Genomic DNA, 72089 nt, shown 5'->3' on the forward strand with positions numbered 1-72089 from the left:
GAAAATCAGTTTCTTTTTACTCCCACTGAAAAACAGCAAATAAATATTTAAGGAATATTGGTCTGAAGCAAAATCACCAAATTAATACCTGTGGTTTCCTAGAAATAACTATTAAATATGTTTATTGCCATTTTACAGATAAGAAAACTGAAGCTCAAAAAAGTTAAGTACTGTATTTCCTGGGTAATAAGTGGTAGAACCAAAATTAAAACTGGAGTCTAATCTACTCAAGAATTCCATTCTGACTCCCGATCAGGCAGAATTGACTCTGCCTCATCTTTCTTTATTTTTGTGGTTGAAATTCTGATTGAAACCAGAATACTAGAATGTCAACTTAAAAACCTGAAATAGTACTTGAAGGAGGCAGCCGGAATGTTTTTGATGTAAAACTAGTTTAGCTTTTGATTCAGAAAATTTTTTTGTCTTACCAAATTCATTTTAAAAGCTTACATATAGCTTCATTTTATGTAGCTTAAGAAAATTCTTCCATTAGTTAAACAACCAAAACCAGAGGTCAACAAACTTTTTCTGGAAAGGGCCAGTTAGTAAATATTTTAGATGTCGAGGGCCATATGGTCTCTGTCAAAACACTCAATTCTGCTGTTACAGTGTGAAAGCAGCTATAGAAAATACGTAAACAAGTTAACCTGGTTATGTTCCAATAAAACCTTATAGATTCTGATATTTGAATTTTATATAACTTTATATGCTATGCAATACACTTCTCTTGATTTTTTCCTACTATTTGTAAATATAAAAACTATCCTTAGCTCACGGGATTTATAAAAACAGGTGGTGGACTAGATTTGTTTTTTGGTCTTTAGTTTGCCAGCTCGGATTGTAGAGCATGAAAGTCAAAACCTGGAGAAGTGAAGGAACTTGCTTAAAAACATGAAAGGGCAGGACCGCGCTCCGCTTTTCTGCTTGCTCAGCTGAATGGATAATACCTTCTCATAAAGAAACGAAAGTAATGAAAGCCAAAGGAGATAATTTATTAATAATTATCTGTGGGGAAGGCACATGTTAAGACTGTAAGCCAGGGCTGTAATGAAACCTTAACAAAACAAAGTCAGAAGGTGAGCCTTCCTTACTCGCGTGCCTTACCTGTGACTCAGTGGCAAGAATACAATACACTCTATGTGAAATATTTCCTTTCCTCTACTACAAAATTTTATACCAATATTAACTGAAAACTCTGCAAGTATTAAACTAAAAGGGATGAGGAGATGAGAGCAATAGGTTACATTTTTTAATTGCAATATTTATTGTCTCAATGCCTGTTAGTGGACTTAACAGAAAGATTTGCTTAAATCTTCTCCATAAATGGATAATTTGTGTACAATCTATATATAACTAATATACTATTACTTTAAAGATTTGCTAAGTAGGCTCTTCTTTTATATCATTCAATATTTCTTGAGGGTTTACCATGTACCAGACACTATTCCAGATCCTGAGTATATTGTAGTAAACAAATTCTTTCATATCCCCTTTCAGAGGAATGTACAATGTAAAGTCTTCCACAAAGGCAAACTTTAGCTACAGCACACTACCATCATCAAAATGAACATTAAAAAAACTAATAAGAGTTTCTTGATTAGTTATTTCTTATAAAGTGCTTTGAACATAAGGAACAATACTGCAGAACTTTCCAATAAACTCAAAGAACTTCACAAGATGTTTTTTCCCTCACCCACCTCTTTCATTTCTTCCCACAATTTCTATGTCACATAGGTTGAAGAAATCAGAGCACAGCAAGATACAGGGACTCAAACTAAAACATAATTGATTTGAGCAGGGCAAGTATCAGAGCTAGAACCCAGGGCTTTTATTTTTAAAAGTCCTCCTTTACCCATTACCCATACTAAAAATTTAAATAAGCCATTAATCACAAAGACACCTCCAGCTTGGAAGCAAACTGTGTTTGTCACACACAGTGTTTGTGTTCAACAGGAGTGAAAACTTTTTTTTTCCTTTTCACTCTCATTCTACAAACATAAAAACTGGAAATACCAGATGAACCTGGAGGTCATTAATGCATTGCCAGCTGAACTTTTTACCTGCAAGATCACTTTATATGTGCCATAAATATCCATAATTGAAATGTGACAATTTAGCTGAGCCACTGGGTAAAATGGCTGACTTTTCCTCGAATAAATCATCATTTTGTCATTCTATTGCTTTGGTCTGCATTTCCTGGTCCATTCACTGAAATGACATCGCTGGTAAACTCATGCCTTTGCCAGTATATTTTTTCCACTTCTGATCTGTGGTTTGGGGTGGCTACTGTTTTGATACTTTTCCCAGTGCATGTACTGGCAAATTAAGGGATAAACGTGGTAGTGGCAGTGGTGATGGAGGGGACCCCATTCAGCATGTTCTGGCTAGTCCCATAACCCTGACACTAGGTTCAAGGATGAAGGTCTGACATCCAGATGGGTCAGGGCTCGCTAGCGGCCACCCCTGCGGTTCCAACCTAGTTTTGGCAGATCCTGAGAAGCTGCGTTTACATGTAAGTTTTCAAGTTAACTACAGGTTGGCAGGAGGGATTCTCTTGTCAAGATCAGCTTCTGGACTGGAGCTAACTAGGACTTGCTGTTCTGGTGGACACTAAAATTGGCATAGTCCCCTTTAAGCACAGGATATAAAGGGAATGGGGCACAGTCAATGACTCTAACTTGTTTTGAATGAGTGATATTTCAGTGTCTCTCTCTGAAAGAGTCACTCTCAACTTATCAGTAGTTTCCTCTTGTTCTTTCAGGCAACAATGAGCAACTAAGTTCTTCTTCCACTTCCAGGTGCTTTATTAGAGGAAATTCCAAGAAATTTATAGAAAAATTATAGCCATTATACTACAACTAACACCTTTTTCCAAAGCTGTAGTGCTTATGAAAATATTTGCTTACGAAATATTTATAAAAAAATATGGTGAACAGATGAAACCTACTTTAGCTACAACTTCTCGTATGTTTTCTTTGAGTTGGTCCCTTTCAGACTGAAGAACTTCTTGCAGTCTCTGTAGGTCATCTCTCTCCTTAGCTACAGAATTCACTCCATCATAACTTTCTTGAAGTCTCTTGGACAAACTGAGCTTTTCCATTTCTATTCTTAGTAGTGCTGAATCTTTGGCTTTGAACTCCTCCTTTAATTGCTCCATCTCATTCTTTATTTTAGTAGTCTCATTGTCTTTTTCTTTCATATTGAAGGACTGTTCATGTTGGTCTTGAGACTCTTGGATCTTAAGAGAATCAAACAACAATACAGGGCCGGGCACAGTGGCTCACGCCTGTAATCCCAGCACTCTGGGAGGCCGAGGCGGGTGGATCGCTCCAGGTCAGGAGTTCGAGACCACCCTGAGCAGAAGCGAGACCCCCATCTCTACTAAAAATAGAAACAAATTATCTGGCCAATTAACAATATATATAGGAAAAAAAAATTAGCCGGGCATGGTGGCGCATGCCTGTAGTCCCAGCTACTCGGGAGGCTGAAGCAGTAGGATTGCTTGAGCCCAGGAGTTTGAGGTTGCTGTGAGCTAGGCTGACGCCAGGGCACTCACTCTAGCCCGAACAACAGAACGAGACTCTGTCTCAAAAAATAAAACAAACAAACAAAAAAACCAAAAAAACCAATACAGTTGATATTTGGAGAGATTTTATTTTATAGGAAAAGAAATCAGAATACTTCCTAAAACAATTAAGGTAGGATTCAATGACTCATTTACAGAGCAATCTTTCCACCCTCCCACTCTTCCATTCAGGTATTTAACACTTTTTTACTGAGGGCTCCCTCTGTTGTCAGTATCCTATTAGAGGTTGGAGACAAAATGATAAATGAAACTTACATGATCTCTGCCTTTTGCTTACACTTTTAGGAACAAAGATAGATTTTATGCCATATCTTACCAAATAGAGGTGCTGAGTTCTCCAGGCACCAGTGTGAAACCTAACCTACTGTGAGTCATGAGGAAGGCTTCCTAAGGGATGAAAGCTACAGCCGAGATCTGAAGAATAACAATATTACTTAGGCAAAAAGGAATAAGAGAGCACTGCAGGTGAGAGATCAGTGTCTGAAGGCGATGAGATGAGAAAGAGCAACCAGCAAGTGTTGCTGGAGCACAAGGAGCAGGAGGAAGAGTGGGCTGAAGGAAGTCTAGAGACCAGCAAGGTCTGGGACCCAGGACCTCACAGCCCATGTAGAGGATCCTGGTCTTCATTTTAAAAGCAACAATAAGATATTAAAGGAATTTAAGAAGAAAAGATCACTTGGGCTCAGAATGGAAACCGGAGCAGAGAAGTGTGGGAATGAATGTGGGGAGACTGGTTAGGAGGCTGATGCAGAAAGCCAGGGAAAGCAATGATGGTGGCCTGGAATAGAGTGGTGGCAATGTGGAGAGAAAAGTGGGAGGATTTTAAACACACACACACACTCACTCTCACACTCTCAAATCAATGAGTTTGGTGCTTGGAGTATAGAATGAGCAGAGAGGAAGGGATACCACCGGCAGGGGTGACTCCCGGATTCCTGACTGAAGCGACGAGAAGGACACCCACGCTTCACGGGATGCTGGAGGAGCAGGTTTAAAGGAGGAAAGAAATGATGCGTTTTTGGATTTACCCTTTCTTGTAATTTAGCACAGCTTTTTCAAAATCATCTTTGAATATTTAAGAAAACAGCTGTCTTCTCTTATAAAATATTTATTAAATGGGAGGAAAAGATAACAGTGACTTTAGCCCTAGTTTCTCTAATGTCTGCTTCCAGGTGGTCATTTTCAACTTCAAGTGCTTCTTTTATTCTTTTAAGTTCTCTCTTTCCTTAGTTAGAGATTTTATTTCTTCACGACTTTCTTGAAGTTTCTCAGTCAACCCGAGCCTTTCTGTTCCTATGCTTACCAGTGTTGTTGAGTCCTTGGTTGTGGACTGTTCTTTCAATAACTCCAATTCATTTATTGTTTCCTGAGACAAGCTGACTGCTTTCGCATTGGGAAATAGCTCCTGCTCCTCATGAAGCTCTGGGATCTTATGACATTGATAAAATACCAAGGTTACTGTTTGAAGGTCACTATTACTATCATAATTTTTAAAGGGAAAAGATCAGGATACTTTCGACAACAATGAAAGTGATCTTGAACCCTCAGAGCCTACCTTGGGTCACAAACTCCTATCTATTCATTGTCCCTCATTTCCAACTCAAGCTATTTATGACTTTTCTGCTAGGCATTTTCTATCGTAATTTTCTTTCCAGCTTAGAACCAATCCTTATGCTTTACCAACAAACTGTTGATACAGTCAGTTGCACCGTTATTTCTATACTAGTTTCCAAATGCTACAAGAGAAAAATCAGAGTTAAGCAGGCTGTATTCCAATAAATACACGGTTCCCATTTTCAAATGGGCACCCATGCAACTTTTCAATTTTTCTATGTGTACAGATTTATTCCCCTTTCCATGGTCATTAGTGGGACCATGTAATTTCGCATTATCATATTTCTGTATTTACCATATTGGACTTGAGGGATTTTCTGCATGCCTATATCAGGGGCACAGAACGATGTCTTATTTATATCCATAGTCTCAATGTTGGGCACAGAGTAGGCGTTTAACACGCTGGCCCAGTTATCCCAATGCTTCATTTCTCCATAGCATTTACCATTATCTGATGTTATCTTGTACATTCGCCTGCTTATGTATCAGCTATTTTCTTCCACTACAAATGGATCATAGGGATTTAGTCCACCTTGTTCCCATTGTATTTCCATAACCTAGGACTATGCCTGACACCTTAGACACTCAACAAATCCTTACCAAATAAATGAATGAACTATAACTTAGCCACTACTTGCCGCTTATCTTTTCTTTAAAGGAGAAAGGAAGGAAGAAGTATCAAAGGATGAGAAGAAGAAAAGACATACCTTTTCTTGTAATTTGGTTTTGGATTTTTCTAAGTCCTGCTGAATACTTATTATTTGAGCTGTCCTCTCAGAAATGCTTCTTGTTAGTTCATCAACAGTTTCTCGGTGTTCTTTCAGATGCATATGAGCAATTTTTAGTTCTTCTTTTGTTTGTAGGTCCTTAATTCGCAAGTGAAATTTAAGAAATGTAACAACATTATCCCAACATTGCCTCCCCCTTTGCTCAGTTTTTGAAAGAAACATTTAACAGATGAAGGAAAAGGGTATAACTTACTGTAGCTTCAATTTCTCTTATATATCCTTTAAGTTGGTCTCTCTCTGTTTCAAATGATTCCTGTAACTGCTTCAGATCATTTTTTTCTTTGGTTATAGAATTCATTTCCTCATAATTTTCATGAAGTTTCTGAGTCAACTTAAGTTGCTCCATTTCCATACGTTCCATCGTTAATTCTTGATTCTTTAACTCATTCTTTAAATTCTCCAGTTCATTCACCTTTTCCTGCCTCTCACTCTTCCTGTACACTAAGAAGTTCTTGCTGTTTTTCTTGGAGTTGCTGGCTCTTAAAATGTGCAAGTTTTATAATTACCGTTTTGCCTGCATTCTCTCAAGATTCTTATGCAAAATCATTAATAGCCCTGCCTCCCCTCCCCACAGGAAACAGGCAAGTATCACTAAAAGTAAACGAATCTTCCAGGCATACGTGTCTGTAGTGGGCTAAATAGTGTCCCACCCAAATTCATGTCTACCTAAAACCTCAGAATATGGATTTATTTGGAAATAGGGCCTTTGCAGATGTAATTAGATTATGATTAAGAAGAGACCCTACTGAGTAGTCTCTCAATCCAATGAGAGTGTATTTATAAGAGACAGAAACGGACACATAAAGACATGGATTAAAAGGTATGTGAAGATGGAGGCAGGGGCTGGAGGGATGCAGTAACAAGCCAGGGAACGCCACGGGGGCTGGGAGACACCGCAAGCTAGGAGGGGCAAGGAGCCTTCCCTAAAGCCTTCAGAAGGAACATGGCACTGCTGACACTTCAATTCTGGACTTCCAGTTTCTAGAACTGTGACAGAACAAAGTTCTGTTGTTGTAAGCTGCCAATTATGGCAATTTGATGTGGCAGCCCTAGGACACTGATACAGGTTCATTAAGGAGGTAAGGGGAAAATGAGATAAAGTAAAAAAGCAAAGAGACTAATTAACTGTACATATATAGCTATCAAATAACTAATTCCTCACTCTCTTAAAAACTTTTTGGATGATTTACTTTCATGTCTAATAAAATGCTTATGAGGGGTGACCCCCCAAAATACTGAGACATTGACCTTCACAGGCTATTGATTTTACTTCTTTAGGAGAAGTATGAAATAGATATAAGGTTTTAGTAAACTCAATTAGGTGAAATGGTGAGAGGGATCAGAATGAAAAGAAAACACATATTAGGAAAAAAAACACTTGACAGGAGAACAATAGAGACCACAATATATTATCTATAATACATGTGGCACTGCCCTCAGCTTATCTAGAAATATCTTTGCGGGTGCATTTTAGAATCACCCGGGCTAAAATGCTCAGGTTGTTACAGGGGTCTTAGCTCTTACGCAAATATTACAACAGCACTTTACTTCTATAAAATAAATGATTCAGGAAACTGCAAACATCAAAGACATGGTGATAGTCCTAAATTTTACATTTTAGGGAATGACTAATATATCTTATAAATAGAGGATATTTGTTTTGTTGTCTAATGCATCTCAGTGCCTGGTCCACGGTAGTGCTCAATATATATTCGATGAATGAATATATACGATTTCTTTAAATGATACAGGCCATCTCTCACCTAAAGACTCTAGAATAATACAATCCTCACAAAGTATGTTAACTTAGATCTCAGTGTAAGTTGAAATTGTCTAAAATATTAGCATTAAGATCTGTTCATTTGGGAGGTACATGTTATTTCTGGATTTAGGTCTATGGGAATCAAAATACATTACCAAAAAAAAATTTAGTCAGGAAAAATAGCCAGGAAGATAATTTTTAAAATGCACCTCTTCTTTTAGCTTTTCTTCAACTTCTGCCAGTCTCTCACAGGTCCTAGAAAGCTCTTCTTCTTTCTTTATGGTATGGCTCTTTTCTTGAGCAACTATCTCTTGTTGCTTTTTAAGTTTGTGTCTAAGAATTCTTAATTCTTCTTGGTTTTCCATGGTCTAGAATTAAAAAAAAGTTGATATTAAAATAAATATTAACTTATATTTATGAAATCAGGTAAAAATCAGCATTTACCTCAGCCTACAAATGAAGACATCAGGGTAAACTATTTTGGAAAAGACTAATTCAAAAAAGAAAGTGAGTCCTTAATCATATAGATGCCAAGAATATGTTTTATATATTGTTTCTTTATTGTTCAATTTACATTCCTATTGTGAGAATTAGAACTGGATTTTGCATTCCATCATGAGAGCTTAGCTCACTTCTGCCTGTCAGCTAAAAAAGACTTCGCCAAACTATCATCGACTAATAATGAGATTGTAGCTATGGGTTCCAAACACTGGGATGGCTTTGATTTGCGGCACTGATCACCAGCAAGCTCAGAATGGCAGCCACCCTTTGAGGGCATGTCTTGGGCTAATCCCAGTCAGTAAGCTCACACAGGGACATTCTCATATCAAGATAAAAAAAAAAAACTAGCCAGAGAAAGAGAAGAGAATATAGTTTTTGTTTGTATGCTTATTTACATTCAGCTCTTTTGACCAAGTTGACAATACCAAGAAACTTAGAAAATTAAAACACAAATGGTCAAGTTTGACTGTGATCCATAGTGAACTTCTCCAAATATTAATTTCAACCTATACATTATATTGCTCCTAAACAAAGATACAGAAACTAAATTAGGTGTGAAAATACTGGCAAACACCAACAATAAACAATTAAAATGAAATTAAAACAGTATGACAGCATAGATAAGAGAAACATTTATGAATAAATTTAACAAAATATGTAAAACCTGTTCACTGAAAATCTACAGCACACCACTGAGAGAACACATAAATTATAGAAGAAGATGTACAATGGCCAATGAGCATAAGAAAAAGTGTTCAACATCTTCTGTCATTAGGGAAAGACAAATTAAAACAAAGCACACACCCACTAGAATGGCTAAAATTAAAAGCAACAATAAATAGGAAGTGTTGGTGAGGAAGGATGTGGAGCCACCAGAATTCTCTTAATTTACTGATGGGAATGTAAAATGGTGTAACTACTTTGGAGATCAACCTAGCAAATTCTCATGAAGTTACATACACCTCCCTATGACCCAGCAATTGCATTAAGATACTTACCTTAGAGAAATAAAAAACAAATATATATACATAAAAAGAGTTGTACAAGAATGTTTACAAAGTTTTTTTCATAATAGCCAAATACTGGAAGTGACCCAGATTTCCATCAATAGGAGAAGGAATAAGAAAAAAAAAACAGAGGCACATTCGTACAATGGACTAATACTCGCAATAAAAAGCAATGTAGAAACAAGTCAAACACAAAACATTACATACTACATGATTCTACTTGTATGAAGTTCTAGAAAAGACAGAATGAGGTGAACACATCAGGATGGTATCTGGGGCAAAAGGAGAGATGAGGATCAGCTGGTAGGGGTGTGAGGAAACTTTTTGGGATGATGAAAATATTTTCTATCTTGACTGGGGTGGGGACTACATAAGGTAAAGACATTTTGTCAAAGGTCATCAGACTGTACACTTCCATCAGATACATTTATTGCCAGTAAATTATACTTAAATAAAGTTGATAAAAATCTAAAACAAAGATGAAAATGTATTGCCAATATACGGTGCTAAATCCTACCATTTTGACATTTTCCTTTAGGTCAGTCTTCAATTGTTTCTTTTCCACTGTAGTACTCTCTAACATTTGTTGGAGTTCATTTTTCTCCTGTTTTCCTCTGTTGCTCAATTATTTCATCATCCTTAACATCTGCAATCAGTGTTTGGGTGTTTTTACCATCCAAATTCCTTTTTTTATCTATGCCATCCATCTAAAATACAAATATAGTAAAGTTGTAGTTAATAACAACAACTTCAGTAATATTAATAATATGTACCAGGTACTATTCTCATATCTTAAGACATTTAATCTTGATTATCACTTTATGAGGTAGGCATTATTATAATCCCCATTTGAGAGATGAAGAAACTGAACTTCAGAGAGGTAAAGTCACTTGCCCACGGTCACTCAGAGAGACATAACCAGGTTTAGCACCCAAATGGCTGGCTCCATTTGGGTTTCTGCTCTCGTGCCTGTTCACTGATAAGAATTACTATAATAATTATCTTCACATATGATAGGTTAACCTGACTGTATGCATATTCACTTACTTCAAACCAATTACATAATAAATAAAAGATATTTGCCTTTCCTTTGTACATCTCTTCCATAAATACTTTCTAAGTTTCATACTACTAGTAGTTTGTTTTTTTACTATGATAGGAGTGGAATAGGCAACTTTGAACTCTATCACTTTACCTATTCCCCCCTACCCCAAAGCTGGAAATCATTCCTTATCCCCCACTCCCAGCAAATCTATATTTTCAGAGGCAATTGTACTCACAAAAGGCTAGAGAGTGTTATTATGTGTAGAGGGTAAAATAATTTTGATAGAGACCTATCTCATAATATAATAGCATAATTCATCTTTTCTTAATATACTTATTTTTATACACTGATAAGAAAAGCATATTATATACATTCAGGTATCCATAAATATTAATAAGTCATAACCAACCAAAAGTAACCTAAAATATGAACTCATTGGGAAAGGGAGACAGAGACTGGCATTGCAATTGTTGGCACGACATTAGGGAAATATTCCATAACCTACATTAGCCCACTAAACATGTTCAGCTCCATATTGGCCACACACGTATTTAACAGTTTTTATGATGATCTATAATCACATTAGAAAAGAACGGAAAGATAAAGGAAAGACATCTAATATTAGCAACTTCTTATAACCAACTATTAGAATTCTGATATATTTCCTTCCAGAGTTTTTTCTATTAAAATTTTTTCTTAAGTATAGCTATTGTAATTAATTTATACACATGTTTATTTTTAGCTTGTCTTTTCTATCTACTTAGATCATATCTATTTTCCCATACTGTTATGTAATCTTCAAATCATAATTTTTAGTAGCTGCTTCATTCTCTAGAGTGGATACAGATAAACCATATGTTATTGAACTACCCTTTTATTGTTGGCAATATGCATGAGCTTCTGACAATGGTGAGCACAGAGCTAACTACATGAGAAATTAAGGTCCGGCATACATAATCTTTGGGATTAGTCTGTTAGATATCATAATTTAGAATGTCGCATCTTTATTCCTAAAAACAACAGTATACATAAATACAAAGCAGACGGAGACAGAGTATTCTGTAGCGATAGTCAAGGTACATTCCAGGCTGGGTGGCTCCCGCCTGTCATCGTAGCACTCTGGGAGGCTGAGGTGGGAGCATCGCTTGAGGTCAGGAGTTCAAGACCACCCTGAGCAAGAGTGAGACCCTGTCTCTACTAAAAAAATAGAAAGAAATTATCGGGACAACTAAAAATATATACAAAAAATTAGCTGGGCATGGTGGTGCATGCCTGGAGTCCCAGCTACTCGGGAGGCTGAGGCAGTAGGATAGCTTAAACCCAGGAGTTTGAGGTTGCTGTGAGCTAGGCTGACGCCACAGCACTCTAGCCAGGGCAAAACAGTGAGACTCTGTCTCCAAAAAAAAAGGTACATTCCAATCTGAATTTAGCCTAAAAGGCATTTCACCTACCATGGTTATGAGTAAAATCTAACAGATATAATTATTACATAAAGAAAAAAATTTTGTCCTTTATAGGAGAATAAGTTTACTAACCACAAAGTTTAAAATTTTTGTTGGGATATGCTGAAGGAACTACATTTCCAGAGACACATTGAGCAGGATTGAAAATGAGCACTGCAGGCGGATTCATGATAGGTCTACTGATACAGCCCCTGGTGCCCAGATGGACAGAGGGACCCCTGGAAATTTCCACACCCACTCTTATATATTCATGGCCAATTCCAGCATGAACATGATAGAAAACCAAATGATCTCAGTCTTGCATCCCAGACTACAGGACCCCTAATGAACACAATTGCCCCAAAGAATCCATAGCTAGATCTTTTTATTGACATGGATGGATGATTCCAGAACGAACTTGATAACAGAGGATCTAGCAGTTCCCAGTGAGTATAACACTCCTTTACCCTCTTTCCTCCTCTATTGCCCCTTTCCTATAGGGTCCTGTAATTGCATTTTGGATTTACTCAAAGTAGTCACTGATTGTTGCATCTTATTTTCAAAAATCTACTCAAAAAACCTTCCCACCATAAAAGTAGAAGTTAAAAATTTCAAATCAAGGTCAAGTTCTTTTGGTTCATGGTTAATTATAAATAAGCCAAGACATAAGATATGGCAGAAGTGAAAATGTTTTTATAGGAGAGAAGTACTGAAGCATTGGGAGACAGAAATAGAAAAATCTTCTTTTCCAAGGCAGGATTGTGCTCTAGAGTAAATGGGGAAAAGCAGCAGCTCATTTTACAGGATAGTAATATATAAATGTACACACATATTTATTTGACCAAGGAGACAAAAGGCTTGTACACTGAAACCTAGAAGTGTTGCTGAGAGAAATTAAAGAAGACACAAATGGAAAGACATCCATGTTCATGGATTGGAAGACTTCATATTATTAAGATGTCAATACTGCCCAACGCCATTTACAGATTTAATGCAATCTCTGTCAAAATCCCAATGACGCCTTTTGTAAAAACAGAAAAATCTATCCTAAGATTTACAGGGAATCTCAAGGGGCCCCAAACAGACAAAACAATCTTAAAAAAGAACAGAGTTGGAGGTCTTATAATTCCCGATTTCAAAACCTAACTATAAAGCTACAGTTATCAAACAGTATGGTACCAGCATAAAGACAGGCATATAAAACAATGGAAAGAATAGAAAGCCCAGAAATAAACCCTTGTGTATATGGTCACAAGATCGCCAACAAATGCCAGGGAAAGGGGCATTCTTGAAATACTTAATGGGGAAAGGACAGTCTCTTCAACAAATGATGTTGGGAAAACTATCGACATGCAAAAAAATAAAGTTGGATCCTGACCTTATACTATACGTATAAAAGTTTACTGAAAATAAATTAAAGACCTAAACATAGGGGAATATTCTTTGAAGAAAACACAGAGGGGTCTTGGCAATAATTTCCAGGATGTGATATCAAAGCACAGGCAATAAAATTAACATAGATAAATCTGACTACATACATCAAAATGAAGAACTTCTGTGTATTAAAAGACACAATCAGCAGACTGAAAAGGCAATCTATGGGAGAAAGTATTTGCAAGTCATATAACTGAAAAAAGGGTAATATCCAGAATATATCAAGAACTCTTACAATGCAACAACAAAACTCAAACAACCCAATTTAAAAATAATAGACAAAAGACTTGAACTGACACATCTGCAAAGATATACAAATGGCTAACAAGCATATAAAGACATTCAATATCACTAATCATTAGAAAATGCAAATTAAAACCACAATAAGATACCACATCACATCCATTAGCATGGCTACTACCAAAAAAAAATAGAAAATAATGTGTTGGTAAGGATGTGGATAAAATAGAATATTTGTGCACTGTTGGTGGGAATGTAAAATGGAGCAGCTGTATGAAAATCATTATGGTCCTTCCTCAAAAAATTAAAAATGGAATTACCATATGATCCAGCAAGTCTACTTCTGGATATGTATCCAAAAGAATTGAAAGCAGGGTTTCAAAGACATATTTGTACACCTATGTTCAAAGCAGCATTAGTCACAATAGCCAAAAGTTTGAAGCAACCCAAGTGTCTGTGATTCCGTGATGGATGAATAGATAAGGAAAATGTGGTATATACGAGGGGACTTCAAGAAGTTCATGGAAAGTGCATATTATGACAAATCTATGAACAGATTTCAAAATTTTTTGCACCAAAATAAATTTATACTAACTTCTTATAACATGTCTGAACAGGATCTAGTTTGAGGCAGTAAGAAGGGTAAGACATCAGTTTGAGAAGAGTCCCTATCAGAGCAACATGAATCCTGCTAAAATTGAAGCAAAAACAAACATCAAATTTGTGGTGAAGCTTAGGTGGAAGAATCGGTGAAATGATTGATACTTTATGAAAAGTTTATGGGAACAATGTCCCAAAGAAACTAGCAGTTTACTAATAGATAACGTGTTTTAGGAGGGGATGAGACAATGCTGAAGATGAAGCCCACTGCAACAGACCATCCACATCAGTTTGCAAGGAAAAAATTAATCTTGTTTGTGCCTTAATTGAAGAGGATAGACAACATCAGAAACAATAGCCAACACCACAGACACCGCAATTGGTTCAGCTTGTACAATTCTGACTGAAAAGTTAAAGTTGAGCAAACTTTCCACTTGATGGGCATCAAAACTGTTGCAACCAGATCAGCTGCAGACAGAAGCAGGGCTTTCAATGGAAATTTTATACAAGTGGGATCAAGATCTGGAAGTATGTCTTTGAAGAATTTTAACAGGACACGGAACCTGGCCTTACCGGTATAATCCTGAAGAGAAAGCACAACCAAAGCAATGGCCACCAAGCGGTGGAAGTGGTCCAGTCAAAGCAGACACAGACCAGTAAAAGCAAAGATCGGTGACAGTTCTTTGGGATACTTGAGGCATTTTATTTGTTGCTTTCTGGAGGGCTAAAGAACAATAACATCTGCTTATTATGAGAGTGTTTTAGGAAAGTTAGCCAAAACTTTTGCAGAAAAACACCCAGGAAAGTTTCATGAGATAATCCTCCTTTACCACAACAATGCTCCTGCTCATTCCTCGTATCAAATGAGGACAATTCTGGGAGAGCTCTGATGGGAAATCATCAGGCATTCACCTTACAGTCCTGATTTGGCCACTTCTGCCTTCTTTTTGTTTCATAATCTTAAAAAAGTCTTTAAAGGGTACTCATTTTTCTTCAATTAATGATGTAAAAAAGACTGCACTGACATGTTTAAATTCCCAGGACTCTCAGTTCTTTATGGATGGACTAAATGGCTGGTACAAAAGTGTCTTGATTTTGATGGAGCTTGTGTTCAAAAATAAAGTTCATATTTTTAATTTTTACCTTTTAATTCCATTTTCTACAAACTCTTCCATGCCCCCTTGTACATACAATGAAAAATTACTCACCGCAAAAGGAAGAAAATTCTAACACATGCTATAACATGTGAACCTTGAATGAACCTTGAAGATACTATACTAATTGAAATAAGCCAGTCACAAAAAGACAAATACTGCATGATTCCACTTTTATAAGGTACCCAGCACAGTCAGTCATAGAGACAGAAAATAGAATGGTAGTTGCAAGGGCCTGGAGAAAGGGGGAATTGGGGAGCCTGTTGTTTAATGGGTATAGAGTTTCAGTTTTGCAAAAAGAGTTCTGGACATTGGTGGTATAACAGTGTGACTGAACTTAATACTACTGAACTATATACATAAAAATACCATTGACCATATATTTTAAAAGAATTTTGAGAAAATAGAAATGCATTGTAAATAAAACCCTTTATAACATTATAGGCAATCCCCTCTGTAATGGACTGAATTGTGAACTCTAAGCAAATTTAGTACAGAAAAATCTGACATAAAATAAATACTTTAGCCATAATTATTAAAAGTCAATCTTTATTATCTTGTTAGAATTCAGAGGGGCTTTTAAAGATATTTAAAATACATCAGGTCTCAAAAATATCAGCTATCCAAAGTTTGAACTACTTTTTTGTCCTTTCCTTTTCAAATTGATTGTAAACAGTTATGTTCAAAGTTATTTCAAAGACATTAGGGTTAAACTTGTAAAAATATTGTTAGTTCTTGCCATTGTGAATAATAACAAATAAAACCAAAATTATCATTACATACTTAAGTGTTTGAGGTTAAAGGGAAAGCTTATATATAAGTATACGAAAACTCTGAAAATAAACACCCTTTACCTTTTGCCGAAATTCTTTAGTTTCTCCTGTTTTCCACTATATGCAAATTCCTGGAAGTTTCCTCAGAAAGTTTCAATTTTAGTGTGTTAATTGTTTCTTGGTGTCGTTTCAAAGACTCAAGAGCATTTCGTAATTGTTCTTGAGTGTCTATATACTTTGTCAGAGAAATGTAAAACAATTTCCATTAGCATACAAAACAAAATTATTTTATAGTTACTACTTGATCATAAATAATAAATGATGGCTCTTAAAATGTTTTCAGAGGCCCTGATTTTTCAAAGTTTAATCAACCAAAACCTTACCATGTTTACAGTATCCTGAATATCACTTTTGAGTTGGTCCCTCTCAATTTGAAGGCTCTCTTGGAGTTGTTTTAGTTCATCTCTTTCTTGGGTTGAAATTCTTACTTCTCCTAAGGTTTGCTGAAGTTTCTCAGTAATCAGTGTTTTCTTCTTTTCTATAGTTTGCAGCATAGAGCCTCTATTTTCTAATTGTTTCTTCAGCTGTTCCACCTCACTTAACCTTTCATGATCCTCAAATGTTTTCTGCTGAAGTTCTTGGGTCTTGTGAGAAAGCTTTAAAAAAAAAAGTAAATGTGACACAGTAAAAGCAGACAGTTTATAGTGTGGTTGTGCATGTGCATGTGCACACACTCACACACAAACACACACACACACAACAAACCCAAGAAGACTAAAAGGTCATTTCTTTAGACTGCATCTTGTACTAACCTCAGTCCTCAAAGCATCCAAACTTATACCAAAGTTTTGTGCTTCTTTAGAGAGATTTCCTATTTCCTGATTCATTCTCTCATTCTCCTCAAGGACCATCTTATACTTTTGCTCAAATTCCATATGAGAGGTTTTGAAATCTTAGAATTCTTGATCAGTGCTTTTATAATTTGACTGGGCAGTTGTTGAGTCATCTTTAGTTTTACCAATTTCTTCAAGTAAACCTTGAATTCTATTCTCCTTATGAACTACCTCAGAAAACAATTTGTCTTTTTCTCATGTTATTATTCAGAGCTCTTCAGATTTATCATGTATCTATGAAAAGAAATAAGATTTAGCACTGTATAATTCATTGGAGCAATTTTCAGGAAAAAAATTTCTCTGGAAAAAAAGTCATTTAAATTAAAAAATTGATTGAGGAAAGGCAATACAGTATTCTTATTGTCACATTTCTCTTAGTCTGTTTACTTTCAATATATGAGATGTCACTTAACTCCAGTGAGAATGGCCTTTATCAAAAAGTCCCATAACAATAAATGTTGGCGTGGATATGGAGAGACAGGAACACTCATACACTGCTGGTGGGACTGCAAACTAGTGCAACCTCTGTGGAAAGCAATATGGAGATACCTTAAACAGATACAAGTAGACCTACCATTTGATCCAGCAATCCCATTATTGGGCATCTACCCAAAAGAACAAAAGACATTCTATCAAAAAGACATCTGCACCCGAATGTTTATAGCAGCACAATTCACAATTGCGAAGATGTGGAAACAACCCAAGTGCCCATCAATACATGAGTGTATTAATAAAGTGTGGTATATGTACACCATGGAGTATTACTCAGCTATAAGAAATAATGGGGATATAGACTCTCTTATGTTCTCTTGGTTAGAGTTGGAACCCATTCTACTAAGTGAAGTATCCCAAGAATGGAAAAATAAGCACCACATGTACTCACCATCAAATTGGTTTCACTGATCATCACTTAAGAGCACATTTGGGAATAACACTGATCTGGTGTCGGGCAGATGTTGGGGGGGGAGAGGATGGGTGTACACATACATAATGAGTGCGATGTGCACTGTCTGGGGGATGGACACGCTTGAAGCTCTGACTCGGGGGAGGGAGGAAGGGCAATACACGTAACCTAAACTTTTGTACCCCCATAATATGCTGAAATAAAAAAAATATTGTGTTTTCTAATCTCTTTGGTTCTAATAAGGACTGCATGGAGAACAGTCAGTGAAAATATTTAAGTAGGATGTGTCTTTATTTCTTATCATTCTAAAGAGTTTTCTAACTTTATTGCGTGCCAGGTATTTTATTGTTTTTCTCAGAATTTGATTTCTTTCTTTTCCCTAAAGACTTTGAATGCAGCTCAGGTGTCCCAAAACTTAATCCATGAATAATTTAAATGCTTAATTGTTTAACATTATTATTTAAAAAGCATTACTTAAATAATTAATTTAAATAATCCATATCCAGCTTACAAATTGTTTAATCATTGTGAAAGATAAAGGTAGAGGGAGGTGAGAAAAAGAGGAGAGATAAAGGCGAGACAAAGCAAAGAGGAGTAACACGGCACAGTGGTTACAATGACAGGCATAGGAGCCGGATCTCTGTGGCTCAACCATTAGTTTGATAACTGGTTGTTGGGGCTAAAGAGCAGCACCTATCTTCAAAGAATTTATAGGATGACTGAATAAAATAATGTTCCTGAAGTTCTTCACCATCATGTTTGCTGTATAGTAAGGACTCAAATTCTTGCCATTTTTATTTCTTTTAGAAAGGTGGAAAGAAAGAATAGCCATGGATTTACAGAATCACATTCCCTAGCCTGTAAGATTTGTACTGGCCTCTAAAAGTACATCAATGCTGCCCCTTTACCTCAATACTGTCTTGGCTACTACCAAGAAAAAAGAGGTAAAGACTAAGGGTGGGCCATTTGAGGATAGAGAAATGGCTGCTACATGGATTATGTTATTAAGTATACTGTTAAATACACTTTGAGAATAAGTATTTTTTCATCCAGTAGCATAAGAACAAATTAAAAGATGAACTATATTCATTTTTCCTCCTAACAAGTTGAGTCAAATGTTTCAGTGTCTCTTGCCGCTACTTTAAAATAAATGACATCAAAATATTTAAGGTACTATTACAATGTTTTTTATTTCAAAACAAAGGTTAAGTGCTTAAAAATGTGTTTACTTCTTTCCTCAGCATTTCTACTTCAGGGGGTAAAGATTTCAATTCTGAGAGCAAATTAACTTCTTTCTGCAAAGTCTCATTTTCTTCAACTTTTTTTTCCAGTTCTTTTTGGAGATCAGTAATCTTTCTTTCCAGTTCCAAATTACAGAGCAAACCTAGGAAGTTCTGGTAAATTAAATAAAGAGCCAATGTTGGGAAATAGACAATTTGTTTTTAATAATCTCTTAATCATCTTTTTTAAGATCAGGCCCAGTGTATTTGAAAAATAGTTTTTAAATCCTTATGATTTGAAGCCCATGGAAATCATTATAAGTACTAATACCAATGATACCCATATCTTAAATACCAATACCAATACCAATAATCTTAAAACTTAATATTAAGTTATTTAAAAAGTCAGAGTATAATGGATGCTTAATCTTACTTGGAATATAGTTGTCAAATCATTTAGGTACATTTCTGGAGGAAGTCAGACTTGCAAAGAAATATTTGAAATTAAAAAATACCTTTTGGAATTTTTCCATCTATAAGAGAGGTGAGTTTTGTTATTTCAATAAAAGCAGATTGTAATTCTTCCTCCAGATCAGTTTGCATATTCTTTTTTGCCTCCAAGTGGCTTTGATATAACTGAGTATCATTTTCCATTTGTTTGCATGTACTTGCAAGTTCTTTCTAGTGAGAAGCACACTGCAAACTCACAAGAATGTACTGATCATTACAACTGCTTTATTATAAATATTTTAAAAATTACTTACCATTTTCTCTTTCAGCTCCAGATTTTCACTGCTAAGCAAGGCTGATACTCTGTTGGCATCAAGGGCTACAGTTTCAGCACCAAACAGCATCTGTTTCATCTTTTTAAGGTCTTCAGTGTTTTCCTAGACAGATGACAAAAGGGCCTCAGTGAAATATAATTTTTGTGGAGTTGGAAAATACTTTAGGGAACATGTACATAGATGTTATTCCTAACTAAAAATATGCTAATTACCAATAAATGAAAAGAAATCATGTTTTCCTTAATAAAAATATTTTTAAAAGTTCCAGTCATATTTTTCCAAAATACAAAAGCAATGTATGGAAGTATCATAATTTAGAAATCTGTTACTGTTTAATTAAAGGTTAACACAATTGTTGTTTCAACTATGCAGTTTAAGTTCCCTACGTATTTTTATTTTGAGTTATTCTCTCGAACACATGACAGGTGAGTAGTTAACAGCTAAAAATAAGGATAGTAAACCAGAAATTGAGTAGAAAAAGACAAACAATCCAACAGAAAAATATAAAAAAAGATATGAACAGGCAACTCACAGAAAATGCAAATGACAAATACATAAAAAAATCCACAACTTCATTTTTAGAGAGCAGTGGCATTTTAAAGTGACGTTAGCTTACATGAATTCAACAATGTGTCTTTGGCAATAAATTAATACATGAATGAAGGAATAAATGAATTCAATGAATAAGAAAAAAACTGGGCAATTCTGTTTGCCACGCTATGAATGGATACTCCAGAAATGTATGAAAGAGCCTTCCTACCCAGGCTCTCAGAGTAGTGTGGTGTAAACTGATGTGAACCCTTTTAAAGAGACACATTTGTGACAAATAGAAGGCAAAAAAAGAATATAATAGAAAGTAACAAAAAGTACTCTGAAAAATGAAAATGAAAACAAAAGAACAACAGAAACTAAGTTTAAGGGTCCCAGCTAGACACTGTTGTCTTAAAAAAGGGTGTTAAAAACTAGAACCAAACTGATACATTCTTGAAATAATCAGGCAGACTGGAAGCAAATTGAAAAGAGATTATCAATTTCACAACCAGATTCAGTGTTATTTAATTTTAATGTCAACTCAAATCTAGAGATATAAAATTCTGAAAAAATACTCAAACTGTTAAAACAATTAAATTATGAGAATGCATTCATATCTGTTAAATTAATAAATTTTATGAAGTCATGTTCTATTACTTATGTATTTTATAGCTTCAGTTATCAATTCTGATATAAGTGCTCATCTTAAGATCTTGACTATATACTTCTGCATGAATTTGAATAAAACAATTGAAAAAAAAATCCAAAATTTTTAAAATTATTGCTTTTTAATGGAAGCTTGTCCGTAACTTCCTTACATTTCTTCAAAGAATATGATCAACTCTTAATGAATGTTACCTTATCTGTAAAATGGCATTTAATTATACTAATAGTCACTTTCTCATATGGTTATTGACAAATTAAATGAAATATATGGTAATTGATTACAGCAATGCAATATAAGCATTTGTTACGATGATGGTATACTATAAATGCCAACATGATTACATAACAAAATAACCCTGATTTTTACTGATGAGTAGGACAAGTCCATTTTCATATTTTCTAACTTCTGAGAGGCTATGTATTGCTGTAGCTTCTTAATCTGGTCTTCCTTTTCTCTAAGCAGGCCTGCTTTTGAACTTAGTTCATTCTAAAAGAACCAAAGGAGAGGGCAACATGATTTAGCATCTGATTGGAATTCTAAGGAATTAAAAAAGAACTTGTATATATCAATTTAAATTCATAGTAAAATTCAAAGTTATTAATATTTCAAAAATAATTCCTCTATTTTCTGAAATCATATATGTTGCATGTTTTATAGTTCTAGTTACTTATTAATAGAATTACCAACATGAATGCCCACCTCTAGATCTTGATTATATACTTCTACATGCTTAATTAAATTCTTTAAGTCGGAAATTTCATGAATTAGTTGCATCTGTAAGAGCACATGAACAGGCAATAGAGCAAACCAACAGTTAATAAAGCCAAAAAAAAAAAAAAAACAACAAACCTCACCAAAAAACATAAACAAACAAACAAAAATACCCCCCAAAAGATAGCATTCATTTCCTGCTTCAGAATCATCCAAGACAGGCTGGGCGTGGTGGCTCACACTTGTAATCCTAGCACTCTGGGAGGCCGAGGTGGGAGGATCGCTTGAGGTCAGGAGCTTAAGACCACCCTGAGCAACAGTGAGACCCCGTCTCTACTAAAAAAAATAGAAAGAAATCATCTGGACAGCTAAAAAAATATATATATATAGAAAAAAAATTAGCCGGGCATGGTGGCGCATGCCTGTAGTCCCAGCTACTCGGGAGGCTGAGGCAGGAGGATTGCTTGAGCCCAGGAGTTTGAGGTTGCTGTGAGCTAGGCTGACGCCACAGCACTCTAGCCCAGGCAACAGAGTGAGACTCTGTGTCAAAAAATAAAAAATAAAAAAATAAAACAGAATCATCCAAGACAATTAGAAGGGACTGAGAGATCAACTGTTCAAGCTACTACATAACAGAGCCCTCATTATTTAAAAATATAAGAAATAATCACCAAAACCCCATAAAACAAGCAAATAAGAAAAAAAATTCAGCATGACCCCAATAGTTATCTGTTAATAAAGTTACAATAATGTCAATATCAAATTAGTATGCACCACTTCCAGGAGGTAGTAAAGTGGCAATCAAACTTTTAAAAAATACACTTTTAATAGATTTTTGTTTTCGGTAAGTTAAGCATAGAAAATATTAATGCTATAAAGATGATTTTTCTTCCCATAAATTATCCATCTAGCTCCACACTGACATAATTTGTAACAAGTTCTGATTTGGAATCTAGGTTTGGACTAGGGTCATTCCATGTAGTCCCTTTACAATATTATTACCGTTCATCAAAGCTATAGAGGTATGGGATTATCAACTATTACCTTGTTGATTTATTCTACAGGAAATATTGGAAAGATGATGCTATTGCTTTAGTTGTTCAACTGCGTAAAAGTATAAAGGTGCAAGTATTTCTATTAAAGTTGCCTTTCTATCAAAATATCTGTAGCATTAAATATTTGAGTATAAAATGTTTTGTGTTCTAAACAAGTAAACTACAACTTATCAAGGATAAACATATTTTCCCTTAGAAGTATTTAATCTTCTTAATCAGATGAGCACTTACAGAGTGAAAGCAAATTTTAACAGTATGTAAGAGATTTAAGAAAATAATGTCTTGTTTAAATAATATTTTCTGGATGTTTAATTCAGTCCTGACTGGTTTTAGATTTCAGACTAGTAATAATGTTGAAATTCCTATTTTAGGTTGGTGCTGTCCAATAAATAGCAAGATAATGTGAGTCACATATGTAATTCAAAATTTTCTAGCAGACACATTAAAAAAACATAAATGAAATATTTTACATTCTTTTCCTCATACTTAAGTCAATTTAGACAAGTCCCATTTCAAGTGCTTAATTGCCACATATGGTTAGCAGTTGCCCTATTGGATGGCACAGTCTCAGACATTCGTACTAGTTAGAATTTAAAGTGGCTTCCATCCCTGACCTTTTCTTTCCTATGTCTACTGTCTGCATAAGAAAATCACATTTACCAATAAAGAAGGACCAAATAATTGTAACTTTTGAAAACATTTAGGAAATAACCATTTAGAAAGAAAAACTCTCCTACTTCTCATTGGAAATAGCACCTCATCTTAAGTGTGGTTCTTATATACAGAAAATATTAACTTTTGTGAAGATAAAAGTGTAGTCTCCCAATGACATGTTGCTTAAGTTGCTGAGCAAAGAGAAAGTGTGTGAAAACCAAAAACGATTTAAACATATGCTCATATCAAGAGTTAACCCATTGCTACATAAGAAAATATTGCAGATTTCAACTATAATTTTCAGCAGGTGAAATGAAATATTTAATTTAAATCTCGAAGTTGTGAAAAGTATAAAATTAAATAAACCAGATTAAAATAGATAAAATGATTAAGATTTTTCTTGCTTCTCAGCATGATGACACTTGACCCTTTTTATTCTTCCCTCTAAAATTTAGTAGTTAAGCATCGTATATTAGTATATTCCCACTTGAAAATTACCCACACCTTTGATAATTTTTGACAAAACCCTTAGTAAAACCAGGAAAATGACCAGTGTCCTACTGCCATAATTTGACTTTTATTCCCTTTGGTTAAACTCTTCCCCAAAATGCAGGTTTTGGAACATATTTTGCTGCTTACACATAGACTTATAGTTTTAGTGACATGGAATAGGTACTGCAAGACTGTTTTTGAACAGGTAAGTCTCTATTACATAATCTTTTAGGTAACCTTAAATTTTGTGTCCATTTGAAAATGAAGGGATCCAACCCATGGAGGAGCAGGCACAAATAAATATAATAAAAAATAAAAATAAAAAAATAAAGAAAATAAATGAAGGGAGTAGGATTAATTTTCTCCTCAACTGGGATTAAAATGGAAGAAATGCGGGGATGTGAAAGAAGTTATACACCCCGTGGTATTTTGTAATCTCTCAGTGTGCTGACTCAATTCAATGAGCTTCAGTTTTCGTTATCAACTAGCTATACTAATGATGTGAGAAAATAATTAGATAAATTGCTGCCATACTTATGTCCATAGTTTTATGTAATATTGTTATTACCAATAAGAAATATGTAAAAATTAGAGGAAATTTTGGAGTCAGAAGGGACCTTAGTGAGCACCTGGTCTCTATTCTCAAGAGTGGAGAAATACAGGAAACTGTGAGAGACTCAGTGACCTGCTCGAGGCTTTGCCAATAATTCATGATGGGTTTGGATCCGCAGTGAGTTTGTAAGTAGCAAAACTAGGGCTTTAACCCTGGCAGCTTTGCTTTAGAGACCATGCTCTTAACCATGACACTAGACCACCTCCCTCAATAAAACCCAATTTTATGGATTGAAATCCAACGTTCTTTTTATGAAATTTTCCCTTTATTAATAAGTACATTTTTAAAACAAGTTAAATGAAACCCTGTGGAGAACTTATAGGCTTTTACCTCGCTGAATATCATAACTGTGAAATGTAGGACTAACATTAATTTATAGGAAGAATGGAAATAATAGCTTTGGCACATAATTTTTTTTTCTTTAAAAAGAAAAAGAGGGTGGGAAAGTAAGCAATGATACTGAGGAAAAGGGAGAATGTCCTTTTGGACTAGCCATACAAAAATCAAAAGAGTAGGTGCAAATTAACTCATATTTTAACTATATCAAAGCACTGGCTCATATTTCGTGGGGGGTTGGTTCATGGATCACTTTGTAAGTCTGATAACAGGTGTGGTTTCGTGTTTCAGAAAAATGAATATGCATTTAAAAATTTTATAAAATAATTTCATAGTGTCTGTGGACTCTAAGTTAAGGACACATTGCACTAAGAAGTCCCTTAAATCTTCTGGACAATTTGTGATTCTATAGTCTGACGGTTTCTGGATTAGGGTCTCTTGACATGTAGCCTAATATTAATATTATATACTTAGAAAATGAGTCATGTGTTTTATTTCTAAAAGTTTCATTAAAACTATTTAGTATTAGGTATACTAATTTTCACAATAACTCTCTTACATGGAGAAAGAAAAATAAAATATGCAAAATCAGCTTCTCCAGTTATTCTAATGTTTTAACTATTTAGGAATATACTTTCTTTCTAAGGAAAAGGAATCCATTAATATGCAACATCCATATATTCAACAGTCAGCTAGATATTAAAATTCATATTGGTCTCAGCAGGAAATGGCTATGCTCTAGGCACATTTATGGCATGCTTGATAAATTAAATATTGATAATATAGGAACTATAAGGAAACTATTTCCTCAAGATAAATCTGCCAAGAGGCAGATACACCAAACGCTCCCATAGATACTTTTAATTGTTTCTTCTCTTGTGTAAGCACAAGGGAAACAAATATGACTCAACTATTTTTAAAATAACATAAATGAATTAAATATTTCTTACATTCTCTAAATTGTGTGTACATCTGAAAAATGGTTAGATACTGAATATCTCAATCTTAGAAATAAATATCCTTCAGAGAATACTTCTGAGCGATATCAGGAAGATGGCGGAACAGGAGGTTACCTGTTTCTATCCCCCCATGAGAATTCTGCACCCATTACACACAAAACTCTCTGTGGGAGACTTTGGATTCAGGCAGGAGGTTGTGAAACCCCTGTGGAGCCCCAGACCTAGGAGGGTTGTTTTGAGAGTGCCTAGCAACATACAGGTGGCAGACCTGGCAACTGCACTCCCAGGTTTAAACCTGGAAACAGCTTCGTTTCTCCAAGGGCTTAGCTACAGGGATGAAAACGGAGACAGTACAACTGAAGCCACAGAAATACCAAGTATCATGAGAGACTAGTATGAATAATTATATGCCAACAAATTGGAAAATCTAGAAGAAATGGATAAATTTCTGTAACCTACCAAGACTGAATTACAAAGAAATAAAAAATCTAAACTGACCGCTAATGAGAAAGGATATTTGGCAACAATTTTTTGGATAAGTCCTCAAAATTACAAGTAACAAAAGCAAAAATAGACAAATGGTATTACATCGAACTAAAAAGCTTCTGCCCAGGAAAGGAAACAATTAACAGAGTGAAGAGACAATCTACAGAATGGGAGAAAGTATTTACACACTATACATCTGACCAACTATTAATGTCCAAAATATGTAAGGAACCCAAAACACTCAATAGCAAAAATCCAAATAACCCTATGAAAAGATGGGTACAAGTCCAGAAGAAATATTTCTCCAAAGAAGACATACAAATGGCCAACAGGTACATGAAAAAATGCTCAACATCGCTCATCCAAACCACAATGAAGTATTACCTCAACTTAGTTAGAATGGCTATCATTAAAAAGATAAAAGAGAACATTTTGGCAAGTATGTGGAGAAAACGGAACTCTTTTATAATATTGGTGGGATTGTAGGGATAATAAAGGGAAGGTTCCTCGAAACATTGAAAATAGAATTACCGTATGGTCCAGCAATCCCAGTACTGGGTATACACACAAAGGAAACTGTATCAGTATGTCAGAGAGAGCTCTGCACCCTCATGTTTATTGCAGCACTATCCACAATAGGCAAGACATGGAACCAGCCTAAGTGTCCATCAACTGAAGAATGGATAAAGAAAGTTTGGTATACAGACACAATGCACTACCATTGAATCATATGAAAGAATGAAATCCTGCCATTTGCAACAATATGAATAAACCTGAAGAATATGATGTTAAGTGAAATAAGCCAGTCAGAGAAAGACAAATACTACATGATCTCACACAAGTGCAGAACCTACAAAAGTCGATCTCTTGTAAGAGAAAGTAAACGGTGGTTATGAGGAAGGGGGAGAGGGAAATCTTGGTCAGATGATACGTAAGTACAGTGAGGAAGAATAAACTTCAAGAGATCTATTGTACAGTAGATGACTATAGTTAATGACAATATATTATATTCTTAAAAAATGTAAAAAGTAGATGTTATATGCTGTCACCACAAAAATGATATCTGTGTGAGGCAGCGGATTTGCTATTTAGCTAGATTAGCTGTATCACAATACCTCAAAACATGCTGTACACAGTTAAAACATAATGTTATCTGTGAATTTAAAAATAAAATTTAATAAATATTTACATTATCAAAAAAGATAATACTTCTTTTAAAAGTATAGTTTAGATTAGTTTCACATTTTCTATCTCTCTTACCTCTTGATCTTTTTTAGTTTTTCTTTCCAGAGCCTCAAATTCATCTAAATCATTCTTTTCTTTTAATTTCAATTCCATTTCTTCTTTTTCTGTTCTTAGTTGTTCATAGTCTAATACCGGGTTATCATAGTTAGCACAAAGTGAGTTCAACTCACTTTCTACATTTTCCTATTATAAACAAAAACAGATTTTCCAATCAGAGGGAATTCATATCATACATGCTTTGTTTCCTTAACTAAAATTTGGATTAGTTAAGTAATTAATTTAACTTTGATTCATTTAGTGGTTTAAGCCATTCTTTTCTTTAATAACTTTCTAATGGTCTACATTTTGGTAAAGTGGCTCATTTAGAATAGATTATTTTGAAAGGAGTAGAATAAAAAAAATCATATAAATAAATCACGTTTGCCTGTGTGTGACAGGCACAGTTCAACTGGGAAGGTAGGGTGCATATTGGAAAGTTTATTTGGCTACAAATCCTCAAGTTCTTCAGTAATAAAGCTGATAATTTAATTCCCCATCTGTCCAATTCCTATTTATATTTCAGGTGGCTCTGAATTCAGGAAGGGAAACAGATATTATTTATTGACTTCTAATAGTATGGGTTTGAGTATGGCTATGTTTTACCATACTCAAAGAGGCCTATCTCTACTTTCTCTACTATTCTGAGAAAGAGTTATACTACAAGTTAAAAAAAAGGTTACACCAGGGATTTTTTAAAAAACAACAAACTTTTAGAGTATGTGTTAGGAACATAAAAGCACTTTGTCTATGTACTTTATAGGCATTAACTAATGATAATAAGAAGCACTGCAATTGTATTCCAAAATTAAAATGAAATTTTCTTTAATAAATAAATTATAAAACTATGTGTCTTTGAACATGAGCAATCTAGAAAGTAAACATGGAATCTAAACTTATTTTATCATTTACTACAGTATTCCTTCCTTTTTAAAGTTGTGATGAGACTACATATCTTTATTTATTTTCTGGAAAAATTACCCCTCGCTAATGTATCAATCTATACATTCTATCTGCCTGAGAATTTTGACATTTTTAAAATCAATCTTTTTATCCTCATGGTATTTCCTAAGGCAAAACAGAAACTTCACAGACATCATAGAGACCAAGGTCTGCTAGTGAAGAGCTAGAAGCAAAGTTTACCTATCAGTACACACTTGCCTTGTGAAATTTTTACCCTTCCTCTAGATGCCTCATAGGTATCAAGTATAAATATAAAGAGAGAGCGAAGCCTTCTTCAGTGCCACAATTGTTACTGAAATTAAGTCAGAGCTAGTAACGTGCTACAACAACAAAATCCAGTCAGAAAAGAATTTTAAAAAGAGCAAAAAGATTATGTTCTATAAAATACATTGAATTACCTGATTTAGCAGCTTTGTTGCTCCATTCCACCCTATTTCAGTTAACGTATCAAGAGTGTTACTGCAAAAAATCAGACTCTGAACAGAGAGCTGTAATTAGGGGAAAAAGAAATTTACCCATAAACATATTTATTGAATTTCCTAAGTCAAAGATCTCTAAAAGAAATTCAATCACAGGTAATAAATAATAAGCTCAAATTAGCTAATACGTGCTTAGAATATGAATGCCAAAAATACATTAACAGATGTGGTCTTTCTTTTGTTGTGTGACTTAAGACAACTGGTATGAATGAGTGATAAATTATAAGATCCTTAATGAAACATAGGTAAAAAAGGACAAATTCTGAATTTCAAATTTGGTCCCTGTAAGTAGATTTTAAAATGCTCCCCAAAGTAGATTATAATGTTGGAGACATAATTTTGAAACAGATTCCTATGTAAATGCCACCCTTTCAAGATTAGCAATGTTTAAGGTAGATGTTATATCCTTAGTAATTTAATTGGAAAATGATTAGAAGAAACAAAAACACCTTTCTCTTGTGTTTCCCTTATAGTGCATCATTCTTAAGAGATTTGGAATTAATAAAGAACTTCATATTTACTTTCTTAAAATTACTTATTTTTATCATAATCTCCATTGTAATCACATCCAGAATACACATTTTATTTAAAAAACATGTTTATCACATTAAGTTATAATTAGCTTTTCTTTATAAGGAGGCTTTTATAATTTTATAATTACAAGAAGATCCACTTGAAAAAAATTCACATTCATCAATTTCTCATAATAAAGTTAAAGCAGGCTTATGTGTTTTTGTTGTTATAGTTGTTGGCATTTGAAATCCACCTGCATAGTTTGAGTCCTTCATTTTATTAATTTTGCTAAGGCACCAAGTAACTCTTCATTTTCATTTAGCCTAAAGAAAAAAAAATCAAAATTATGTCACAGAGGTCTGGTTTCAAACAAGGTAACTAGTTTGTATTTTTGAAAACCACTCACCTGGTAGAATTTTTATTGAGCCAAGTTTGATATTTTACTAGTCTAAGGACATCCCAAGATCAGAAAATATGCTCAAACTTTTCAAATGAGTGTTTAACCCCATAGTATAATAATATGATCAAACTACTATTTAATTTTCACTTTTTATTTGAAGTGTTACTTACAAGCTTTCTTGGGACTTATTTGAAAGCAAGTTGTTGACTTAAACCATTCAGACAATCTGTTATTATACAGGAGGGACAGCTGCTGCTGCCATCACCACAGCGACCCCTGTGGGTACCAGCCCTAACTGCGAAGGAACGGATTGCAGATAATATCACAGGTAGCCCATCTGAACTTCCCTCAGCAAATAAATCTTTCACAGGGTACTTCACAATGCCAACTCCCTGCCAGTTTCCTTGGTAAAGCAAATGCCTCTACCAGTGCCCCTGACCTCATTCCTTCCTTTCTCTCTGGAGACTTGTTCCTTCAGTTATCTGTCCATCTGTCATCTCCACTGACTCCCTCTTCTCTGCTTCACAAATGCTCAAGCCTCTCTGGTTGAGCTTTTTTAAAAATAAGTAAGACTTCGCTCTAACTACCATTTTCTTTTTTTCCTACTTTGTTCTCTCTCATCATTTATCCACTGGCTCCTCATCCCTTCAGGGACCCCTCTGTTTCCGGCTTCTGATCCTACCCAGCTGGCTGTCCTTCCTACTCACTCCTCTTTGCTGCTTTCTGTTCCTCTGCCTGACTCTTAAGTGTGTGTGTTTTTCCACGTTTCATAGTCTCCACTATTCTCTTGCCCCTTACTAGGTACACGTACCATCTCATCTTCTGTGATCCTCTCAACAACCCTACGGGTTACATTCTCTTACTAGATCCTTTTAATATATCAAGTGGGTGCCCAACAAGTTTGGAGAAGTTGTTTAAGGTTGTACAGCCAGTTGGTGGCTGAGCTCATGCCTACAAGCTCAGAGCCTACCCTACCACATTGCCTCTCCAGATTATCTGTTGTCTCCAGAACATACTATGTGCTCTCTCAAGCCTCCCCACATGCTACCCTTCTGCTTGAAATGAGCAGCATTTTCCACAGCCCATTCTGCAAAAGCCCAGTCATATAAACGTCCTTGACTCCCATAACCTTTAGCTCAACCTCATTTGCTCCCAATGCCACCCCTGGACCTTGTCATTATCTGAAACTCATAAACCTAAATCTTAGACCTTCTGCTCTCACGCCAGTTGCCATGCTTCCAACTCATTTATTGGGTTAATCCCATCACAGCTAGTTAGCTTACCAGGGACTCTATTCCCTTGTTATGTGACTTTCTTCTAGCCAGCTCCCTCTTGCTTCTCATCTCATCATCTTAGATTCCATATTATTTTAATCACGTTTGACATTTGAAGTCAATATCCTCATTATTTGCCCCATTTTCTGTGCCTCACACCTATACCACACAATGTATACCCAGGTGAATACACTGCGTTCTGAGCCTTTATCAGCCTCCTGAGCACTGACAGAGCCACAAAGCCAGAAGACTGGCTGCCAACGTTAATCGGGTCCTTAATGCTCCATGGCAGGGCTCCTCTCCCCTGTCAGCTTTCCTTTCCATTACCTACAAAGGCTAGACTATTTCAAACCCTTACTATCTCTGCAAACATGTGACTCTACCATCACCTGCCACATCTGCAGAAAAAGTAAACTTCTTCCACAATGAAAGTGTATGCTTAAATTTATAGAAGTACTACCTGCACGGAGGCCTGTCCTTTCCTCTGTGTTTGTTACAATTCAAGAGGTCTTTCTCCTCCTATCTAAGGCCAATTCCTTCGAATATATTCGAGACCCCATCCCTATGAACCATCTCAACACCCTGTAAGTTGGCTTTCACCCCCACCACATAACTCAAATTACATTTGCAAATGAGCTCCTTGTTTCTAAATGTAAAGAATTTTTGTCTATTTTATCTTATTTAACTTCTTGGCAGACTGTGACACCCCTGACCACTAGCTGCCTGAAATATTCTCTTTCCTTAGTTACCATATTCACCTGGTTTCATTCTTAATTCTAGAGCTAAACCTGGGTTCCTTTATTGATTCTTTTTCTGCCTTCATCTGAAAAGTAATTTCTTGAGATTTTGCCCTTGGCCTTCTATTATTTTCATTCTCAACATGCTCACCAAACAAGCTCATTCATTCCCATGACTTTAATTTAGATCTGTAGTAGTTAATGCCCAAATTAACTACTCTTAGCTCTTCTACCTTATTTTCATTTCGACTGCCCGCCATCTCAAACTGAAGAAGTACCAAATAAAATGTTCAGCATCTCCACTGCTCTTCATTCAGTGTCCCTTCACTCAATGAGTACTGCCACCTGCTATCCAGGACGGCCAGCAACACTTGCGTGTCATTCTGGACATCTCCCTTTCCCTGCCCCCAAATGCCAATCACAAGGTCCTGGTGAGTCTGCCTCTCAAACAGCTCTCCAATTTATCCAATTCGTTCTTTTCCCAGAGCCACAATCCATGTGGAGGCCCAGCCAACGTGATCAGCACAGCAGCCACATCTTTCTAAACCGCAATTCTGATGTCACATATATGGCTTTTCTTTGTCCCTAGCATAATGTCACATTTAAATCCCTCAATGTGGTTTAAAATGCTCCTGCCACCAGAAAATCTTGAGTCCAAGGAATACATATCATGCTGCTTCACAACCCCAAGCTTTTGTACATACAGGTCTCCTCCTGGGACATTCTTCCTAAGCCATCCGTTGGGCTATTTCCTACTCATCACTCAGTCAACCCACAGTTCTTGAGTGTCTTCTGTATACCTAGCATGGCAGCTTGTACATATGCCTATTCACAGTAATGTTAATAGCATACATTTATTGAGAACTTGCTATGTGGAAAGCGTTCTGTTATGCACACTCTATGTATTATCTCATTTAGTTATCACAACAACCCTACGAGGTAGGTATCATGCTACCCCACAGATAAGGCAACAGCAACAAAATGAATTCAAGAAATTGTTCAAAGTCAAGAGTTAGAAATTGACAAAACCAGGATTCAGATCCAGGCAATCCAGCTCCAGAGGCCATTCTCTTAACCATGACAACTCTCATACCCCAGAAAATGTCTATTGGATGAATAAACCCCTACCCTATTAATAACAAAAAGTATACAAGCTGGCCGGGCGTGGTGGCTCATGCCTGTAATCCTAGCACTCTGGGAGGCCGAGGCGGGTGGATGGCTCCAGGTCAGGAGTTCGAGACCAGCCTGAGCAAGAGCGAGACCCTGTCTCTACTAAAAATAGAAAGAAATTAGCTGGCCAACTAAAAATATATATAGAAAAAATTAACTGGGCATGGTGGCGCATGCCTATAGTCCCAGCTACTCGGGAGGCTGAAGCAGTAGGATCGCTTAAGCCCAGGAGTTTGAGGTTGCTGTGAGCTAGGCTGACGCCACGGCACTCACTCTAGACCAGGCAACAAAGTGAGACTCTGTCTCAAAAAAAAAAAAAAAAAAAAAAAAAAAAGTATACAAGCTGGAAGCCAGAATTTGATCACTACATTGATTTATATTCTGGATCAATTTTCCTGAAGTTAATATCTCTGTTTTTTAAATAGAAAATATTCCCACATAGCCTGGAAACCTGTAGTTTCCAATCACCCCATCAGCTGTATTAGACTTTATTAAGAAGAATATTGCAAATAGATTCTTTAACTGTATTCCAGGCATCCTGAATTAGAATTCTTTACATGTGGGAATCAGGTATTTTCAATGAACCTCTTAGGTGTAATTGACGTGTAGGCAAACGCACAAAATGTTCCGGGTTTCCTGAATATACTGTATGAAAAGATAAGTGCATAACTATATTATTAGCATATAGAAATATCAATTCTATCCCAAACTCCAAGTTTAAGCAGTCATCTTTTAAATTTTACCTTTAATTCCTGTTGTGATGTGAGGGAAGAAGAGGTTACCAGCATCCGTGTTAAGTTTTCAATTTTCTCATTCTGTACTTTTTGAAGCAAACAAATCTTTTTCTTCCAAAAGTTGGGCTAATTGGTCTTTCTCCATTGCCTTGGACCGAGTCTCTGAAGAAACCTATAACATAATAAATGTAGCTAGATTTTAAAACCTTCAAAGTAGCTTAAAAGTACAGAATATTAAATTTCTATGTGCATTTTAATTCTCACTATGAAAATTTTAATTTCACTGAAATAACATATGGCCTAACTGCAGAAAACCAAAGTAGAGTTATCATAATCATTTCTCAAACTTGTAATAAAGTAAAATATACATTTCTTCTTACTATTCTATATGGATGTATAAAATAATAATGCTATTATAATAATTCTATTAATTGCCAAGAATGTATGAATAATAGGCAGAAGTCATAAAACAGACTTGAATACCCACAGTAAAGGTAAGATGTTCTCCTAAGATTACCACTTGATATTTTAACTCATTTTTAAAAAGATCACTAACATGTAAAATTTTTATAAAATAAGGGACCATGATGGTTAAAATGAACTAAAATGATAGGTGATTATGCTTATTATTAGATTGCTATCTTAGGGGTAGAAGGGGACCTCAGGATTACATAAAAATATAGGAAGTAGTCATAAATAACTATACATGGTCTCTCTTTTTAATGTAATTCATATGTATTTATGAAAAGTTTTAAATATCTCTACCTGGCCCATTTCATAATCTCAGATTTTGTCTTTTGAAGATGAAAAAGAAAATCTAATTTGATTGGTTTCACTGATCCTCACCTAAGAGCACATTTAGGAATAACACTGATCGGGTGTTGGGCAGATGTGGGGGGAGGGGATGGGTGTATACCTACATAATGAGTGCGATGGGCACCGTCTAGAGGATGGACACGTTTGAAGCTCTGACTCGGGGGTGTGGGGGGACAAGGGCAATATACGTAACCTAAACTTTTGTACCCCCACAATATGCTGAAGTAAGAATAAAAAAAAGAAAATCTAAAATAATTTAAAAAAACCCCCAAATCTTATAGTTTATAGTAAATTTAACTAAAATTTTTATGAATTAATTTATTCTTGGTTAAAAACTGTTTTAAACTTAAGTTGTAGCAACTCAGATGGAATCTCTGAGCATTTGGGCAGATTGCCATTATAAATCACTTTCTGCTCTTTACTGAAATAAGTGGTTCACACATACCTCCTCTAATTGTTTTTTAAGATCCATTATTTCTTTTCTATATCTTTTCAGGAGAGCTTCATTGCTTGAGACCTCATTAACATAAGGAGTATTCTTCATATATTTAGCAGTGCTGGCAAACTGGGGGGAAAAAAAACAAAACCCAAAGTGTTAAGTGCTCAACACTAAAACAAATTCTAACTTAATATTTAGGTTTCTTGTACTCAATTCTCTTAAAAGAAAGAAAGCCAATCTTTCTAGTTGGCTTAATGCTCTTGAACACAGGAAACATTCCATGTTCTTACAACAGTGCTCTGTAACATACCCTGGCCAATAGTCTTCAGAAGAAAAAAGATATTTTGAAGACAGATACTAACAGAGAACCTACAAACACCAGCTTATTGGGATACCATTTACCCTTCAAGGTCCAGAGCAAATGCTCCCTCTACTCTGAAGTTTTGCTTCCAGCCAAAAGTCTCTCTCTTTCCTTTTAACTCCATCCTACTTATTACTCACTTAACTACTAATCCAAGGCAATCACGTTAGAAGACAAGTGTTATCGGCCTTGTCACAGAGTTCATAAATTCTGTTAAGCCAGGGACTCCACTTTCTATCTTTGTACCTCTGACATTACCTTGGTCCAGTGCTCAACAGCTAAAGCAATGCTTTTCAGAGTATGAGTACCACAAGCAACTTTAAGTGGGTACCTGAAGGTGACCATTAAATAACATCAAATCCTTCTTTGAAAAAGCTATTCTACTGACATTTCTCATTTTTCCTTTCCTTTTTAAAACAGTAAATGCAGGCCTTTGGCTCAGAGCAAACAAAGTAAACAGTTAGGTGGCAGGAATTTAAGAATTATTTTGTTATAGATACACAATTTTTTTGTTACCTTCTATTTGTGGCAAGTAATAGTAGTTTTTCATTGATAGGATTGATATAAAAGTTTCCTTTTATCATACATTAAGTATAAAAAGTGAGTTATTTAAAGAAAAATATCAAGTCCATTTCAGTAAAATAGTGCTGGATGTGGCAAAAATCATGGAGGTGAGATAAAAATTAAGTCTGGGAAAATTAAATTAAGGAATGCTATTTAGTCGATAACACATCAATTTTATTATAACAAATGTATTAATCAATTTAAAAAACCTATGCCTAATTTTAGTAGGTAATTTTTCTTCTTGCATATTAAGTTGAGATAAAAATCGAACTCACCTGGAGAGTTGTAAGGGTTTCTTCAAAAGACACCGGAGTAATTGTGCAGATAATATGTGTTTTTGCATTTCCTCCCAAGGAATTCTGGAGAATTCGTGTTAATTTGCTATCTCGATAATTTATGAAACCGCTTAGCAAAAAATGAGTTTAGGAAGAAAAAGAGTAAGAATTTTTATATAACAAAGAAGACGGTTTTTAATGTAGAACACTTAAATCAGCCACAGTTTTAAAAATTAATTCTTCACAAGCTATATGAGGCAGATTAAAACTAACAACTTGTAAATATTTAAAATAGAAAGAATCACAAAAACTTTTAAATATATGGAAGAAATCAGTACACTTATTTGAGTCACCAAAATATTATAATTTTCAACCTAATGAAAAACATAAGCATATTTGGAAAGTGTGCAATGGGATAAACTTACCCAATTTGTCCATCACTAAGTTTCTTGATCACTTGTCCCAAAATAAATAAGCTTTGATTTATATTACAGCCTTCCTTGAGTCGCACACCTGAATTTGTTATACAAATATGAAAACTAAACTTGTCTCCTTTTCTAGGTGATAAACTTATTTATCAGTAGTTTATAAAATAAACTAGAAATTAAAGGATCAGATGCTAAAGTTTATGCTTCGTATTAGACCTGAGCCCACCTTTAATATCTCACTGGTAGAAGGAGCTCTCTTCCTGTTGCTATCAGCTCTTAAGTGAATCAAAAAGGTTATCTATCACCTGAGAGAAATAGTAAAAAGAAAAAGATGAAAAGGGAGAAAAGATTGAGGGATAAATAGCCCGTTTCCTAAAAGAGCTCCTCTAATACTTCAGTTCAGATCTATTTTTTTAACCTCTAAATAAAGGCAACCATGGACTTAAAATGAAATTAGTCTCTAATTTCTTACTTTTCGTTAATGTGCTTACATGGCTCATAAAGAAAAAAAAAGCCCACTCTGAAAAAGCTGTCTTCCACTTTTATCCCCCATTCAACCAGTTCCCGTCCCTCTACCAAGAAACCAGTTATTATGATGTTTATTCTTCCAGAGAGTTTTAAAAACACAAGTCGATGTATTCATTTCCTGCCTTCCTTATTGATACAAATATTCACAGTCTATACACACTACTTTGTACTTTGCTTTTCATTTGGTAACATTATCTTGAAAATTTTCCATATCAGTAAACACTGGTCTTTTTCATTCTTTTATAGCACAGAATTCCACTGTGTAAATGTACCAAAATTTATTTACCCGGCCCCCTGTTAAGGGACGTGTAGGTTTCCAATCCATCGCTTATGCAAAAAATACAGGAATAAATAATTTTGAATAGATGTTATTTAACAGGTTCATCAGTTAGTTATTGCCGTAATATTGCTACTTAACAAATCAGCTAAAACAAACATTTATTTTTTATCCCCAGTTCTGAGGATAGACTGGTTTGGATGTAGGCCAGGCTAGGTTGAGTGGCTCTACTACTAACGAGCTCAGCTCTGCTGCACAAATCTCATCCTCCTTGGGTCAGCAGCTCTTCTTATGGCGTATGGCGAGAGAGCAGTCATGAGCTAAACCCACTTAAGCATTACGAAGCATTTATTCATATTCTTTGCCCGGTTTTCTATTGGTTTCCCTTAAGCCTTTCTTTAAAGGTTCTGTACTTTATGTCATAGTTGGAAAAGGTCTTTCCCACTGTTAAGTTGACTTCCAACAATTTTTGTGATTCTGCTTTGACACTGACTTCTTTGAGTCATTTATAATGCATTCTTTGGTGTATGGTATGAGGTATGAATCTAAACTTTTTTATTTTCAATGGTTGTCAACTCAGGTACAAGCCGTCTTTTCCTCACAAATCGAAAGATCATCTTTATTATATTCTAAGTTCTGTATGTATTTGGAACTCTTGTTGGACTTTCTATTCTCTTCCACTGGGCTGACAATTCACACTGTTTTAATTACTACGGTATCATAATATGTTTGACTATTTTGTAGGGCTAAATTCCACTTTCAGAATTTTCCTGGCTAGTCTTGTCTCTTTTTATTTTTCTATACAAATTTTAAAGTCACCTTATCTAAACACAAAAATGTACTATTTTATTTTTATTAGGATTGTGATGAATCTAGAAATTAACATAGAGAGGCCTGACATCTTTGTGATTTCGAATCTTCTAAGTATGCTTTTCCATATTTCCAAGTATTTGCCTCCTTCATGTCTAATTTAAGGTGTTCTTTATATGAGTCTTGTGCAAACTTTGTTGTATTCCTTCGTAGGTATCACATATTTTGAATCATTATTGTAAATGGAGTCTTTTTGTCTGCTAAATATTATAACTGGTTTTTGTTTATGAGTTATTTATACCTGTATATTAATTTTGTACCTCACTTTCTTAATTTCCTTATTAATTTTCAAACTTTAGATGATTTTCCTGATACTCTTATGGGCTTTCAAACTATACAATCTTATTAATTGCATAATTTTATTTTTTTAATTGATGCTATAGTAGCCCAAAGCAAATAATCAGCCAGATACAAATGCTAGTTTTTTTTAAAAACCCATCTCAGTGCTAATTTTTATGTTAAAGACTTTTTATCAGAAAACCATTACTATTATTTTATCAGTTTCTAAAAATGTCCTGTGGTACTTTTTATCCAATAAAAGAACGGTAAGACATTAAGACTAATATATTTCTTTGATTGTTTTAGGCTTAGCAAATTAAAATAAAGGATGCCCAGTTAAATGTGAATTTCAGGTAAACAATGAATAATTTTTTAGTATTAAGTATGTCTCATGCAATATTTGATAGTCTCTCAGTACATTTGCTATTTTTTATTACCTTAAATACCACTTTGGTATTTCCATAATGCAATATTTGAGAAATACTTATAGTAAAATATTCCTTGATTATAAATTCAAATTAAACTGGGCATCCTATTAAAAATGACTAATGTATTTCATGAGTTTTTATTACCTTCAGCTCCTGTTTGAGCAGCTCTTTCACTGCCTGCAAGGTCAACCAAATTCTGTAAGATAGATGAAATAAATCTTTAGGAAAGGTATTTTGAAACAATAAAATCCAAACTACCAAAAGAACATTTTAAATACATGCCATATCTGAATATCCCATCTGTATCCTTGTTTCCCAGCTCACTGTTGAGGCATTCCCTTTTCTGAGTCAAACTGTTCTCTACGCTTCCTTCTTTCTTTATAATATATTCTCCATAATTCTGCCAGTGTAGGTTCTGTTTCCCACAAAGTCCAAAACAATGCCACGGTGAATGATTCTTCACAAGCTGGCACCTCCATTACTCCAGCTTTATATCTATCCAGCCCTTACTCTTACCTCTCTAGCCAAACTACTCACTATTCTCCAAACACCCCCCCCATACTTCTATACCTCCAAGCAGCAGCTTTTTGCTATTGCCTTTGTTCAGTTAGTTCTAATGTTCTAGTCTGCCCTTATTCTTTATTCAAGAACCAGGGCAGGCCGGGCGCGGTGGTTCACGCCTGTAATCCTAGCACTCTGGGAGGCCAAGGCTGGTGGATCGCTCGAGGTCAGGAGTTCGAGACCAGCCTGAGCAAGAGCGAGACCCCGTCTCTACTAAAACTAGAAAGAAATTATATGGCCAACTAAAAAAATATATATAGAAAAAAAAATTAGCCGGGCATGGTGGCGCATGCCTGTAGTCCCAGCTACTTGGGAGGCTGAGGCAGGAGGATCGCTTAAGCCCAGGAGTTTGAGGTTGCTGTGAGCTAGGCTGACGCCACGGCACTCACTGGGCAACAGAGTGAGATTCTGTCGCGCAAAAAAAAAAAAAAAAAAGAACCAGGGCAAATGTTACCTCCTCAAGATAGCTTTGCATACTTTATCCTTCTTCCCCTACATCTTGAATGAACTGCTCCTTCAACTGCATATCCAGAACTCTTAATAAATACTTATAGACTTACTTACAGATGAGACTTACTCTTAGAGCACTTATTCTATTGGGCTAGTCATTTGTATCACTAACTGCACTGTAGCATCTTTAAAAGCATGGACCTCTCTCTCATTTCACAAATGTTACTTAAAAAAATGAGTGCTTATCATGCTCCAGGTGATGCGTTAGGTGCGGGGACACAGCAATGAACCAAACAAATAAGGTCTCTGGTCTCATGGAACTTACATTCTACAGAAAGACCGCTGATTAGAGGAGGAAAAAGACAAATAAGAAACACATTGTGATGAGTGTAACAGAGATAACAAAGTTGGAAGAGGATAGAGGGAGGGATTGAATAGATTCGCTGGACTGGGTGGCAGGGAAAGGCCTGGCATTAAGCTAAGATCTAAGTGACAGAGAGGTGGGGGCCAGCTATGAAGAGATCAAGGGACACTGTAGTCTAGTCAGAAAGAACAGCCAGGACACCTGGTCATAAAGCAGAATGTGCTTGGTGTGTTCAAAAACAAAGTGGGACAGTTGGTGAAGTGAAGACAGGAGAAGACAGGGTAAGAGAAGTAGGTAGGCGTCAGATTAGGCAGGACTTTGTGAGCAAGCTTAAGAAGTCTGAATTTTCTAAATGCATTGGGAAGCCATTGGAGGGCTTCACACAAGGGAGTAATACAACCTGATTCAATTTCCTAAAGGATCCACTGTGGCCCCTGGGTGGAGGATGGATTGAAGAAGGGCAAGAATGGCAGCAAGCAGCTTCATTGGGAGGCTGGTGCAGGGATCCAAGTGAGAGGTGACAGCAGTTTGGGCTAGGGAGACTACCTCTGAGTTAGCGCAGGGATGTCTTGTTTACTCTTTTAATCTTAGAGCCCAGTAGCACGCTCAGAACATGATAAAGGTTCATTAAGTATTCTGAATGTATTAAAAGAAAGTTAGAAACCGAGCACGGTGGCTCACACCTGTAATCCTAACACTTTGGGAGGCTGAGATGGGAGGATAGGACAGGAGTTTAAGACCTGCCTGAGCAACATGGCAGGACCCCATCTCTACAAAAAGAAAGAAAAATGAGCCAGGCATGGTGGTGTGCCTGTAGTTCCAACTCGGGAGGCTGAGGAGGGAAGATTGGTTGAGCCTGGGGAATTTGAGGTAGGAATGAGTTATGATGACACCACTGTACTCTAACCCAGGCAACAGAGCAAGACCCTGTCTTAAAAGGAATGAGCTTTAAGTCATCTCTCTCTATGGAGATTTTCAAGAGTATACAGGTATTTATGATGTGTTATTATTTTATAGTACTACTATAGGTACTTCTTTCTCTAAAATACTCAAAGAAGTGTAATTTTTCTTGCATAATATCCACTACCATGCCTTAGACGCATAATAAATGGGCAAAGTAGTAATGAGGGCAGTGGGAGGAAGGTATAGATGGCAACCAGCTTTCATAGTCAAAGACACTAAGAGGCCCAGTCTATGAGAGAGGGGCTCCTGTGGAATAGGAGGAAGTAAAGTTAAACTGGTGAAGAGTGGCCAGATCTTGTTCACGAAAGACAACATAACGAAGCAGTTGTGAGTATATTAGAAATCTGTATGATGCACTGAAGAAAGGAAGACCAGAGTCGAGGAGACTGATGTAGTAATTCAAAAGAGATGAGAACCTAAATGAGTATAACACCTACAGGAATGTTCAAAGGTAGAATCAGTAAGAAATGGGACAAGTGAACAAAGAGAAAGGCAGAAAAAGCTGAGTCAAAAAACTCAGGTATCCAGCCTAGGTAACTGAGATAATGCTTGTTTTATCAGAAGAAAAGAATATTCATTATGGTAGGAAGAAATTACTTTGGTTTTAGGTACACTGAAGTTTGAGATAACAGCGGGACACAATTATAACAATCTTTAGGAAGATATGAATTAGGACTTAGACTATAAAATATATATTTGGCAGTAATCAACACAGAAATGATGATAGAATGTCCGAGGGCAAGAACTTCAAGTAAGAAAGGCCACAGAACACTTCCAAGACTTTGTTAGGGTAGGACAAAAGAAGCCACAGGAGAAAACAGAAGGAACAGAGCTAAGAGAAACTGAATATTATCATCCTACCAAGGCCAGAGAGAACCTCAAAATCTAGATAGAATAAAGCTCCACCTCTAAAGAGCCAGAAGGCCACTCTTTGGGGAAGACTTCTTTCCAAGAAGATTCTTACAGTCGTTGGGTAGCCTTGAGGGTTGGACCACCTAGACCATAAATGAAGAGCATCAAGGAATCTGAGGAAAATCACCAAATACATCCCTGATGATGCCAAGAGTATTAAAGCTAAATTATTAAGAGAAACATTAAATTATAGTTAAATATCAAAGGCCAGGTTTGGAATATAAAACAGAGGTTAGGTTTTGGTTTTAGTTGTTGTTGTTAAATTAAAACAAGATTAAAGATTAAATATCAAAAGATTAAAATAAAAATTAAAGATTAAAATAAGTTATATACTTTTATAGCAAAATAACTAAGGTGAAGTTAGGATTGGATATTAAGAATTTGATTTTACAAAACATGAAAATGAAAAAACATATTATTACTTTTTTCCCCTGAAGTTTTTAAAATCAAATAGGGTAATCTTAAATCATACCCACATCGAGCTAAAGAATGGAGGTCCTGAAGACAGAGAGTAAACCAATAAAGGTAAAGGAGAGGAATGGAGTAAGAAAGACAGTGATACTGTGCAGTAAGAAGGAAATGGGAAATTTACTTATGTGGAAAAAAGGAATGTTTGCATAATGCTTATATTCACTTATTCAACAAACATGTATTGAACATAAACTATGTAATATACAATGTGTTGGGGCTACAAAGATGAATGCAGTATCACTCTTCTTCCATCTTCAAGAGATTTACAGCCTAAAACACTATGTTTATAATACATTTTCTTATTGTACTTAAGAAAAGCCTTCAATAATGTGATTTATTTTTTAACCATGCCACCTAGGGTTTTGTTAATCACACAAGTCTAAATGATATTGGCTGAGATTTAAAAAAAAAATCCCCAAATTCTAAGAGTACTTAAACTCTTAAATGTGTACAGAAAAAAACTCTACTTCATTAGTGGGTAGAGAAAGCCTCAACTCCTATAGTTCCGGCATCTAACTTTTAGGAGATGACAGCCATGACATAACAGGAAGAAAGACCCTCTGAATTTTTCCTACAGGATTTCAGCTAGTAATTTGATGCTACTGACAAGATGAAACTGCCAATTGATAGTCCCCCCCCATTTACTTAACAGTTCATATTAAACCAAGTACCCAGCAGCTAAATTAACTGTTGTTTTGGCCCACACAGTACATCATCTTGGCTCGTTTATACTCACCAAATGGGACACCTTCACAGAGCCTTCACTATTAGAAGGCTCACCCTTCTCTCTGCTTTCCAAAATCTAGATAGAAAAGGCAACTTGTATAAAAATTAGTGCATTCTTATGTGGAATGAAAAATAAAGTACCATAAAATAAGAAGAGGAGTGCGTCCAGCTCAGCTCTCTAGGCTCAGAGGAAAACCCTCCATCAGACGCTGTAAAAGAGAAAGACGGAGGGGGGAGGGGACAGCACGACCCACCTGCCCAGACCCGCCGCCGCCCGCGCTTCCGGCTCACGGGCCGGCCCGCCTTTAAGTTGAAAATTGCCCAAACGCCGTCTCTGATTGGGCCGCGGCCTCGTGACGTCATGGACTAGCCACCTGCGGGGCGGGGCGGCCGCGGGGCGGGGCGGGGCGATGGCAGGTGGCGCACAGCTGACGGGGATTAATGGTCTCGTGGCGAGCGGGAGGGGGGTCGCGGGAGGGGGCCGCGGGGAGGGGTCGCGGGGAGGGGTCGCGGGGAGGGGGCCGCGGGGAGGGGTCGCGGGGAGGGGGGTCGCGGGAGGGGGGGCCGCGGGGAGGGGTCGCGGGGAGGGGTCGCGGGAGGGGGCCGCGGGGAGGGCTGGGGCTGGCGGACAGCGGCCGTCTCGGTGACAGCAGGACGCTGCTGCTATTTGCTAAAAGCCCCTGAACACTGTCCTCCACCCCGTCCCTTGAAGAGTTTGCAATCTGTAGAAGAAACAAGGCAGGGATATATACTTTTTCACTAAAAGAGAATTACGGGTTTCTTTTTTTTAAACCCACACTAACAGTTAAAAAAAAAAAAAGAAAAAAGAAAAAAAGAAAAAACCTCAAACGACGAAAGTTGAAACTCACTGGCTGGTCTAGAAAGGTAAGAAGCTCCTTGTGCTCCTGAGAAACTCTTTGAGTTTAGGTTTTTTCTTTCTGTGTCTTTAACTCTTGTTTCCATAGGCCGTGAGATTCTAAGAGGCTGACTTAGGGGAAAGAGCTACTGAGGACAGGAAAAGTTCATTTAATGTGTTGATACTTTCATTAGCTGAAAGGGAAAGCTATTCTTTTTTTTTTTTTAACCATATAGAATTACTTTATTCTTGAAAAATCAAAGAAAATATCCGGTTTCAAAAGAAAGCACACCCCTGTTAAAACCCTCATATCTTTCTCAGGGCTTCCAGCAGTCTGGCTGTGTGCCAAGCTTTGTCCACCAGCTTGAAACTTGGACATCCATGTTAAAACTTTAAAAACATTACTTGAATTACAACTACATGAGAAGTTTAAACGAAATTCTAAGTGAGCCCAACTGTCACAGATCCTGAATTTCAGGAAATAAGGATAGTTCATAGATCCCGAGGATCACCAGGAGGATCAGGATCATCAGGATCATTAGGAAGATCGTGCAGGTAAGTCACCACTGCAGAACCATCGCTGCTCAAAGTTATGGTGTGAGCAACGAGTGACCTCATTCTTTCCTCACTACCACCTAACTGGTTCAAACTGGGATAAGGAGCCTTTACAGGGGCACAAAGAACTTATCTTCTGAATACAACTATTCTAAATACAGAACTTCTTTCCCCAAAATCGTGCTTGGTTTTCCTTTGTCTTAAACACAGTATTTTCCCCTTCCTCTCCCCAATCTGAGGGGGACACATTCCAAGCCCCTAGTGGATGCTGGAAACCACAGGTAGTACTGAACCCTCTATATGCTATACAAGAATTTCTTTTTGCTTTGTCACAGTTTTACTGAGGAAGACTTTTTCTTAACGTAGATCTTAGCAACCTCAGCATATAATTTTTTTCTTTCCTTATTAAGTCTAGAACTTTCATTTTTCCACCTAAAGGAAGTACTTTACAGTTTCTCATTGGAATATCGAATTGCCAGCATCACTATCCTTGAGTTTGGGGACCACTATGATGTAGTATTTACTTCATTCTACTATTAAGTCTATTAAGTAAAATAAGAGTTACTTGAATAGAAACACCGTGGAACCAGGACAGAGGATCTGATCTGATCATGGAGATGGTTGCTAAGTGCCTAATAGGCTGCTAGCATGTGTAGCAGAGACGCACTGGACAAAAGGATGATTCACCTACTGTGTGGGGTGGTGAGAGATTTCAGTACAGAAAGAACAGTGTGCAATTTAAGACTTATGAGTTGTTTATTTCTGGAATTTTTCATTTAATATTTTTGGACCATGGATGACCACAGGTAACTGAAACTGTGGAAAGTGAAACCCTGGATGATGGGGGACAACTGTATGTATCATAGTAGATAGTAGGTACTGACATTTTCTTTAAAAGCGGTTTCAGTCCTTTTCTGCTTTGATATAGGGAATATCAGTAATTATGCACTTTCCCTCAACAAGAATATGAGGCAGAGCAGTTAATAATTGTTCGTAATTTAGAGGAGTCAAATATTCTACTGATTTAATAAAATTATTAATATTTAGAAAGTAATTTGTCAATATTGATAAAAACTGAAGACACATATGCTTTTTATGCCAGCAATTGTACTTTTAAGAATTTATGTATGATATATTTGAAGAAGTATATATATTTAATATATAGGTGAATATACATACACATATACAAGACTATTAATTCCAGCATTCTTTACAAGAACAAATGACTGGAAACACATTAAATGCCAGTAAATATGGGACTAGTTAAATGGATGACATTACATTCATATCCAATGGAACACTAGGTAGCCAGTAAAAGTAATGATATAGCTCTTTATGTGTACTTTAGAAGCTAGTCATGATACCTGTTAACTAAGGAAACCTAAGGTGCAGAATTGTGTGCATATTGGTGTTTTCAAAAGATATTTATATGTCTGGATATGCATATATAATTTCCGGAAAGATACACAGATATGCCAGGTTTTTGCTGAGTGAGGACTGAATTAGATAATAGATCTTTTATTGAATATTATTTTATAGTTATTAATATTGTAACCATGCAAATATTAAGTAGGTTTTTTTTCAATTTAAAGAAACTAGTTAATAGATAAGAGTGGTAAATAAAAATGAGTCTACTTATTCAAGATTTGTTTTGGTTAACCAGCTGTGAACTAGTATAGACTATTTTTTTTAATTGCTAAACTATGAGGACACTTGGCTGTATCTAATAAGATCCAGAGTTAAGGAAGGTATGTTTAACTGTTTTTGTTTTTAATGGTGGGCTAATATTGCACATATTAATGTTTACTTGAAGGGAAGGATGCTATCAAGAGGAAGAAGGGACATGATCAATGAAAGTCTCTGATGAGACAAAAGCAAATTGGTTCAAGAGTACAGAGGAACATCCTTTGGAACAGAAACATCAAACAGTGGTACCTTATCCCAAAGTAGTGCAGTTGGTTCTGCCTTACACAGGATACAAGGTCTCTAAAGACACAGTTATCTCAAGGTCGTTCAAGCCCTCAGTTAGACCCTTTGAGAAAAAGCCCAACCATGGAACAAGCAGTACAGACCGCCTCAGCCCACTTACCTGCTCCAGCACCTGCTGGGAGAAGGAGCCCTGTATCAACCAGGCCTTTGCCATCTACCAGCCAAAAAGCAGTAGGGAATCAAGAGCACAGGCGAGCCCAAGTACACAGAGTTTCAAGGCCAGAAAATGAGCAACTCAGAAATGATAGCAAGAGACAAGTTGCTCCAGGTGCTCCCTCAGCTCCAAGAAGAGGGCGTGGGGGTCATCGAGGTGGCAGGGGAACGCGGGGAGTTAGCTACGCTCCCGGCAAAGAGGTTTTCTCTTCCGATCAGGTCTCTCAGGCAGGGGTCATGGCAAAGGATGAAAAAATAGTAGGAAACAGAAATAAAAATAAAAGAATAATAATAATAATAATAATACACAGAGCCAAAGATATAGTTTATAAAGTAAAGGCTTATGAAAACAGACAAAGGAGGAGTCCGGATGGATATATTTCTTCCCACATGAAGAGCTGAAATAAAAAAAAAAAAAATGTAACACAATACCTAACCCTAACATACACACACACACACACACACACACACACACACACACACACACACACACACAAATATATATATCAAAGACTGAAACTCCACACAGGTATTTTATAGGGTAGATACAGGCTTTACATACTAACAGGCAGTTTGGTTTAGGGTCGAAGTCTTCTAAAAGGCTACTACAGATCCTTTAACTAACTCTATCTAGGGGAACAATGAGTTACAAAATCTTCTTGGGGCAAACGTCTAAGTTTTATGATAAGGCTATTACTTTAGCAAAAACAAGAGACATCTTGGCTCCGGTGATTGTGTTCTTGGAGACAGAGAGGATCTCAGAAGTCAACGTGAGCTGTGCTTTGTGTTACTTACTTTAACCACACGCATGGTTCCGTCTGGGCCCAGCTTGGGCATTAGCATATCTATTTGATCAGCTCTCATCTCTGGGGGGTCTTTGTTGGTCAGCTCCAGCAACCTTTTGGTCCTAGGTGAGGCCTGTCTTGTCTTTCAAAACAGGTGAGAACCATAGGCCCAGTTTACAGCTGTCTCTTTGAAGTGCAGCTGTTATTGACCAAGGAGACGCCCTCCTGAGACGAGGCAGCTTTTGAACTAACACATTTATTTTTTCTTTAAGGCAAAGACCTATTTGACTTCTGAAATCAAATCTTGTCTCCAGAAATACAGGGGGCATTTCTATAACTCAGTATTCTTAGGCTCAACAGGGGAAGATCTGGTATTCGGTGAGATGGTCCAATGAAATTTGAGAAAGACTTTGACTTTGAAAGTGCAAATGCACAATTTAACAAGGAGGAGATAGACAGAGAGTTTAATAATAAATTAAAAGAAGATAATCTTGAGAAACAACAGAGACCCGTAAATGGAGAAGATAAAGGCGACTCGGGAGTCGACACCAGAACAGTGAAGGAAATGCGGACAAGGAGGATCCGCTCGGACCTAATTTCTACTATGACAAAACCAAAGCCTTCTTTGATAACGTTTCTTGTGATGATAATAGAGAACCAACCTGGGGTGAAGAAAGAAGATTAAATGCTGAAACATTTGGAATCCCACTTCGTCCAAACCGTGGCGGGCGCACAGGCGGAGGAGGTCTTGGTTTCCGCGGGGGCAGGGGGCGTGGCGGGGCCGAGGGCGTGGCGGGGCCGGGGGCGTGGCGGGACCGGGGGCGTGGCGGGGCCGGGGGCGTGGTGGGGCCGAGGGCGTGGCGGGGCAGGGGGCGTGGCGGGGTCGAGGGCGTGGCGGGGCAGGGGGCGTGGTGGGACAGGGGGCGTGGCGGGGCCGAGGGCGTGGTGGGGGCAGGAGGCGTGGCGGGGCCGAGGGCGTGGCGGGGTCAGGGGGCGTGGTGGGGGCAGGGGGCGTGGCGGGGCCGGGGGCGTGGTGGGGGCAGGGGGCGTGGTGGGGGCAGGGGGCGTGGCGGGGCCAGAGGTGGTACCTTCACCACCCCTCGAGGATTTCCTGGTGGGTTCAGAGGAGGTCGAGGCAGCAGGGAGTTTGCAGATTTTGAATATAGGAAAGACGACAAAGTTGCTGCCTAGTCTACAAACAAGTCTTTGAAAACAGGTGAATTTCTAGCTCTTCATGGTCCTGAAATTGGCTTCAGTCTTTGCAAAGAATGAAGAAGTGGATTCGCTGTGTATCTTTCACCAGCACTGGGTTCTGTTCGTTTGTTTTTCTGCTTAATTTCAAAGAAAATGCAGTTACTTTTGGGGGGAAGAATGCTCATCTTTAAAAATGAGCATTAAATATGTTTGGAATAGCAAAAGGTTAAGTAATTTCTTTTGTATAGTTAAACTAAAGCAGTACTTCAGTGGGACTTACGAGTATTTTTTTCATCACCGAAAGGATTTTTTTTATCACTAAATTGTATTTGGCAATTACTGCAAGTTGCCTGGAGATAGGGCCGTGATACTGTGTTTTGAGCCACAGAAGGTTGTGTGTGCGCGCGCGTGTGTGTTTCTATATCTTCTTTCTTTTTGGAAATCCTGTAATATGAGGTAGCTTATTTTGTCAATTAGGGTGCTGGATGGTAGAGAATTTTGTCAGTCAACTGTGTACACACAATAAATACTGTTTCTTAGGCAAAGGTAACTTTTTTATATAGTTGTAAAATTCCATTATATTCCATTGACAAAGAAACATTAAGAACTTTGTATAGCTGTATAAAAAGCAAGTAATTTTTAAAGAATAAACATTTTAAAGTTGGCAAACATACTGTGTCCTTGCAGAAGTTGATGTGCTGAGGAACAGAGTTATGGGTGAGTCATTCTTCCCTTGCTTTCCAGGCTTAAGATATATATATATATTTTTTAATGTTTGGAACATAAATGAAGATTTGATACATTCTTCCATTATCTAAAAAGGATAAATTATTCATGCTTATTGTAAGAACTTCATTTTGTAGCAAGTGGCTTATCACAGGATTTGTCCAAATAATAAATATTTTCAGTATACGAATGTAAATAATCATAGATAAGAGTGTAACTAGTTGTATTTTCAAATAATTAACCTGTCTCCCCTTTTTTAGTACATTAAAACTAGGCATCAATTAACTGTTCTTCCTATTATGCCTGGAATTTTGTCACAATACCTTGATTCATTCCATCATATTTCAAGAGGATTCAGAGTGTTTGAAATTATTTTGGCAACCTGTAACACATAACACTGGGCCTGTGACCCTCAATGACCCAGTATAGAGTTCATTGGTAATTATAAGTTACTAGTAAATCTTTTTGATATTTTAAGCTATAGTGGAAAAAATATGGCCACTCTTTTGTTTTTATGAAGGCCATGGAATAAAGAGATCCAAAGATTTAAATATTTTTATCTATTTTGATTTTTGTTAACTTTCTCCTTAAAACATTAGGTAGTGATAAAGATGTGGAAAACTGCAGTGTAGGAGAATTGGAATATTTAAAGGTGGTTGATATTTTTAATTTTAATTTTATATCTTTTGTATAGCTCTACAAGGAAATGTTTTGTAATTTGGTTTCATTATTAAGATCCAGTACTTGGCAGCCATAGTTTAGCTAATATTGTTTAGTACTGTTTGCTTGCATGTTAACAACAAAACCTTTTGGAGGACCCACAAATCATGATGCTGAACACATTTCTGAGGCATTCTGAGCGTCAAAGCAAGTGCCATGGCAATACTTGTGCAGACTGCTTGAGATGTCCCAGGCCGATTTCAGGAAGAAAAACTGTAAATACTAGTTCTACATGCTCTGAAGTATAAGTTCCATGCGTTCTCCCAGCCCTATGGGTCACTGGCTGGGGCGTTTGGTGCCCCAGTAATAACTGGCAGCATGGCATACCTGCAGTGCACCTTACAATATTAAAGCAAGGTTTTTATTCTAAAACAGAATAAAACTGTTCAATAAAAAAAAAAAAGAGTACGGAGGAGGCATCAGCCTTTCAGAGTTGTGCTTCTGATTGTTGCCGTGGCTGTCTTTGTTGCCATCACCACAGCAGGTAACATTTGTCGAATACTTACTATATGCCAGGCTCTCTGCTATGTGCTCTATATCCATTTTTGCATTTAAATTTTCAAAATTGTTCATCAAGGAATATTTACTGAGCACCTGCTATGTGCCAGATATGGTTCTGATGAGTACTGAGAAGAAAAATAAAGCCAGATCAGGAGAGAGGAGAGAGGGGGAGGAGGAGCCAGGAGTAGGGGTGCTAGTTTCTTAGGAAACACATTATTGTGGGAAGAAGCAGACAATACAGAATAAGTGAGTAAAATAATTCATGGTGGGAGGAGCGGACACTTTAGATGGGAAGTTCAAGAAAGGCCTGGGGAGGTGAACTTTGAGGCAAAACTTATGTGATGAGGATAAGAGAGAGGGCAGGGTGTACCAGACAGAGGGTGAACCCATGCTTGTCCGAGTTTGTCATGTGTCTGAGACACAGAAGGAAGGCCCCTGTGGCTGGAGCATTTGGGGCAATGGAGAGAGGTGGGTGGGGCCAGATCCTGTGGGGACTTGTGGGCTGCGATAAAACATTTGGATCTTATTCTCATGGCGAGAGGAAGCCTGGGGAGGGTTTTAAGCAAGGGAGCAAAAAGGGATTTATTAATTCCTTCAAACAAGAATTTCTTTATTTCACTTTGAAAACAGAAGTTTCCAGAAGAGACTCTGTACTGGCTCCTGTCAATCTATCTATCCACCTACCTGTGCCTGTGCCCACATACCTGCCTTCCAGGTTGTGTCTAGACGAACAACTGTTATCCCCTCTGAAGATCTCTCCATGTGTACACTAGATCCTTCCCCTCCTTACTCCTCTCTGTTCTGCCTTGGCATCTTCTCCTGCTCTCAGAAGCCAGTCTCAGCAGCAAACGTCTGGTGCACTTTCTCCCATCTTAGATATCTAATGGATACTCTAAACTTAAAATGTCCAACATTGATTCATAATCTCCTTCTCACCAACTGCTTGCTCAGCAGCTTTCTGCATCTCAATTGAGGGCAAGTGCATCATCCTTCCAGGTATCCAATCATGCTGCTCAACTTCTCCTTTTCTCTCAAAGTCTGCATTCAACGTACCTGAAAATTCTGTGGGGCTACCTTGAGAATATTCCAGAATATGACCGTTTGTCACAGCTTATGCTAGCCACCTGGTCCAAAAATGGTATTTCATCTGACACTGAACGCATCTCTGTTTCTACCTTTTCCCAGCCCCACTGCCAGTCTGTTCTCAACCTAGCAATTTGAGGGAGGCTTTAAAAAATGTAACTTGAGTCATACCACTCCTCTCTGAAGACCCCCAAATCCTCCCCTGCACCCTCTGATTCTCTAAGAATAAAACCCAAATCTTTCATTTGTCTCCCAAGCCTTATGTGATCTTGTTTCTTATTAGCACTCTGGACTTACACGGCAGCCACACTGGCTTCTTTTTTTTTTTTTTTGAGACAGAGTGTCACTTTGTTGCCCGGGCTAGAGTGAGTGCCGTGGCGTCAGCCTCGCTCACAGCAACCTCAAACTCCTGGGCTTAAGCAATCCTCCTGCCTCAGCCTCCCGAGTAGCTGGGACTACAGGCATGTGCCACCATGCCCGGCTAATTTTTTCTATATATATTTTTAGTTGTCCAGATAGTTTATTTCTATTTTTAGTAGAGACGGGGTCTCGCTCAGGCTGGTCTCGAACTCCTGACCTTGAGCGATCCACCCGCCTCGGCCTCCCAGAGTGCTAGGATTACAGGCGTGAGCCACCGCGCCCGGCCAACACTGGCTTCTTGGCGTTTTTTTTTTTCCTTTTAATTTCTCCTCTCTCTTGAAGAATAATTTTGCCAGATATATAATTCTAGGTTGGTGGGTTTTTTTTTTCAATACTTTAAATATTTCACTCCACTCATTTTTGCTTGCGTGGTTTCTAACAAAGTAGTCAGCTGTAATTCTTTTTATTTTCTTTTAGAAATATATATATATTTTTAAAAATAGAGATGGGGTCTTGCTGTGGTGCCCAGGCTAGTCTCAAACTCCCGGCCTCAAGTGATCCTCCCACGTCAGCCTTCCGAAGTGCTGGGATTACAGGTGTGAGCCACTGCACCTGGCCTGGCGGTTTCTTGGATCCTATACAGACTCCCTCTTAAGGCTTTTGTGCTGGCTGTTCTTTCTGGCTCGTAGGCACTTACCCCAATACCCATGTTTCCGCCTTCCCTTTGAATCCAATATCTGGTTAAATGTCATCTTCTCAGAGCTTTCTCTGCATAAAACTCCCTTGTCTGTTACTTCTGTTCCTTTGATCTTCTTCTTTTTAAATACCACTTATAACTTTTAGACATAGTATGTGTGTATTAATTTATGTATATATTATCTGCCTCCTCTCACTAGAGTGTCAACTCTATGAGGTCAGTGACAGTTTTGTTTACTCCTTATCCACTGCACCTAGAAAGATGCTTGGCACAGAATAAACATTCAATTAGAATATTGTTTATTCTATCACTCAGTAAATACTTACTGGCATAATTTCTGGAAAGATACATGGAATACATCTAGCTTCCTTTGGCAAGGAGGACTGAGTTGGAAATAGATTTACCTTTCATTGTATACCATTTCATAATTAGCATTTTAACCATATAAAATTAGTTTCTCTCAACTTAAAGAAATTAGTTAATAAATAAAACAGTGTATAAAATAGAGTATACTCATTCAAGATTTGTTATCCAAATGTGAGCTAGTATAGACTACCCTTTTTGTGGCTATATCGTGAAGATGTTGGGCTGTAGCTAATAAGGTGATCTAGAGTTAAGGAAGGTATGCTTTAATTTAAATTGAGTGGTCAGGGCAGGCACAAAGATTCCATAACTTATCTGAAGTTATGGAATTTCTGGAAAGAGATGCTTAAAATTTGGATGCATAACACCTCTAGTAGGTAATTATTAATAAAATTTTTACTGATTAACATTTTTCTTACCTGAAAGATTATGAATGTGTATGATCAAAAAGTTGAAGTATTGCAATAAGATCACAGTGAAAAATAAATCTTTTCACATTTAATCCCTAAGGTGCCAGTTTGCCTCCCTGTAGGCAACTATGTCATTTCCTAAAGGGTTCTCCTCAAAATAAGCTAAGATATGCATATATATGCATCTTTCTCTATATTTCATATCTTTTTACATAAATAGGTACCTGCTATACATACTGTAGTGCACTGTGCTTAAAATGTGATCTTCATTTTAATATTTTCATTTTATTTATTAAAATAAATAAAATTTATTAAAATTTTAATATTTTCATTCAGTTCAAGAAGGAAGTGAATTTCTGAGGCATGTTAATCGCACACACTTCCATGTTGATATTTCAGCTGCTGTTTTTTCCCCACAAACGGTATTATTTATGCTGAAGCTGCAGAGGGCAGTGTAGTCCTTCCAAAAGCATGGTGTGTCCTTGGATAGTGTTTTGAAGATCTTGAATGTGGTGCAAACTTTAGAATTTGGAGAAGCTCCTGGTATTAAAAAAATGCATCAGTTCAAATTATTCACCCATGCTCTTTTATGCATTTCATATAAAATTATTTGCAATATGTTTATATTACATATCATGCCATCACCTTCTATAGGAGTAATTTTTGCTTAATAGATACAATGTTTATTTCAAAGGTCATTTTTAGTTCCAATAACTTTATGATGTCTTCATTAAAAAAAACCTGAGTTCAGAGAGTAGATTTTACATGTTCTCACCATAAAAAAGCATATGACGTAATGCATACGTCAGTTTGATTTAGCCATTCCACAATATATACACATTACAAAACATGTTGTGCACCGTAAATGTATGCAATTTTGTCAACTAAAAAAATAAATAATAACATTTATAAAAGGAATTTCAACTTGAGGATGGATGAATGTAAAATTGAATATGGATATGTGAGGGTTTAGGAAAAGTGATCTTTGTTACAGAAAACATCTAAGGTAGTCACAGTGTGGCAGCGAATGATGGCAGTCCACCAAATCCATTCTCCTCTTTCTGGCAAGAAACCAAGACTGCATCGTTAGCCTGTCTTGCTGTTAGTGTCTTGCAGTGAGGGGCCACCGCCAGGCCTAGATAAGAAAAACTTCACAGGTGCATTTTTCCTTACGTGTCATTGGTGAGCATTTTTTCCTCTGTGACGATTCCAAACCTTCACCACTCTCCTCAAGCCCAGGTTTCCTTCTCATTTTTCCTGAGAAAGCAGGGTCATCAGGCAAGATGTCTCCACTCCTGGCTCTCCAGCCCTACCTCTTGCATCCCTGCAGATCTACATCCCCACCAATTCTTCCCTCTTTGCACGCACTTGCACTTGCGGAGTGAAGTATTCATTGTGTTTGAAGTGCGTCCTTCCGCTTATACCCTGGGTTCCTTCCTCTCCAGTCTCCTCCACGATCCTGATCCAGCCATTATTTGCTCTGTATTTCAGGAAAATGCTAGAAAACAACAAAAAGGAAAAATAATTTGTAATTCCACTACTTTAGAACAATTATCTAAAGTTGTTAAGTGAACATTTCTTCTATCACCGACTCATCAAATTCCATCTTCCCAAAGGTGACTTATGTTAAGTTCCTCTCTGACATTTTCTTGAGTGTATGCAAGAATCTATATGTATAAATAACCACACACTTTTATGTTTCCAAGAATGGAGTCATTATGTGCTTACTGAGCTAAAATTTGCTTTTTACACTAACAAGTCAATATGTAGGTTTGTCTTTTATATTGGTTGCATAATATTCAATTATATGATGGCATTGTAGTTTATTCAGTCATTATGTATATTTAGATTGTTTCTAATTTTTCAATATTGCTTATAATACAAAAATCCATCTGTACATATATACCCTTGCGCACTTAGGCTTTTATTTTCATAAACTAGATTGCTAGAAGTTGAAATGCTGATGCAAATGATGTGCTTATTTTGAATTATAGCAAGTACTACCAAATTACTTCTCAAATAATTTGTACCAATTATACTACAACCAAGAATATGTAAATATCCACTTCCCCATTTCTTTACCATCTCTGATTATCAATATTTTTAGTTTTTATCAATTTTAAGAGGAAAAAAGATATTTATTATTACTTTAATTTGTGTTACATTGGTGTAAAAGTAATTGTGGTTTTATCATTGTTGACATTTGTTGTTTGATATTGGAATACATTCTTAAATAAATGTGGTTATGTTATACATTATTTTAACCCGCATTTCTCACTTTATGTTTTTTTTTTTTTTTTGCTAAGGACTTACTATTTGCTATTTATTTTATATTTGTTTTAGACTATGGAAATGATGTTATACAGAAAGCAAATTCAAGTGATTTTCTTGTTTGAGTTCACAATGGGTCGTAAAGCAGTGGAGACAACTCGCAACATCAGCAACGCATTTGGCCCAGAAACTGCTAAGGGATGTACAGTGCAGTGGTGGTTTAAGAAGTTTTGCAAGGAGACAAGAGCCCTGAAGAAGAAGAGCACAGTGGCCGGCCATCAGAAGTTGACAACAACCAATTGAGAGCGATCATCGAAGCGATCCTCTTACACCTACAGGAGAAGTTGCCAAAGAACTCAATGTTGACCATTCATTCTGTGGTCGTTTGACATTTGAAACAAATTGGAAAGGTGAAAAAGCTCAATAAGTGGGTGCCTCATGAGCTGACTGAAAATAAAAAAAAAATCATCATTTTGAATTGTCATCTCATTGTGCACAAAAACAACAAACCATTTCTCGATGGGATTGTGACATTTGCTGAAAAGTGGATTGTGTATAACAACCAGTGACGACCACCACAGTGGATGGACCGAGAAGCAGCTCCAAAGCACTTCCCAAAGCCAAACTTGCACCAAAAAAAGGTCATGGTCACTGTTTGGTGGTCTGTTGCTGGTCTGATCCACTACAGCTTTCTGAATCCCGACAAGACCATTCCATCTGAGGAGTATGCTCAGCAAATCAAAGAGACGCTCTGAGAACTGCAATGCCTGCAGCCAGCATTGGTCAACAGAAACAGCCCGATTCTTCTCCATGACAATGCCCAACTGCAGGTCACACAACCAACGCTTCAAAAGTTGAACGAATTGGGCTGCAAAGTTTTGCCTTATCTGCCATATTCACCTGACCTCTCAACAACCAGCTACCACTTCGTCAAGTATCTCCACAACTTTTTGCAGGGAAAATGCTTCCACAACCAGTAGGATGCAGAAAATGCTTTCCAAGAGTTTGTCAAACCCAAAGCATGGATTTTTATGCTACGGGAATAAAAACACATTTATTTCTTGTTGGCAAAAATGTGTTGATTGTAAGGGTTCCTATTTTGATCAATAAAGATGTGTTTGAGCCTAGTTATAATGATTTGAAATTCAGGGTCCAAAACCACAAGTACTTTTGCACCAATCTCATACATCCCTGACTACTTGTAGGATTGAGCATCTTTTCATTGCTTATTAGTAACATTTACATCTTATTTTTTGACTTGTCCATTTGTATTGAAGAGTCCTTTGCTCATTTTTTTTATATGAATTGTTTATCTTTTTTTTTACTGATGGTTGGAATTCGGTAAGTATTATGGAATACTTGTCTAGCAGATATTTCCGTCTGGTCAGTCATTTGTCTTTTAAATCATCTCTGTGTGGTTACTTTTTGGCTTTTTTACTTTTGTCCATTTAAGAAGTCCTTTCTCTCCTTTGAGGTTCTAAAAATATTATATTACATTTTTTTACTTTTGTGATTTTATTTCTTACATTTACAAATTTAATTCTTCCTTATAGTTTTTGTTTTTTAATTGTCTTTAATGGCTCTGTCCCCTCAGCTTATACATATTTCAGTTCTTTTCCATAATTTGAAAACCTTCCCTTACATTACCCTCCGTCTATCTGGAACCCTCTCCCATTTCCTTCTTTATCAACAAAGTAATCCATACTCACTGTCTTTACTTCCTTGTTTTCCAGTCAATCTTCAGATATTTATAGTTTGGCCTAGAATCCCACTATCATGTAAATAAAATTTCTTTTGTCAGGGGGTCACAGTGAGTAAATTTCTGGATAAAATAGACATTTTCCCGGGCTTTGGGGCATTTTCTACTTCCCTTGTTTGGGTGTTAGGTAGTCCCCAACGATGGCTGCCTTGATTTCCTTTCCTGCCTGATGTGGATCTGTGATTCCACCCACCCTTGTTACTTTTTGGAAGGTCTGGGGAAAACTAGAGCCTTCATTGTTGCCTAACTCCACTGAGGGCATCCTTCTCACTGCCATCTATAGCAAACAATGTGGTGGTGGGAGGGAAGTACTGAATTTGAGGCTGCATTTGTCTCTGGGGTAAGAATGGAAGATCATTTATTTATTTATTTATTCATTCATTAAACAAACATGTATTCGGTATCTATTATATAGAAAGCACTTTTGTAGGCATTGGCAGATCTATAATACATAAGACAATCAAAGCGCAAGAAACCCAGAAGACTTATTCACATTACTAGTTTATTTAAAAACCAGAGATTCCAAATATTAAAAAGATAGAATTATATTAGTTACACTTAATTATACTGAATGGCATATTGTATGCAGAAATGCCTTGTAAATAGCGAAATGTCTTTCCAACGTTATTTTTATTTTTACCTTGATGTTGGGAAACTTAAGCCAAGGAAGGGAACAGGGAGCAAAGGAGTCATGGGACTACTATACAGGAAACAGGATTTACAAACTCACAAAGACCCTAAAACAAACCTGATCTAAAGCAGAAACAAATCGTTTATGGAATTGTTAACTGTAAGACTTAACAGATACTTTCTGAATGGCAGTACAAATTGGTATTCAGCAGGTATCTTATTTAAATACAAAGTTTGAGAAAGCCAGTTATAACCGTACAGTTGAAATAGGCAGTTTAGCAGCAGAATATAGGTGGGTCCATGCTCTTACAGGGAAATGATTTAATAAAAAAATTTAATTATCCAGGGATAAAGATTTCAAAACTTCCAGAAACTTTCACACATGGCAAAATGTGTTATGGTACATTTTCTAAGAATAATGTTGAAAACCTAACGCTGATAGCCGCCAGGAAACCATCAGAAGGAACACTCAAATTAATTACAGGAAATACACATTTCTATATGTATTCATTTCCTAGGGCTGTTGTAACAAATGACCACAAACTTGCTGGCTTAAAACAACAGAAATGTATTTGCTCACAGTTCTGGAGCCTAGCCATCCGAAATCAAGGTGTTGGTAGCGCTGTGCTCCCTCTGAAGACGTTAGGGAACAATCCTTCCTTGCTTTCTCCTAGCTCCTGGTGGTTCCCAGGAACTGCCGGGAGTCCTTGGTTTGTAGCAGCATCACTTCAGTCCCAGCCTCTGTCTTCATATGACCTTCTTTGTATCTCTCTGTGTCTTTTCTTTTTCTGTCTCTTATAAGAACGCCTGTCATTGGATTTAGGGCACCATAATCCAGGATGATTTTAACTCCAGATCCTTATCTTAGTTCATCTGCAAAGACCTTTATTCTAAAATAATGTCATACTTCGAGGTGCCATGTGAATATACCTTCTGGGGGCTTCTATTCAACACAGTACACTGTACCACCAATTAAAACAAATTTCTTAAAATATTGTATTGTTCACCTCTGGAAGAGAGGATAAAAGTTTTATTAATTCAAAACTAATTATTCCTATAAACTGGCAAACTCAAAGACTATGTGAAAGTGAATTGTTTCTTTCCTGTAAGAAAGTTTCAAAATCTTGTCATATAATCATCCATACACAAAGGCAAGGGATGTTTGGATAGATCTTGGCAGTGAGAAAAAGTGTGCTCATAATTACTGTAATAGAACTTTCCATTTGAACTGTACTATGTTTTGAAGAGATTATCTAAATCCATTTATAGCATATGGCTAGAGTGACTGAATCTTCAAAATAATCTTTATGACGTGCATTAAAAATCTGACTCCTGTTTTTGCTTAGGGAGGCTAAATTATATGACCAAGATATCATTATTTTGAAAATGCCAGAAACCCAAATAAACTAGTTTTTAAAGGGGGATTTTACTGAATCATGCACACAACTAAGAAGTCCAGGAGGGTGGGATTGTCTTGAGAAATGAGAAACACTATGGATTCAAAGAATGATATTTTTTCTTGCTGTCTCTCTGGTTTATCTCTCCTCTATTTCTTGGTTCTGTTTCTATTTGGTGTGTTTGCTTCCTGTAACAGACAGGCTTTCTCCACGTGTTGAAGAAAATGTAGCATAGCCACAGAGATCTTCAGGGTCGTATCATCCCAGTCTCACGACCTATGACTAAGAAAAGAAATGGTATCCATGTCTATCACCAGAATGATTCTGATTGGCCTGGATCGGGTAAACTGCCAGCTCTTGGGCCAACTCTACGGTCAAGGGTCTGAGGTGCTTTGTGGTTGGGAGTGTAGTGGGATGTCATAGCTGGTGGTCTGCAGTCAGAACAGGGTAAATCTAAGTTAGCCAAGTTGGCCATGTTGGGATCAAACCCGTGAAACCATTAGCTCGAGGTTCTCACTAAATAACACTAAACATTTTTTATGTTAAATTTTTGTGTGTATTCTGAGAGTATTGATAAAGAACTTTGAAAACGCATGTCTAAATGACTCTGCTAGTTTGGGGAGATGCTGAGGTAAAATCACTCTGCTTCCTCTACCTTACCCATGACTTTCGGAGGCCTTCCTTTTAGCACATTTAAAAGCATTGTTAAGAGTGGATTAGCTATGACATTTGGAAATGTCAGGGATAATTTTAGCTATGAGAACACTGGCCAAAGCATCTTACCTATACAGACTCCTATTTATTGAGGGCTTGAGTGTTCATGACATTGCTAGGCACCTCCTCTTTGTCCTGTTTCAGCAAATAGGTTTTAGCACTGAAACAATTCACTCCTTACAAAGCAATTATCATTAGAAAATGTCACTGCATAAATTGTAGGATAAAAAAAGCAGAGAGATCTAATCAGTGGCTGATTTAGGGGACAAGAGCTCATCCCAAGTAGAGCAGAGTATCAGGAATCAAGAACTCATACTCTGTTTTTAAAATCTGTAAAGGTAATCTTATTAGAAGAATTTATTTGAATAAGAGGAAAGGTTGGTAGGATTTTCCAAAATTCCACAGGTACTCACTAGGAAGAGAAACACTTACAACTTTTGTTTAAAAGTAGTTAATAGTTGTTATGTTTTGTTTTATGCAATTGATACATTCCTGAATATAGGTATAGATTGAATTAATTAGTAACTAATATTTATTGACTACTTCTAGAGACCAGATTCTATGCCAACTCCTTTACAAGTTTAGTATTATTAAAATCCTCATAACAGTCTTATCTGTGCTATAATCATTCTCACTGTACAAATGTGGGACTCTGGGGCAAGTTTTGTCAATTTCCCAACGTCACCCTGCTACAGTGGAAATGAGTTCATACCCAGATCTACCTGACTCAGTTTATCATCTATTAAGCAAGCTTGCTAAACTTTGTGTATCCTTATCTGGGATGCTTTTGTAAGGCAGGCATGTTATTATTCATCTGGTTTGCCGCTCAATAAAATTCAATAGAATTGAAACCAATTGTTGATATAGGTCACACCTATGAAATTTGTACCTTGATATGACCCAAGAAGTATAACAGTAGGTAGATGTTGGCTATTTCCTTTTTCTTCAAGGTTTATTATTCTTTGACCTAAGCCTGCTCAGAGAGGAGCTGAGTTTTGCATGATGCTCTGGAGATGCATTAAAATTCCACTGGAGTTAAGGTTGCCAGATTTAGCAAATAAAAATGCAGTTACATTTGAGTTGTTGTTTATCTTTTTTTTTTTTTTTTTTTGAGACAGAGTCTTGCTTTGTTGCCCGGGCTAGAGTGAGTGCCATGGCGTCAGCCTAGCTCACAGCAACCTCAAACTCCTGGGCTTAAGCGATCCTCCTGCCTCAGCCTCCCGAGTAGCTGGGACTACAGGCATGCGCCACCATGCCCGGCTAATTTTTTCTATATATACTTTTAGTTGTCCAGATAATTTATTTCTATTTTTAGTAGAGACGGGGTCTCGCTCAGGCTGGTCTCAAACTCCTGACCTCGAGCGATCCACCCGCCTCGGCCTCCCAGAGGGCTAGGATTACAGGCGTGAGCCACTGTGCCCGTTTATCTTAAATTCAGATTTAATTGGACATCTTTTATCTGGCAATTCTAATCTGAGTTCCTCCAACTTGAATCTCTTTGATGTTTGCTTTTGTTCCTCTCCAATTCTATTTTCCTTTATTGGTTTTTTTTTTTTTCAAATTTGAGAATATTATGGGGATACAAACATTTAATTACTTGCATACTTTGATAATAAAAAGCAGATTAATTTTAACTCAGTTTTATCATTGTTTTTAAATTATCCACAAGCAAGGCACTTCCTAATTCTCTTGGCCTGCTCTTGGTAGTATTTATTGAGTAATTCAGAGTTAACATATGTTTAATCATTGTGATGAATAAATTAGCTAATAGAATGGGAATACCCAAAATGTCTTTTCTAAGATGTTTTAAGGTGGTTTCTGTCCAAGGTTTTGTTGTTGTTGTTGTTGTTGTTGTTGTTTTAACCTAGCCTAGAGGACTTGGCACTGATTGTTCAATTCCATTAAAACCTTAGTTCCACAACTTGAGTTGGGATTGTATGTGATGGAAGGGAAGAACCCATAGGGCAAAGGGAAGTCTTTCTGGCTTATTTTCTATTTATTTAATCACGGACATTTGAAGCTGCATTTCACTCTCTTCATAATGATTTCCTTCGCCATTGGTTGATAACATCAAAATACATAACCATTGGTAAAAGCAGTCATATTATTTTCCTGTATTCTTTAAGTTACTATTATGGAAATACAGGGTACTTTTTGTTTCTTTACATTAATCATTTGGGAGAATTTGTCTTCTGTGAAATAGAATCATAAAAGTTATTTTACTCTTAATATAGATGCTAGAGGGAAATTATTTTTATTTTTCCTTTTCCAGCCCTATTTTTATCATGAAGAGAGAAGGTATTTAATAATTTTTCTGTATTTTCCGTTATTTTATCTGTTAAATATATATCCTTGGGAAGGATTTGGTAATTCAGTTGTCCCCCTATCGTATCACTCAGAAACCCTGCCTGCCAGGATGCCAGGACACCGATACCTGCCCTTGTTTTTCTTGCTTACTAGCTTGTCTGCTCTACACAGCTTCCTCTGCCCTGCAGGGCCCCATCTGCAATTTTAACAATATTGATGATTAAATCTGCAGAGAATAGTTTACACTGCAAAGCACAACCCGAAACTGAGCCATAGAGAGGCCATACTCTCAGAGACATCTCTCCGGCAAAGAAAGAAGTGTTTTCCTGAACATATTTCTATTACCTTGCTGAGAGATAGTCTGGAAGGTCCTGCTGTAAGCGGTTTTGGAGGGCCGTAGTAATAAGTTAGATGACTATAAACTTGCAATAAAAATGACCCAGTTTAGGCTCTCATAGTAACTGCATGTTAGATATCAGGAAAGTGGAGTGTTTCTCATGCTCAAAAAGAGAGAGCCTTTTGCCTTTCTATATAATTTGTTACCTTTTTCATCTGGAACTCTTTTTTGTGCTTTTTGCTGTTACTTTATCACTGTGCATGGCAATATGAACATTTGCAGTGATATCTTAGCAATATAAAAGAGCACTGAATTTGAAGTTATTTCCACTATTTATGAGTCACATGATCTGGGAAATAGTTTATTTTTTGAAATTTTAGTTTCTTCATTTGTAAAATTCTCCCTCTTAGAAATGGTTGTGAAGATTAAACAAGACAACGTGTGAAAGTATCTGGCACAAAGTGTCAAATTAGTGTGGCGTCAGAAATACTATATCAGGTCACGAGAATTCCCTAAATCTCTGGAGCATCTGTATTCACAGCTGCCTGACGTGCCATTCTGGAATTATTGGATATTTAAAGGACAAAGGGTAAAAACTTACCTGTGCTTGATAAATGTCCCAAGTGTGTATTAGCCTGTATAGTTTAAACTTTAAAACAAATTTACTTTAGTTAGCTAAAATAAGGTAATTATATTTTAGGTCTTTCTTAAACTAACATGGACAAAATTATTTATTTAGTGTTAAATTTTTTAAACACATTTAGGAAAAATTTGTCTCTAATGACTTATTTTTAAAAAAATAAGAGGAAAAGTGAGATGTGTTGATTATACAAAATAATTAAAAAGAGGATATAATATCAGCATTGGTGATTATATCAGTTCTCCCCCAAATAAATCTGTTTCTGACAGCACCTTTGTTCCACCCCTGTTTTTATTTATGCTCTGTTGTCATAAATTATGAATTGTGAAAGTAAAGTAGATATTACTAAAAAACTCACTGAATTCATTAACATGATTTTCATATTGTTTTAATTTAAAATACTTGTAAAGTTATGACAGTTGCTGGATATGGTTATAAACTATTAAATAAAACATTTTTTAATTCCATGGCACTAAAAAGTCATTCTTTTCATGTTGGGAATAAAGATTTACCAATGTTCTTAAACCCCTATCATTTAATTGCACAGTTTTGTTTATTGTGTCTTTTAGACATTTTTATGACTCTAATCCCACTGCCGCCATCATTGTTTGATCTTCTCATTCTCATTGGTCCTTTACCCCAATCCTTTAAATGATAACGCTACTGCTTTCTCTCCCTAGAGTCTTTTCTGCTCCAATCATTGCTCCACAAAATAGTCGTAGTCAGTTATTTTTTTTTAAAAAAGAGATCAATTCTTTAAAAAAAGAGATCAATTCTTTCCTTAATACCATTGCATGTTTTCTAGGACCGAGGAACAATAGTCTAAAGTTTTTCCTAATCATCCCCAACTTCTGTTGCTGATGCATCCCCAGCACCTAGTGTCTAGTATGGATAAGGCACTCAGTGAATTTCTGATGAGTAAATAATAAAGCTCTCATTTCAGATTTCTTCTCCTGCCTCCCTGCCCTCTGTCCCTTCTGATGCTCACATCTTGCTTTGCTTTGAACGTGCCATGCTTGCTCTTTCTGCAGTGCCAAGTATATTTAAGCCTGCAGAGACAGCTTAAATAAAATAGATTAAGGAAATTTTTTTCTCTGAGACTCATAGGAATGCATTCTGGCCATAATCAAAATTGGCATAGTTACTCATTACAAAACAAGGGACTCGTATAGGAACTGATGAAAGTATCAGGGTGTTTATAACTGGAGCTTTATTTTAATCCTGTCTGTCTTGATTCATTTTATGATTCTAGAAGAACAAATTCAGTAAATGAAATAGTTCTGCTTCATAATAATGAGCCAAAATTATTTCTCTTGCAAGAAAAATTCCACAGTGTTCTGGAAGAAATTATTTGGAGAGAAGAGGAATGTGAGGGTATGAGCGGTTTTGAGAGAGAAGTGAGTATTGAGAAAAAACTGTAAGAAGAACTGAGCAAGCTCTTCTGTTAGAAGAACCTTTTACTTCCTAGAATGAGCTAATCACAGCTATGCACCTGGAGAGAGCAGGATAACAGGGGGAGGCCTGGCTGGACCCTGAGGTGCAGGACGGAGCCATCGAGAGTGGAAATGGAGGGTGTACAGCGCAAGAGGGGAAGGAAGGCCCAACACGAATAACACCACCAGGCAGTGAGCTGTGGGTGGTATATTCTTACATAGTACATGCCATAGGGTCAAAGTTACTAAAGGGAATAAAAGTAAAGGAAAAATGAGAATAATGATTCCAAAGAGTGTTTTGTTTTCGATTTCTTCTACAAGGATAGAGATATATTGGTTGGACTCTAAACAATAGTCCAACAGTCAGTTGTGCCCTGACCACTAAACTACTAAGGATTAGTATCCTATTTTGTGCCCCTAAGTTTAGTATCTGTTTTTTTTTTAATCTAAAGAAAACTTTAATGAAAGCATCTGCACTGATTTTTCATCATTAAGAGGTATTCATTATGTAAATATTTATTGTGGTAGGAACACTTAATATGAGATAGACATTCTTTTTTTTAAAATTTCAGCATATTACAGGGGTACAAATGTTTAGGTTACATATATTGCCTTTGCCCCGCCCGAGTCAGAGCTTCAAGCGTGTCCATCCCCCAGATGGTGTGCACGGCACCCATTAGGTGTGAATACACCCATCCCTTCCTCCCCCCTCCACCTGCCCGACACCCGATGAATGTTATTACTACATGTGCACTGAAGTGTTGATCAATTAATATCAATTTGATGGCGAGTACATGTGGTACTTGTTTTCCATACTTCACTTAGTAGAAGGCTCTAGCTCTGTCCAGAATAATACAAGAGGTGATAGATAGCCATTGTTTTTTGTGGCTGAGTAGTACTCCATAGACATTCTTTTTTTTTTTTATCTTTCCATTTATTTATTTATTTTTTTATTTCAGCTTATTATGGGGGTACAAAAGTTCAGGTTATATATATTGCCCATATACCGCCCATCCCCCTGAGTCAGAGCTCCATAGACATTCTTAACAAAATTTTAAATGCACACTATAGTACCCTCAACTATATGCACAGTGCTGTACAACGTATCTCTACAACTGATTGATCTTCTATAAATGAAACTTTGTATCTGTTAAATAGCAACTCCCATTTCCTCCTTTTCTCAGCCCCTGGCAACCACCATTCTATTCTCTGCTTCTGAGTTTCACAATTTTAGATGCCTCATATAAGCTGAATCGTGAAATATTTGTCCACCCATGACTGGATTATTTCACTTAGCATAATGTCCTCAAGGTTCATGAACATTGTTGTATATGTCAGGATTTATTTCTTTTTTAAGGCTTGCTAATATTCCATTTTATGTCTACACCACATTTTCTTTATCCATTTATCTGTCACTGGACATTTAGGTTTTCCCACATTTTAAATACTGTGAATAATGGTGCAGTGAACACAGGAGTGCAAATAGGTCTTTGAGATCCTAATTTCAATTCTTTTGGATAAATACCCAGAAGTAGAATTGCTAGATCACATGGTAGTTCTATTTTTAATTTTTGAGAACCTTTCATATTTTTTCTATAGTACCTGCACCAGTTTACATTACCACCAAGTGTATAGTATTTCAGTTTCTCAATATTGACATCAACAAGTTAATTTTTGTTTTTTTCATTAGGGTCATTCTAACAGGTGTGAAGTAATATCACCTTGTGTTTTGATTCACACTTTCCTTATGATTCATAATGTTTAGCATATTTTCATATACTTGTTGGCCAAGTGTATATCTTTTTTAGAGAAATATTTATTCAAGTCCTTTGCCCATTTATTATTATTATTCTTTTGCTATTGAGTTGAAGGAGTTCCTTATAAATTTTAGATGTCAGTCCCTTATCAGATAAATGGTTTGCAAATATTTTCTCCAGTTCTCTGGGTTGCCTTTTATTTTATTGATGTTTCCTTTACTATGCAGAAGTTTTTAAGTTTGACATAGTCATACTTGTCTATTTTTGCTTTTGTTGCTGTTGGTGTCATATCCAAGAAATTACTGGCAAGACCAAAGCCATAAAGCTCTTCTCCAATTTTTTTTGCTAGGAGTTTTATAGTTTCAGGTCTTACATTTAAACCTTCAATCAACTTTGAGTTGATCTCAGGGATGGTGTAAAATAAGGGTCCAATTTCTTATTTTTTTGGATGTGGATGTCCAGTTTTCTCAATGCCATTTGTTGAAGACTCTATCCTTTCCCCATTGTGTATTCTTGGCATCCTTGTCAAAGATGAGTCTGTTGTATATGCATGGTTTCTTTTCTAGGCTCTCTGTTTTCTTCCATTGGTCTGTCTGTCTGTCTTGATGCTAGCTAGTACCATATGTTTTAGTTAATGTAGTTTTGTAATAGCAAGAAGTTTTATGACTCTACTTGGTTATTCTTTCTCAAGATTGTTTTGGCTATTTGGGGTCCTTTCTGGTTCCATATGAAATTCTAGGATTTTTTTTTTTTTTTTGGAGACAGAGTCTCGCTCTGTTGCCCGGGTTAGAGTGAGTGCCGTGGCATCAGCCTAGCTCACAGCAACCTCAGACTGCTGGGCTTAAGCGATCCTACTGCCTCAGCCTCCCAAGTAGCTGGGACTACAGGCATGAGCCACCATGCCCGGCTAATTTTTTGTATATATTTTTAGTTGGCCAGATAATTTCTTTCTATTTTTTTAGTAGAGACGGGGTCTCACTCTTGCTCAGGCTGGTCTCGAACTCCTGACCTCAAGTGATCCACCCGCCTCGGCCTCCCAGAGCTAGGATTACAGGCGTGAGCCACCGCGCCCGGCCAGGAACTGCATTCAATCTGTAAATTTCTTTGAGTAATAAGGACACTTAAACAATAGTAAGTCTCACAGTTCATAAACACAAGCTGTCTTTTCACTTATTTATGGCTTCTTTAATTTCTTCTAGCAATGATTTAAAGTTGTCCGTATATAGATCTGTCACCTCCTTGGTTGAGTTTATTCCTATGTATTTTATTCTTTTTGATGTTATTGTGGATGAGGTTGTTTTCTTAATTTCTTATTTGGATAGGTCACTGTCAATGTAAAAAATGCAACTGATTTTTGTATATTGATTTTGTATACTGCAACTTTACTTAATTTATTAGTTTTGCCAGTTTTTTGGTGGAGTCTGAGAATACGAGAATGTCATCTGCAAACAGATAATTTTATTTCTTTCCTTTTTGATTTGGATGACATTTTTTATTCTTCCCTACATGCTCTGGTTAGAACTTCTAATACTGTGTTGAATAGGAGTGGTGAAAGTGCCTTGGGACTTGTGCCTGATATTACCAGACTAGCTTTCAGTTTTTCATCTCTGAGTGTGAATATTAGCTGTGGGTTTATCATCTATTACCTTTAATATGTTGAGGTACTTTCCTTACATTTCTAGTTCGTTGAGAGTTTTTATCATGAAAAGGTATTGACTTTCATCATATGCTTTTTTCTGCAACTAGCAAGATGATAATGTGATTTTATTCTTCACTTTATTAATATTAATGTGGTATATCACATTTCTTTATTTGCATACATTAAAACTTGTTTGCATCCCAGGGATAAATCCTGCTTAGTTATGATGTAAGATCCTTTTAATTTGCTATTGAATTCAGTTTGCTAGTGTTTTGTTGAGGATTTCTGCATCTACGTCTAGATGAGATATTGGTCTGTAATTTTCCTTTATGGTAGTGTCCTCGTCTAGCTTTGCTATCAAAGTAATACTGGCTTCATAAAATGAGTTTGAAAGTGTTCCATTTTCTTCAATTTTTTGGAAAAGTTTGAGAAGGATTGGCATTAATTTTTCTTTAATTTTCTAGTAGAATTTACCAGTGAAGCCATCTGGATCTTGGGTTTTCTTTGTTGGGAGATTTCTGATTACTGATTCAATCTCTTTATAGTTATACGTCTGTTTCTTCATGCTTCAGCCTTAGTAGGTTGTATGTTTCTAAGAATGTATCTATTTCTTCTAAGTTATCCAATTTGTTTGTGTACAACTGTTTATAGTAGTCTATTATGATGCTTTTATTTCTGTGGCATCAGTTACTATGTCTTCTATTTCATTTTTTGTTTTATTTATGAGTCATCACTCTGTTTTTTCAGTCTAGCTCAAAGTTTGTCAGTTCTGTTTGTCTCAAAAAACCAACTCTTAGTCTTACTGATTTTTTCTATTCTCTATTTTGTTTATTTCTGCTTTAATCTTTATCATTTACCATTTGCTAAATTGGAACTTAGTTTCTTCTTCTTTTTCTGGTTCCTTGAGGTTTACAGAAAGGTTGTTTATTTGAAATATTTTTTCCTTTTTAATGTAGGTGTTTATTGATATGAACTTCCATCTTAGTTTGGTTTTGCTGTATTATGTAAGTTTTGGTAGTTATGTTTTATTTTATTTTATTTTTTTTGAGACAGAGTCTCACTCTGTTGCCTGGGCTAGAGTGCCGTGGCATCAGCCTTGCTCACAGCAACCTCAAACTCCTGGGCTTAAGCGATCCTCCTGCCTCAGCCTCCCGAGTAGCTGGGACTACAGGCATGTGCCACCATGCCCAGCTAATTTTTTCTACATATATATTTTTCGTTGCCCATATAATTTCTTTCTATTTTTAGTAGAGACGGGGTCTCACTCTTGCTCAGGCTGGTCTCGAACTCCTGAGCTCAATGATCCACCCACCTAGGCCTCCCAGAGTGCTAGGATTACAGGCATGAGCCACCACGCCTGGCCTATGTTTCATTTTTGTTTGTATTAGGGCAGTTTTAATTTCTTTTATGATTTCTTCTTTGACCCAATGGCTGTTCAAGAGTATATTGTTTATTGCCTTGATTGAATCTTTCTACAATGTATACACATATCAAAACATCACATTGTACCACATAAATATATATTGTCAATTAAAAATAAATAAAAACAAAAAGTATGTATTGTTTAATTTCCACATATTTGTAAAGTTTTCAGTTTTCTTTCTGCTATTGGTTTCTAGTTTCTATTGAATTGATTTCCAGTTCAAATGCATATTCTGCAGCTGTTGGGTGAAACGTTCTGTATATGTCTGTTAGGGCCTTTTGCTCCGTAGTGTCGTTCTGGTCTGCTGTTTGCAGTCGGTTTTCTGCCTAGGTGTTCTATCCATTATTGAAAGTGGAGTATTGAAGTCTTCTACTAGTGTCATATTGCTCTGCATTTCTCCCTCAGTTCTGCCAGTTTGTTTATATTTGGTGCTCTGATGTTGGGTGCACATTTATTTATAATTGGACCTTCCTGGTGAATCGACACCTTTACTGTTGTTATATTATGTCCTTTGTCTCTTCTGATAGTTTTTCATGTAAAATCTATTTTGAATGATGGAAGTATAGCCACTTTGCTTTCTTCTGGTTAGCATTGGCATGGCATATCTTTTTCTACCACTTTACTTTCAGTGTATGTATGTCCTTAAATCTAAATTCAGTCTCTTATAGGTGGCATCTAGTTGAATATTGATTTTCTAAATCCATTCAGCTACTTTATTTCTTTTGGTAGGGGAGTTAATTTATTTACATTTAAAGTAATTATCAATAGGAGAGAACTTACTAGTGCCATTTTGTTATTTTCTGTCATGTAGTTCTTTTGTTCACTTTTTCCTCTCTTCCTGTCTTCCTATGTGTTTCATTGATTTTTGTATTGATATTCCTTTCTCTTTGTCTTTTACATATTTTATAGGTATTTTCCTCATGGTTAGAATAGAGCTTACATAAAATATTGTGTAGTTATAACAATCCATTTTAAGCAGAAAACAATCTCAGTTGCATAGAAAGTCTACACTTTTACCATCTCTTCAGATTTCTCTATACCTTGTACACAACATGAAAATATTCTCTTTTTACCCAATTGCTGTGAGCTGTTTTCTGATGAGACAGTGACTGATTAAACTTTCTGATAATCTCTATGTCATACAGGCATATTTCAGAGATATTATGGATTTGGTTCCAGATCCCTGTAATAAAGAGAATATTGCAATAAAGCAAGTCACACAAATGTTTTCATATATAAAAGATATTGGCTGGGCACGGTGGCTCACGCCTGTAATCCTAGCACTCTGGGAGGCCTAGGGGGGTGGATCCTTTGAGCTCAGGAGTTTGAGACCAGCCTGAGCAAGAGCAAGACCCCGTCTCTACTAAAAATACAAAGAAATTATATGGACAGCTAAAATATATATATAGAAAAAATTAGCTGGGCATGGTGGCGCATGCCTGTAGTCCCAGCTACTCAGGAGGCTGAGGCAGGAGGATCGCTGGAGCCCAGGAGTTTGAGGTTGCTGTGAGCTAGGCTGACGCCACGGCACTCACTCTAGCCCAGGCAACAGAGTGAGACTCTGTCTCAAAAAATAAATAAGTAAATAAATAAAGATATCTTTACACTATGCTGTAGTCTATTAAGTATACATTAGCATTATGTCTAATATTCAATAAAAAAGTACCTTATTTTTAAAAAGTGCTAACGGTCATTTTAGCCTTCAGCAACTTGTAATCTTTTTGCTGGTGGCGTGCCCTGCCTTTATGTTGATGGCTGCTGACTGATCAGGGTGCTGAAGGTTTGGGTGGTGGTAGCAACTTCTTAAAATAAGACATTCAATAATGAAGTTTGCCGCATCGATTGACTCTTCCTTTCACAAAAGATCTCTCTGTA

At 36.6% G+C, this 72089-nt stretch overlaps 1 long non-coding RNA gene and 1 pseudogene across 1 annotated transcript; one reads left to right on the top strand and one right to left on the bottom strand.

Moving 5' to 3' along the window:
• Positions 1-3739: 3739 nt before the first annotated feature.
• On the bottom strand, positions 3740-43878 carry LOC123637488 (annotated as a pseudogene).
• A 242-nt stretch (positions 43879-44120) lies between these two features.
• On the top strand, positions 44121-47289 carry LOC123637387. The gene is made up of 3 exons (XR_006734830.1): positions 44121-44400; positions 44693-44926; positions 46740-47289. It is a non-coding gene; the product is annotated as an uncharacterized LOC123637387 (long non-coding RNA).
• Positions 47290-72089: the final 24800 nt, after the last annotated feature.

The sequence above is a fragment of the Lemur catta genome, chromosome 4 (assembly GCF_020740605.2).
Source record: "Lemur catta isolate mLemCat1 chromosome 4, mLemCat1.pri, whole genome shotgun sequence".
NCBI classification, from domain to species: domain Eukaryota; kingdom Metazoa; phylum Chordata; class Mammalia; order Primates; family Lemuridae; genus Lemur; species Lemur catta.